At 35.8% G+C, this 72,089-nt stretch overlaps 2 protein-coding genes and 1 long non-coding RNA gene across 3 annotated transcripts; 1 reads left to right on the forward strand and 2 right to left on the reverse strand.

Moving 5' to 3' along the window:
* The first annotated feature begins 32,865 nt into the window (after positions 1-32,865).
* On the forward strand, positions 32,866-33,282 carry LOC131658629 (uncharacterized). The gene has a single exon (XM_058927901.1). The coding sequence runs from the start codon at positions 32,866-32,868 to the stop codon at positions 33,280-33,282; it is 417 nt and encodes a 138-aa protein (XP_058783884.1).
* Positions 33,283-42,547: 9,265 nt separating this feature from the next.
* Positions 42,548-43,472, reverse strand: LOC131656402 (uncharacterized). Its single transcript, XR_009300084.1, has 4 exons — positions 43,332-43,472; positions 43,143-43,238; positions 42,943-43,041; positions 42,548-42,704 (listed from the first exon to the last, which is right to left on the reverse strand). It is a non-coding gene; the product is annotated as an uncharacterized LOC131656402 (long non-coding RNA).
* Positions 43,473-43,493: 21 nt separating this feature from the next.
* LOC131658630 (uncharacterized) lies at positions 43,494-45,676 on the reverse strand. The gene is made up of 8 exons (XM_058927902.1): positions 45,455-45,676; positions 45,260-45,376; positions 44,853-45,173; positions 44,500-44,634; positions 44,335-44,406; positions 43,969-44,249; positions 43,701-43,889; positions 43,494-43,608 (listed from the first exon to the last, which is right to left on the reverse strand). Exons 1-8 carry the CDS (start codon positions 45,659-45,661, stop codon positions 43,494-43,496), a joined length of 1,437 nt encoding a protein of 478 aa, XP_058783885.1. The 5' UTR covers positions 45,662-45,676.
* Between the last annotated feature and the right edge of the window lie 26,413 nt (positions 45,677-72,089).

A 72,089-nucleotide genomic window follows, 5' to 3' on the forward strand; every position in this document is an offset into this window, starting at 1 on the left:
TCACACATCATTATACATCAAAACAACACATCAATAACCAACAATCTATACAAATTCATCAATTATCCCAAATCATAACATACCTAACAATATCAAATCCCAATATGCCCAATCGAATCGAATCATACGTTAATCCATCCTATTACCCATAATCACATAATAGAAATTAACCGGAAGAGTCCCCCCTTACCTTAGCCAAGAGTTCTTGATTGGTCTCTCCCTCCATTGCTCCTCTTTCACGTTCTTCGTGTTCCAAACTCTTTTCACATTCCTTTCTCTTATTCCCAATTCCTTATTATTTTATAAAATACCTTTTAATTAGAATAGGGCCTTTACTAACATAACACCCCCTCATCCCTTAACATCACACATGGCCCAACACCATAACCATCCTTTTCCAATTAAATTCTACAAATCACCAATAATTCTAATTATTAATTAAATTTCCATTTAAATTAAAAATTAAAATATACGGGTGTTACACTTATGATCTGAATGAACTGAGGGCAACATTGCTGAGGTATCCTCGTATTCGAGGGACTTCGCTATTCTGCATTTAAAACACAAGGAAACAGGCAACAGGCAACAGGCAACAAGAGGGGTACCATAAAAGGTGTGTGGGTGCAACAATCACGTGATCAGATTCAAAATAATTTATCTTGTAATTAAGTGATTCTAATTCAATTCAGGGTTACCACTCCCTAAATTACTAACCACGCAGTAATATAATGCAGTTTTAAGTGCCTGCAAGGCCAAACAATACAACCTCGAAGCAGATACATAATACCATGGGGATGGGGAAAAAGGAATAATAGAACCAACAGGGCAATAGGTCTGACACAAGTAATAATTAAAGAAAGAAAAATAAATTAGGTTAGGTTTTAGGGTTACCGACTAGTCGAGCTTTGACGGTTGGCTAACCCTGAAAATTGGGGAAAAGAAAAATAAACACAAAGGGGTGAGTGTATGGCCAGTTCATTGATCAGAAAGGCAAAAATAAATAATTGAAATTAAAAGGCAAAAATAATTATTTAAAATTAAAGGCAAAAAATAAATATTAAATTAAAAGGCAAAAATAAATGTAAAAAGAAATAGAATCGGGGACTTAGCTATGATTTGATATGGTTCGTAGTCGGAGGAAACCCTGGTGCTAACCCTGAAAAAATTGCATAAGGAAAACGTTTTCAGTGCAGGAGTGATCTTTGTAAACCCTGATTAGGGTACGAATAAATTATGATCAATAGAATTAAAATCAATTTAATTAATTATTGGTTTTTCAACCTAAATAATTAAATCAGTGAAAATCGAGTTTCGATTAAATATATGATCTTAATATATTTTTAATCAATTTATAAAAAAAACTTAATTATACAAATAATTCAAATAAATTAAAATCAATTTGAAATAATTAAAATTATTAATAATAACAATACACATAAATAAATATTTGTTTATTTATTTTATGTTAAAAAGAAATTTTAAAAAAGGTTTAAGTATATATAGAAAATATTAAGATAAAATGTATATATAAAAAAAGGAATTGTGTAATTAAAAATAATAAAAAAATTAAAAAAACCTAACTTTTGATCTGGTGTGATGCAGCCTGGAAGTGTATGGTAGAGGAGCGCTTCCTGGACGTTAGATGTACTTCTATGATGATCCAGTGGTGATCTGATGGTTGGTGTACCGTAGGTATGCGCAAGAAGAAAGCACTGGATCTATGGAATAAACATGATAACGCAGTACAAAAAATAAAGGGAATACATACCCTCCTGGGGATCGAACCCCATTCCTTTTGGTCACGAGCGAAACTCTCTCTTGCCAATGGTGCTGTTTGCTTTAGTTGTTAGTTGCTACAAACAAAATTATAATAAACAAAAAAAACCCTTTTTAAAAACTGAAAACCCGCGCGCAGACCATCTCCTTCGTTGGGATCGTTCTGCAAATAGCACATCATTGGCTACAGTTCTAAAGCGTTGTCGTAGACCTCCAACATTAAAACCTGCAAATCAACACCGATTATAACAAACCAATAACCCAGATCAGACGTATATAATCCCCTGGACATGAAAACGCTACTAATTTAGACTAATTGTCTCTCTAACGGCGTAGCCCTAATTCAAGTCCCGTGAACCCTAGTTATGGTGGTTTCACCAATCTGCAACAAAACGTCAAATTAATGGCACAGGGAGTTTCTAAACACCATAACGATCAAGAATATATATTAACATGTAATGTATGACGACTATATGAGTGTAATCGAATCAAAGAAACTTGATGCAAACCGTGGCGAACAGTAGCGTATTCTTGATGCTTTAAGCCTGGAAATTAATTGGGAAACGATCAAGAGTGTTCCCTGGTCGTGTTTGAACCTTCAAATGTTTCTGAATCCCTCCAACCTCCCAAACTGAATTCAAGATTTCTTCAATTTTTATGGACTATGCACGTGTGCCTCTGCCTGCAGAATCCTTGTGAAATCCTCCCCCTGCATTGGCACGAATGGCATCTATATATTGGATGAAATTAGGGCAATAGAATTGACCTGAATCTTGAAGAATTATTGATTGAAAATTTGATTTGGAACTTTGATATTTTTTGATTCCATTCTTACTAATTTTGGCCTATTTTGTACGTTCTCTTTCCAATCAATGTCTCCACACTTTTAAGACCATAATCTGATATTTGGATGATTTGAGAATGACTATAATTGAATCAAATCTAAACCCTTTTTTATTTTTCCTTCCAAATATTTGATTAAATCATGATTTAATTGAATATTAATTCATATAAAATCAAATTTTAATCAAAAATTCGTGGCCTTCTGATTATAGCTTCTAAATAACTTGTTTTGCAAGATTGGATCTTAAAGTCATGGGCCTCTTTGCAAAAAAAAATTCCATTTTGAGGCCTTTTATTTCACATTTTTCCCTTCAAAATTTGTCAACTTTGACAAGCCATATCTCCCTCAATTTTTAAGATATCGAGGAGTTATAGGACCTTTTGGAAACCACAAGATGTCCTCTACAAGCCAATTTGGAAACTTTTTTCCATTTGAGGATTTTATCTTGATGATATGGGCTTTGACAAAAAACTGCTTTCGGTTGACTTTCAAAAAGGACCTATAATGTTTTGATCCATATCTCTCAAATGAAGCATTTTGAGACTTGGCATGTGAGAGACAAAGTTGTAGAGAATTCCATTTTCTTCAAAATGAGCTTTGGATGTAAAATTTTTGATGTTCCATGTGGGAGTTATGACTGGTCAAAGTTCAGTTGACTTTCTCCGATGAAAACCCTAATTTAGAAACTTTTGGAATTGTTGATTTCTGATCTTTCCTTGATGAACCATGATCGATTCTTGATCCAATGGTGAATGATATTTCATAACAGGGATGTTGACAAAAAATCAGGAGTTTTGACTGTACTTTGACCACAATTGACTTTCAGGTCAAATCAGTCGACTGTTGACTTTCTGAGTAATTGAGTGACCAACTCTTTGAATTGAGACCTGAACTTTGTCATGGAGGTAGTTTGAAACATCATAAACCATATGAGGTGCCTTGGAGCTTTTGATCCATTGATTTTCTTCAGAACAACACAAACCCTAGTTTCTTGGGCCTTTGTTTAGGAGGGATGTGTTTGAGCTTTGTGCCTTGACTTGAGTTTGAACAAGAGAAATAGTATGGGCAAATTTTGGGGTATGACAATCACCTAAGTTTGTGTAATGATTCATGTTTCAGGGTGTGATATCCCACTATTTGTGAGAGATGCAAGCCCTTATTACATGCCTTTATTTTGTAATTAGAAAGCTTTATTAGGTTAATCCCAGTAGATTTTGTTTTTTAAGATAATTTTGTATTAAGCACAATAGGTGCTATATGTTGTTAGTTTATGTGTTTTTCATTTATGTATGGTTGCTCTATGATTAGTTCTGGCATGACATAATAGGAGTATAAATTCAACATCACGTCCCAGCAGGCCTTAGAGCCAAAAGATGTTGTAAGGAGTGAAGGTCATTTGCATTAGGGAAAGCATGGAAACAACGTGGAGAATGAAGTGCAAGTGAGTTAGAAAACTGAATGGATAAGATCAAACACTATTGACAAAATTCTGCAAAAATTGCTGCACACTAAATTACGCGCACTGCTTATTAATCTATCTTCGTAGTAGATATGACACAACACTTATTATCCCCTTCACGCTAAAGTTGTACTTCTTGATACTAATTATAGGGAAAGGAGAAGGAATATGTTGATTTCCTTGGGCCAAAAAAATGAACATTCACAAGGCTCATGATCGAATCATAAGACATAAACGCTATACGTGAGCGGATATAGCAAGGACCTATTGGAATAAATGAAAGGTTGCTCAGAAGTTTAGATAAATTATCTTGAAGAAGAAGAAGAAGAAGAAGATGTCTAAACCAGAAGTTGAGAGTTCCTTTCACCTTTCTTCCATTGCAGAAGTGATGAGGACCCTGTCGTGTCAGAACTTGCCTCCTGTTGATTAAAATAATTCAACGAGTAAAGAGGCATACTTTGTTTTACATTTTCTTTTCATTTGTGTTTACAAATATTGATTGTAATAACTTGTGTTGTTGTATTTATTCTGCTCACCTTGAATTAAACCTCTTTCTGTTGAGCAATGTGAAGTTTAATGAAAAGTAGTATTTTGTGTTAAAATGGTGTGGTTTGAAGTAATGCATTTTGCTATATGAAATAATGATATACATCTGCTTCTTTTCTTGATCACCTTGGAAATAGGTAAAAGTTGGTTAAGGGTTGAGAGATCTATTAACTAATGGAATTGATAAGTAAATATAGTTGAAAAATAATAGGATAGACACATATGCTTTGATGTTGTAGACATACACCACTATATCACTTTCTGCCTCATCTGTCACAACATATCTCATCAGACACACAAAATATGAACTTCATTAAATGGATCATTACCTAACATGCCTCTTACTATTGATTTAACGTATTTATTTTCACTTATATCTTTTCAACCTGAACCCGTGACAACCCATTATTACTGTTATCTTTTTACTGATGGCTATTAAAAAGATTTTATTGTGAGAATCAATTTAAGTTATTGCAATCTCCGAGCAATCGATAATCTTACTTTTACATCACTTACTAATATTTTGTTGTGTATACTTGCACATATAAATAGCATAATAGGAAGCTATCGAAGGCTTATTTTTCTTGATCGATGAGAACACCCTAACTGTAGAGAAGCCTCGTTATCTTATGGTAAAATAAAGATAATTTCATATAAAGAAATTCCCATAGACGACACTAATGATCTTGCTTATATCAAAATATCTTAATTATGAGTTGGAGATTGATAAAATGATAACATCCAATGTTGCATGGGTTTTACAAACTCTTTCTATGTTCATAAGTGTGATAGAGAGTGGTACCTACAAAAACATTATGACCCCCAATTTAGTGAATTAATGAGATAAAGGGTGAATTTTTTTAGGTTTTCAAGAGTGTGTACCTTGATTTGAAGTATGTGTTTTCTTTTATAGGAATTTTAATAGGGTTTCAGAACGCCTTCGTACCTTGAACTTAATCAATATTCTTTATACTAGAGGATGTCATGATATATTTCCTTATGTTATATGATGTTCATGCCTTTATTTTTTTGCTTTGATTAGGTGCTTTTTATGACAGGTCTACGCCTGCTCCTGAGGCCCTAGAACCATTCTCTTTGTAATTTTTTTCAACTTTATTAGTCTTATGTAATCCTTTTTCTTAAATATATCTCATGCATGATTAAATTGGTGTTTCCCATGATGAGAAGAGACCTATTTGAACTAACCGTGACTCTGACCCATAAATTATTCCATTAATGTGCCAGTTTCTAACCTGTCTTAGTCTAGGTAGGAAAAGGATCCGACCAATATCATAATAAAAATAAAGAACTGTTAAGCTTTTAAAAACTTAACCTTTCACATATAAATTATTTATGAGTTATTTTATGGATAATTATTTAAATCATAATTAAATTTGTCTTTATTTTGTCTTTTATATTTTTTTTTAATTTTTATTATAATTTTTCTTTATTTCTATATTTCAACCCTTCAATGATACACACTTCCTACAAATAAATATTTCACACATTTAAATATGTAAATAAATTTTTTTTTCAGTAAGCAAGATTTATTAATAATAGAGCAAAGGTCTTACAAGATACAAAAGGAGGCCGAAAAAACAACAGCGGAAAATTACCCACCAAATAGTATCTAAGCTAGATAAAGCAAAGGGTTTTTGCTAAACTCGTAGAAGTTACAATTGGGCTGAGTAATATTCCCTATAAATGACCACCTCCAAAGAAGCACTTTACACCCCCAAACGACGTCTCTAACATTCCAAGCTCCATTCTTAAAAATAATTTCGTTCCTACGCAACCAAAGACCCCAAATGATTGCCAACCATATACCTCCCGCCTTTCCCTTTTTAATGTTCAGCTTTCTACAAGTGATGTACCATGAGGAAAAACTTTCCTTAAAATCATTAACCTTACAATTGTTCGTTCCCAACCAATTTGCAATTTCCTTCCAAACTAACTCCACTTCGCAACATTCCAAAAGCAAATGAACAGAAGATTCGGGATAACAACCGCAAAAAACACAAGCGATATCAAAATTAGGAGAAAGGATACCTCTTTTGAGGAGCAAAGCCTTAGACGGAATTCCATTTGCAAAGCACCGCCAACCGAAAGCTCTAATTTTAAGGGGGACATCCACCCTCCAAATGGACTTGTAGGAAACGTCAAAAGCTCCCGGTGGGCCATACGGAATATGCATCTTGCACAAGGCAGCATAGCAAGACGAAACTGTGAAGGCAGCCGCACCCGAAGGCAACCAAACAGTGCTGTCGCGGACAGCAGCAGCTGGGACAGTGGCTGGGACAGTGGTTTCCAGCTCCCTCCGCAGACCTGCAGTCTCTGTAGCAATCGAACCAACAGCTGCGTTCGAAATTCCGAGACTGCCTCATCTCCATAAACCGTCCAGCCTTCCCCCTATACAAGCAACGAAGACCTCCTTCAAAACAGACGCTGCATACGCCTCCGGATAACGGTATAAAAAAGGTTCTCCCTTATGCCACGATGAGTGCCAAAAAGAGATTGAATATCCGTTGCCCAAGCTGAACCTGCAAGTTGAATTAAAAAAAAAATCACCGATTGGTTATTCCCTAGCGAGCATATGTCCGCCTACCAAACAGAACAAGAACGGTTGTGATTTAAATTACGTCTCCCATGAATGACATCAAAATTAATATCACCGTATCGAGATTTCAACAAGTGATACCAAAGAGCATTAGATTTTTCTAAAATCCTCCATCGCCATTTGTATAGAAGAGCCTTGTTGAAAACATCCAATCTTTTGATTCCTAAACCCTCCTTTTCCACCGGTAAACAAACTTAATTCCACCCGACCCAATGCATCTTTCGTCTTTCCTCCGTTCCTCCCCACAAAAATTACTTTGAATCTTGTTCATTTCTCTTATGACTTTCACTGGAGCTTTATAGAAGGATAGAGTAAATATAGCCAAGCTTGACAAAACCGATTTTATAAGTGTTATTCTACCACCGAAACTCACCACCTACTCTTCCACGAAGATAACTTCTTCCTCATTCCGTCCACCAAAGGCTTCCAAAAATTGATTCTACGAGGATTGGAACCTATGTTAATACCAAGAAATTTGAAATGCTTCGACTCCGCCCGACAACCAAGAAAAACCGTAGCCAACTCCATGAAACGATCATTAACATTAATTCCTATAAGCTTGCTCTTATGGTAATTGATGCTAAGACCCGAAACTATCTCAAAACCTTTCAACACCGTCTTGATGGCCCATAAGTGATTCCAACTACCGTCACCAACCAATAGGGTGTCGTCGGCAAATTGAAGGACATCAATAAAACAACTCCCTTGAACTTTGAATCCCGCGTAATCCCCATTCTCCACCGCCTTATCAATCAAGAGTTTAAGGCCTTCCGCAACAATCACGAAAAGAAACGGGGAGATATGATCTCCTTGACGTAACCCTCTTTCCACCCCAAATTCCCCCGTTGGACTGCCGTTAATCAAAACCGACATCTTACTAGAAAATATTAAAACCTCCATCCACCTCATCCATTTGTCCCCAAATCCTATACTCCTCATCATGAATCTTAGAAAATTCCAATTGACTTTGTCATAAGCCTTCTCAAAGTCGACTTTTAAAAGGAGACACTCCCTTCCCTCCTTAGAAGCAAAATCCACTAATTCGTTAGCCACTAGAACACCATCGACAAGATGCCTACCCGGGATAAAGGCGGTTTGACTATAGGAAATAATAGAAGGCATTATCTTTTTGATCCTATTAGCCAACAACTTCGCCAAAATTTTGTAGATGCTACCAACCAAGCAAATGGGTCTATAGTCGTCTAATCCTAAAGGATTAGATGATTTCGGGATAAGGGTAAGAAAGGATGAAGTTATTGATTTAGACAAAACAGCCCCGGTATGAAAATCCTTAATGCAAGCACACACATCCCTTTTAATAAAAGACCAACACTTTTGGAAAAAGAGAAGAGACATACCATCCGGTCCCGGACTCTTCGCCCCATCACAACTCCAAATTGCGCCTTTTATTTCCTCCTCCGAGAAAGGTTCTTCCAAACCTTGACTAGCCTCCGAATTTAAGCAATTGAAAGAGACATTGTCCAAAATCGGTCTATCTTTCCAACTTTCATGAAATTTGCTTTCAAAGTGCCTCTTCACCGCTTCTTTCACCTCTAAAACCGAACTCACTACCCCATTATTAGTGACTATACTACTAATATGATTCCTTCTCCTTTTCTCCTTCATAACTTTGTGAAAGAATCTACTATTCGAATCGCCGTCATTCAACCACTTCAATCTCGACTTTTGTATAAGCATGTTTTCTTTTATCCTAAGATTCATCCAAATGTTTTTACTAGCCTCTTTCCTCCTAGCCAAGTCTTCCGCATTCAAAACCTCCAAGTCCTCCATCTCATTTAACTCCTTAACCCCCTCTTCCACCGCCAAGTCGAACCTACCGAACACATTTTTATTCCACCATCTCAATTTATCTCTCAAAAGCCGGATCTTTTCTTTCAAGACAAAGTCGCCTCTTCCAAACACCTCCATCTCCTTCCACTCCTTTTCGACAAAAGGCAAGAAATCCTTGTTCAAAAACCATTCGGTGTTGAACTTGAAAGGTTTAGGCCCCCAATCCTCTTTATCAACTTCTAACCAAATCGGGCAATGGTCGGAAATATCCCGGGAACCAATGAATTGGCCAACAACTCCCCACAAAGAAACTAATGTGTCAGATACTAGGAACCTGTCTATCCTGCTCTTTGATCTCCCATCCCCGCTATACCAACTGTATTTGCGACCTTTACAAGGAACATCATTAAGGCCGGAACTATCTATGAACTCCGAAAAATATCTCCTCTCTGAATCGGTGCTGGCAGCAGATCTTCCAACCCTCTCATTTCTCGATTTCACGGCGTTAAAGTCTCCCCCAAATAACCATTCACCATCAGTGTGTTTATTTTTCAGAGTCAGCAATTCCCTCGACAAATTCCTCTTCTCAGCCAAGGCACAGGATGAATAAATATTCACAATATAAAAAGAGAAGTTCTGCCAACTAACCTTTATCCCCAAGTATCCGGATCCGCGAAAACTCGACTCAACCGAAACTGTAGATGATTTCCACAGGATCAGTAAACCGCCCGCAGCACCAGCCGATGGAGAAAAAGAGTAACCAAAGTCCTCACCTCTCCAGAAACTATTGGCCAACGAATCCGAAATCTCCGTTAATTTCGATTCTTGAATCAAAAAAATATCTGCACAACCCTTATTGATAATACTACAAATCCGCTTCCTCTTCAACTTACTACCTCCTCCCCTGATGTTTAGACTGCCTATAATCATTAAGAATTATGAGAAATCGCCTTCCTTCCTACCACGATCCTCTGATGATCCTGAATCTGTTCTGAGAGCATCTCCTTCAAGCCCTTTCCCACACTGCCCGCTCCCACTCCTAAATTGATGAGCGCACTGAACATTTTGTCCTCCGATGGGGGACGAAGATGATGTTTCAACCTGTTATTGCAGCGGATGATGTTTGATTCACTAGAAATCTCTCCATGGACAAAACCGGTATCATTCTCCCCTGCAGGCGTTGTGACAAAGTTACCACCGTTCAAACATGGGCCAGAGGGAAAATGACCCGAATGAACAGGGTTATGGGCCTGAGTTAAATTAACAAATCTCTTGGGCCTAGGTTTATTTGGAAAAACTGGCCCACACAAATGCCCCAGAGACTTGGATACCACCACTTTCCTCCTTCTAGATCTGTTACTCAAAACTGCCTCCTTATTTTCTTCCAAAGTGGGACCACAAACCGAAAGAAAAGGCCCAGCAGGTGTTTGGTTCAAAGAATCTTTGACTCTTGTTCCCAAAGAGTTGAAGTCAGATATAGGGTCGGAAATAGAGTCAGCTCCAAAACAAACCTTTTCATATAAAGCGCCTTCTGTTTCTATATCCTTTGTTCCTTTTGCTGTCACTAAAGCTTCATCGAATGAAGAGAAGCATATATTAAGGTCCAAATTTTTTCTTCCCTCAACTAGCTTTCCAAACTCTGCGTTTCCACATTGGTTCTTTCCTTTGTCCGGATGTTTGCGCCTCCCCAAACTGCTAACGTCATCGTTGATGGACTCCGTGGAGTTCATTTCCCAAAGCTTTTCGCCGTCCATCTCCCCCTCTTCGCTTCCTGCCGGCACCGACCAAGACTCTTCAGAGCTGGAAAGAGAACTACTATTTGCCTTGGAAGCAGCCTCCTTGTTGATGAGTCTAAACGGACCATACGCATCTTCACGGAGTGCAAGACTAAAAATCTCCCCGTCTATAGTCACCGAGATTCTATCTGCCAAAGAAAAACACAGAGGAACCCTTATGAGAATCCTTGCTATATCCATGTTCTTGCCCTCTTTGTAGTTCTCGTCCATGTTGACAAAGCAGCCCAAGGAGTTAGCTAAAGCTTCGAAGAAGTCGATGTTCCAAGCATGGCAAGGCACACCATGAACCCGAATCCACGTGACTTGTTCCGCATCAACCGCTCCCTGTTGCCAAGGTTTAATGGTTCTAAACCATTGTTTCCACCAAGTATTGCCTTCACTCATCAAATCCGAGATCACTCCCTCCTCCATTTCTTCTAACAAGCAAAGATTCGCTCCCAGCGGGATAACCTTGATTGAGAAAAAACCCTCAATCTCAAAATGAGTTTGGATATTGTATGACTCTCCTGGAAACAGAACTTCACCGATGTACGCCTTACTCCATCTTGCTCTATCCTCAGGTTTAGATGAATAATTAATCGAAGCTAGAACCTCAGAGTTCCCACGTGATGCCCCCAGAACCACTGTTTCAGCATATGATCTGGTGCTCTTCGGCCTTCCAACACCTGCCCCCGGACCACCCACATCACCCTTCTTGAAATGAAACCTCCCCTTGTTAACACTTGTGGAGCTAAACTGTTTGGCCCTTGTCATATCTGCCGCATCGTTTCGTTCATATCTAGGTGGGTTTGCATGGATTTTCTTCCCATCTATCAAGATATTGTCGAGCCTGACTGCCAACATTCTAACATCATCCGCTCCTCTGAATCTTGCAAAGCCAAAGCGCCTTCCAAACTTATTCCTCCTTGGGGATATCATCACCTCAGCAACGTTACCATGACAACCGAAAAGTTCGAAGACATCTTTTGCCCTGATTCTTTCAGGAAAATCCGAAAAGAAAATTGTTTCCAATATCTCCGACGAGACGCCTTGCTTACCTCCATAAGGGAAACGTCCCATTTAGTGGAAAACCCTCTGAAAATCTTCCTATCTGCCTTCTTCCACTCCATTGTACGCAATAACAAAGCCAAAAGCTAGAGAGAGGTGGGAGAACGAAAACTTTTCTCTCTCCTCATTTTACGAGGTTGTTGTTGATCTTATGTAAATAAATTTTAAGCACGCATTTCCATTAATTCAATTATACATTTATTACCAATCAAGAAAGTTTAATGTTATCTTTTAGAATTACTTATTAACTTATAACCTATGGGTCACATATGAAGCTATCCAAACTAATGAATTCTACTTGCTAGTTAACTTTATAATTCAAATATACACTCTATGACACCAATTGCACCACATTTCAAAGTTAAATTTTGTCCAACAATACACTAGTTCATAAATACATTTTCTTACCATGTTGTTTATCTTTTGTGTTTTAATCTTTATGAAAGGTTTGAACTATCTGGTAAAAATTGGTTAGTTTTCTTTTTCAGTTTTAATCTTTCATGTCATGAAAGATTTGAACTATTTAATAATACTTGTTATTTTTTAATCTAAAATAATTAGTAAATATGCTAGAAGGACAAATACAAAACATTGATGTATTTATTTTTTTAAATTAATTATTCTAATTTTATGAAGATTTTTTTTACCACTATATAAAGGACAATATTGTTTAATTGATGTAAAAAGAGTTTGAACTTTAAAAAGATATACATTGATAAAATCATTTCTTAAATACAAAGAAAGAAATATGGCTGGAATTGTCAAGTTTATTTATATTATTATTACCTTTATTTCTATATTGCTCGTGCCATCCAACGGTGGAAGTAATCTATTTTTTAATATTTAATTTTTTTTATTTATACACAATCTTGAATATTTAATTTTTTTTTAATTTAAACTCTATTCTCATTTTTCTTATATAGGAATTTCTATGTGTGTAAAAGATACTGATTGTTTACAATATCATGGATGCCGGCCACCAAAAATAGTGGTGTGTGACAACAAACTATGTAGATGTGCTAGCGTAACCTTTCTCATTCATTATGCTCCCATATGATTCTGGATTTAGTGTTGTATTCAAGAGAGTACACAAATGCCTCCAATAATATTTTATGAAGTATGACATAGATATTGTATTTCCATCTCATAATTTGTATTTTGTTTTTTTCATTTCAAGAACTTTGTAGTTATGCTTAATTTTATTTTAATCGAGTTTTTTTTTCCTTCTATTATACTATCTGTAATAAATAGGTTCAATAATAGTTTATATTACTAATTAACCTATTTTTTTGTTCATATTATACACTTTTGATTTTTTCCATTTTCAATTTATATTACTCTTACATTTTAATTTTTATATTGATCTCGTATGTATCATACAGTTTTTAAAAATATTAAAATTTAGATATTTACTATATAAACGTAAAAATCTATGACTATAACTGCATATTTAATAGAAGATTTATATGTTTATATTAACTAAGTCTATTGTATGATTAATATATTTTCTATTTCAAAATAAATCTTGCATATCTAAGTTAAATAAGACTATGTAAGATTATAATGTATTTTCAGATTTACATGTAATTTAAAATGAATATGATTTAAACTAATTTTCTTATATCTTTAACTTTCTATGATTTAGTTGGTATTCTTTGGGAGGAGTTTATAAATATGTATTATTATTATTATTGTTTAATTAAATAATTTTTATATTTAAATTGAGGTGTGACTTTTATGGTGGGTGGCCAGTCGAGAATTTCGTTAAATCTAATTTTGTTGAATGATTTGGACTATGAAAAAAGTGAGATAGATGAAAATGCAAGAGATAAGAAACTTTTTTTAGAATAAGAAAGTTACACATAAAATGTTCTCTGCTAGGGCATAAAACGCTGTTGTTTACTGCTACGGCAGCAACCAAGCCGGTTAGGGCTCAGCCTGGTTTTTGGCGTGCGACATGGCGGTGAACGGCAGGGGGTGTGGGGATCCAGGAATCGCAATAGGGAAGGGGTTCACGGTCGGGTTGTGGAGTCTTTTGGGTGGCATGGCGGCTATCGGGGCGGTATAGATGGTTTTTTTAACAGACTCAGGGTACAATCAATTTCATCTTTTCTGGGAGTGGGTAGGAATGCATTAAGGGGCTGTAATAGTAGCTTTGGTGTTGCAGATTATCGGTTTCACGGAGGACAGTAGTGGATGCGGTTCACTAGTGATAATGTAAAACATAAGGGTAAGCATCCCACTGTTGTTAACGCTATACCAGAATATAACGTGGACGTTCCGGAAAATAATATGGAAGGAGATGTTGTCTCGTTTTATATTACTAGTTTTCTTCCATTCATTTCACAAGTCCGGTTGAGAAAAGAATTGAAGGTGTGTGGTATTCTCACGGACATTTATGTGTCAGGTTATCGTAATTCTAAAGGTGATGCTTTTGGGTTTTCTCGATTTATAAACGTCAAAGATTCCTTGAAACTGAAAAAAGCTCTTAATAACATGTGTTTTGGAGAATAACGGTTGTTTACGAGTGAGGCGAGATATGATCGCTTTTGCGGTATTGATGTGAAGGGGTTGGTTGATGAAAATGTTACTAAAAGTGGCGAGGTTGCGAATATTTTGAGGGAGTCGAGGAAGTTCGTTATTGAGGGAGGTGAATGGAGTAAACTGGCGGTGGGGAAGGGGGTTGGTGCGAAGGATCAGGAAGTAAAGGAGTTGGATGGTTTTTTTTGGATGGGGACAAATTCCAAAAGGGTACCGATAAATCTCCTTTGTCTTTTGCTGATGTCGTGGGGGATTCTCAGGGTCAACCCAACGTAATGTGAGGCCCAAGGAGACTATTAAAACGAAATTATTTTTGATTGTTCACTATAATTAAATATTTGATTTTTAGAAGAAGTTATAAGATTTTTTACGACTAAATTTTTTGGACTATTAAACTAATGTTAATTTTGGTAGTTAAATATTTACATTTTTTATAAAGGTTGAATTATCTTTCAAAATACAAAATTGAATACGGAATTTTCTTTATACAGTGAGTCATGTTGCCCACTCTCATATGTTGATTAAACAAAAGTCTTTGTATTTTTTAAAGCTTTTATATAAACAAGAGTAATACAAAATAAAAAGTAAAATTTATTTAAATAATAAAATTTATAATTATCAATAATTATTTAAATTTAAATTATGAAAAATATAATTTTTCCTTATATCATGTTTTAATTAATATATAAGGTAAGGATTAAGAAATATATTTAATTTAAAATAAAATATGAAATTGGTATTATGATAATATAAATAAAAAAATATTTAAGAATAATTTATGTATTCAAATTACTCTAGCGAAATAATTTTTTCCTCGTTAAAAAATGAAACAATGTTTCCAAAAATAATCCAAAAAACCATTAGTTCTAAAAAAAGGATAGTAAAACTTTCTCTTTAGTAGCACTACCAGATTTGAACACAGGATCTTTTAAATAAAACATCATATCCTTACCAACTGAGCAAAACAAACATCTATACCCAATTTTCCTTTTTCATATAAATATATTGAATTTAAATTTTTTCGAGGCCTAAAACACCTTTAAGAAAAAATATTTTTTGAGGCTATAGCGGTGAAATTGGTGAGACTAAAGCCATGGGAAAGACTTAGCTCATTTGTTTAAAACATAGTCACCACCGCGCTTTATTGTTTCCAAAAGGAATGGGAGAAAGAGCAAATAAACCCACATAAGTTTTTAAAATCAAAACTAATAAACTGATAAGATATTTGGATACGGAGGGTTTATTATACAAGGGGAAGGTTTTAAGCACCCCTCATATCCATGATATCCTATGGGAACCTCTTTGAAAATGTTATTATTTTTGTGTACATGTATTTTGAAAAGCATATGTGAATTTTGTTTTAAATAGAGGGTGGGAATGGGAAAAGAAGCTTTTGAAAGTGAACTCGATAAGACATCGCATCTTAGGCCTACATACCTCTTTTAAAGGAAGGGGAAGTCAGAGCTTTTGTAGTTCCCCTTAAAAGGAAAATAAAAGGGCCAAAGTGGCCAAAACCTTTTTGGATGTTAAGATTTAACAATACTCAACAAGTTTTTAATAAAAAGGGACCAAGCTTTAACAATACAAGGTCTATGGACTAAGAGTAGTTTCACCATGAATAATTCTCCTCTTAGTACCAAGGTTTTAAAACAAATGGGTGGTTGAGCTTTAACAATACAAAACCAATAAAAAAGACCAAGATTTAACAATACAAGGTTAATAGACTAAGAGTAGTTTCACTGGGAATAATTCTCCTCTTAGTACCAAAGTTTCAAAACAAAAGATTGGTTGAGCTTTAACAATACAAAATCAATGGTGAGTTTAAAAAAGTTGAGCTTTAACAATACAAAACCATTTTTAAATTTGAAAAGGTTATGCTTTAACAATACAAAACCAATGGTGAGTTTAAAAAAGTTGAGCTTTAACAATACAAAACCATTTTTAAATTCGAAAAGGTTATGCTTTAACCATACAAAACCATAAAGATATGTGAAAAGCTTTAACAATACTTTAACACAAAATAAAATAAATTTTGAAAAGAGTTTGAGTACCTTGACAATTTTAGTCAAAACCATTCTCATTCCTTTGGATTTTCAACAAACAACTTAAGCAAACAATCAATGGATACCTCAAGTTTGTGTGTGTGTGTGTGTGTGATAACATGTAGTCACAAGTAGTATGACTTCAAATCATTATATTTTAAACTAAGTTATAAAATGCAAAAAAAAATTCAAAATTCATCTTCTTCCTTTAGCAACGTGAACAACAACAATGGAGCCAAATTCAAACTTTTCCCAAACTCAATCAAATTTAACAAACTAAGACCCTAACATGATCAACATGAAGATACGAATTCAACCATATCATTAACAACAATTTATTCAAACCAGAACTCACAAATTTTTGGAAAAACATCAAGAACCCTAAAAATAACTTTTCAAATTAAATTCTTGAATAAAACAATTAGGCCCTAAAACCTTAGGGTTTTTACTCCCTACATGATTCTGAGTGGATTGATAACAAGTAGTGATCAGAATGATGTCTAAATGAGTAAGCTCGAGTTTGAGTTTGATACCTCTGAAAATGGAGGTGAATCTAAACCTGGAGGTGTAACAGAAGTGCTTGCTTGATCTCGATAACTTCAGTGACCTCCAAGGATGCTATCTGGACACTTGAAATGGATTGAATTCCTTTAGAACCTTCTGCTCGAAGTTACCTACAAAACAAGCAAATAAAAATGGAATTTGAGGTTCCAAGTGTTACAGTCACAAATTAATGGTTCAAATAGCTTCTATATGGTATATAGAATGTATCCAAAGTGATAGTTTGGTAGGTTTGTGTTTGGTTTGTGTTTTGGAAGGTTAAGACCTTTATGACATGAAAATGGAAGTGAAAATGGTATTTTTATTGTTAGAGGGGTTATGAGAGGTTGTGGAAGTGGTAGAAAGCTTCTAAATGATATTTAGAAGTTGTTTGAAACCTTGGTTGACACCCAAAATTGATGGAACTCAAATTCACTAGAAAAATGCAAAGATAAGAAAAATGAGAATTTCAAGTGAGGTATGACTTGGAGAATTCTGGTGTGTTTGATGCCAAGAGCAATTCTATCTATTTATAGGCATAAATCAAGGTTTGTGGGGTGAAGGAATCTCAGAAATTTGAGCTCCCATGTGATAGTTGTACCCTTTTGCTTGTTTGTGAAGAAATGAGAAAGTTATGGTTTCAATTAAAGGTACAAGGCTTCAAGCATGCTTGTGTGACTTTGTTCTGAACATTAGAGGTTTGCTTGTGGTGTTTAACTTGCTTTTGCTGAAAAGGAGACATGGGAGAGGCTCAAGACAAATTGACTTAGCATAAAACAATGCTTTCCTAAAATGGAAGTGGTGACTTTTGTACACAAATGACATGGGACTTGGATAATGCTTAGAACACATGGACGATAGCTCAAAAAAGAGTGTAATCTTCTGAGTTTGGTTCCTTGAACAAGTTACATGGGCTGTCCTTTGAAGATTCTTTCAAATTTTGAACAAATTCAAACTTTGTTCTTCATGTTCTTCTTCATTTTCAAGTGTTCATGGAGCCATATTGACAAAATCATGTCTCATAGCTCAAGCCATGGAATTTCATGCTTTTGTTCTATTTGGAAAACCCTTACTACATGCTTAAATTCAATTGTTAAAAGTTTCCTCAAACTCTTTTGTGGTCATGGAGAAAAATGGCCACAAAGTTAGGAAAAATTCAAGTGAAAACACTTAAAAAATTTCTAAGTTTTTTGAACATAAACCTTCATAACTCCATATCTCTCAAAATAATCATTTTTGATTAAACCTTGAGTTGAGAAAAAGTTGTTTAGTTGATTAAGATCTACAACTTTCATTTTGGGAGATTTTTGAGTGTGTAGGTGAAATTTGAAGTTCCCAAAATGAGGTCAAAATCACTTAAAAAACCCTAATTTTAACTTTTGTTGACTTTTTTATTCTTGATGAATTTTCTTGATTTATATTTGTGAAATCTCTTCAATAGTCATATGTTGATGATTTGAATCCTCAAAAGTTCATGGTTGACCATTTTTCTCAAAAGTCAAAGGTTGACTCACACAATTGACTTTTTCCAAATGAACCGCAATTTTGTGGATTCCAAGGTGGTTCTACTTGGGGGAGACATTATTTCATTATCATTCTGATAAGGAGGCGTCGAAGGAGGTTTATTCAGAAACGGTAGATTTTTTCTCAGAGTTTCTCTATGATTGTCATGCTTGGTCGAACGACGAAGATTTTATTTATGAAAGAGGAGCATGGGTCACATGTTATGGGGTGCCTTTGCATGAATGGAATCCGTTTTTTTTTTCATGTTTGGAATTTGATTGTGGAAGAGTTTTAAATGTGGATGAATTTTCTAGTAAGAAACTCTAGCCAGGGTGGTACAAAATGGGGGGATGATCAATGGTGCAACGACGGCGTTGGAAAGGGATTCAACTGGATTTTCTTGGACATAACAGCTACAGGAATCATAATATGGAATGGGGTTCACGGTCAGGCTATAGAGTCTTTTGGGTGGCATGGCAGCTATCGGGACGATATGGATGGTTTTTCAACAAGCTCAGGGTGCATCCAGTTTCATCTTTTCCAAGAGCGAGTAGGAATGTAGTAAGGGGCCGTAACATTAGCTTTGGTGTTGCAGATTATCATTTTCACAGAGGACAGCAGTGGATGCGGTTCACAGAAGGATAAACATACCAGTGTTGTTAACTCCTAAACTAGAATATAACATGGACGTTCCAGAAAATAAGATGGAAGGACATCTTGTCTCGTTTTATATTACTAGTTTTCCTTCATTGATTTCCCAAGTTTGGGTGAGAAAGGAATTAGAGGTGTGTGGTATTCTCAAGGACGTTTATGTGTCGGGTTATCGAAAGTCTAAAGGTGATACCTTTGGGTTTGTTCAATTTATGAACGTCAATGATTCATTGAAACTGAAAAAAGCTCGTAATAACGTGTGTTTTGGAGAATGGCGGTTGTTTGCTTGTGAGGAGAGATATGATCACTTTCGTTGTGTTGATGTGAAGGGGTGGGTTGATGAAAAAGTTACTAAAAGTGGCAAAGTTGCAAATATTTTGAGGTAGTCGGGGAAGGTCGTTATTGAGGGAGGTGAACGAATTAAATTAACGGCGAGGAAGGGGGTTGGTGTGAAGGATCGGGAAGTAAAGGTGTTGAATGGTTTTTTTTTTGGATGTGGACAAAATCTAGAAGGGTAACGATAAACCTCCTTTGTCTTTCGCTGATGTCGTGGGATATTCTAGTAGACATGGTCAAAGGGTGGTGAATTTTGAGAGTGTCGGGAAGGCAGTGAGGAAGAAATATTTGTCCATGCCAAAAGATGTGGAGTGGGTGATGAGAGGGGTTGTGGGCAGGATTCGTAACGGTATGGGTGTTCCTATGCTACAACAGATTATTGTTGATGATGGTTTGTCTGATCATAAGGTGCTTCTGCTAGGGGAGACAAAGTGTTTCTTTATCATTCTGATAAGGAGGTGTCGGAAGAGGCGTATTCAGAAACGGTTGATTTTTTCTTGGAGTTTCTATATGATTGTCGTGCTTGGTTAAAGGACGAAGATTTTATTCATGAAAGAGGAGCACGGGTCAGATGTTATGGGGTGCCTTTGCATGCATGTAATCTGTCTTTTTTGCATGTTTGGTATCTGATTGTGGGAGAGTTATAAAGGTGGATGAAGTTTTTAGTGAGAAACTACTACTAGATTATGCCCGCATTATGATAACTACTCTAATTTTATCAGCTATTGATAGAATGGAATTTGTGTAGGTCGATGGAAGAGAATTCACTATTCGCTTGGTGTAGGATTTTGAAGTGGGGTTAGCGGAGGACGCCTGTTTGGTGAATATGAGGAGCAACCAGAGCATACAGAGGGTCACATTGACCCTGAGTATTCTTTGGAGAGTGAGCACTTAGTATCTAATTTAAATGATGTCTGGATTAATAATTGCAAGGAAAAGGAAGGTAAAAAAAAATCGAAGTCTCGATCGAAGGTTTACTCTCAAGGTGAGTCTTTATCCGCTAAGTCTAATTCTTCGGTGAATAAGGATGAATGGAAGCATTGGATGACTTTACATGGGGGAGATAAGGAGGTGCAGGCTGATGTTGAGATGGTTAGGAATGCAATGAGTGTTAGTTTTGTGAGTGATTGTCTAATATATTCAGTGTTTTATCTAGAGGAGGTGGAAGGGGGCAAAAGGAGAAGGTTAGGCCGAGTCAGGGAGTAGGTTGGGGGGAAATAGTTATCGTAGTAAGAAGGGTGGTGGTGGTCGAGGGGCTCGGGGGTTATGATGAAGATTATGTCTTTAAACGTGTGTGGTCTAGGTGGGTGGGAGAAGCGTAGAGAAGTCAGAAATGTGAGAATGGAGAAGCTTATGTGGATCTTTTGCATTCAGGAGACTACATTGAAGGTCGTTGATGAATTTGTTGGTCCTTTTCTTTCGGGGACCGATGAGGTGTGGCTTACCCGGTCGATAGAGCATGTCTTAATTATTTAAGGAGGGTTTATTAAGAGTGGGGATGACTTCTGTCTGGCCAATGTGTATGCGCTTTGTCACGGTGTGGGGCGGCAACTGTTGTGGGGAAATTTAGGGGATACCATGAAGATTTGAGGTGGTGGTCCTTTGTGTGTAGTTGGGGATTTTAATGCGGTGAGACATCAATCTAAAAGACGCAGTATTGTGACGGTGAATCCTTCAGTTGTGGATGCTTCTTTTAATAGTTTTATTGACGATAATGCTTTGGTGGACTTTGTTAGATGATAGGAATGGTCTAGAGGGGGGTGAATAGACCACCTTTTTCCGACTTAAGAAAATTTTAGCTTTTTGAAACGTGACTTCCCTGAATCACTTAATCGTCTAAGAGCGATTATGTTATCGGGGACCGGATATGTGCACTAAACCGAACGGATGAAAATGTCAAGTAATGAATTACGTTTTAACGAATATCTCAGTTGTATCAGTTACACGCTATATGGTATATTACTCACAATGAACGTTTTCACTAAAATTTGAACAAAAATTTGATTGAGTAATTTTATCGAACACTTGGTGATCGATATTTTACCTAACCTTAGTTTTTGTTCAACAATGGAAATAAACGAAAACAAATGGAAATACGATAAAGTAAAAGTGATAAGGAAAAGGAACACGATATTTGTTTAGGCAGTTCCTCTATCATCCTCGCAGGAGTACGTCTGCCGCTAATTTCAAATGAAATTAGGAAAGTTTTATTAGATTGCAAAATGTTTAACAAGGATAGAAAGTACCAATCACCAACTACACACATGCAGTGAAATTGAATACAATTCGATCCTCCCCTTGATTCAAGTTGAATCAAGTCAATGTCTAAGATCTTCACGATCAAGACCCCGATCGTTCCTTTCTCAATCCTCCGGTTGTAGCAAGTTTGTTGAGCGGATCTTCAATCCCTCAATCCCTTATGCACGGCTGAATTGATTACCAAAGCGAATCGATCGTCAAAAACCTTTGAACAAAATCTTTGATGAAGAAGGAAAAACTTTAAGGTTTTATACAAGAAACACTCTCAACACTCTTCACTCGAACAAGATGAATATCTACCGTCGAATCTCGAACAAGACAAATATCTACCGTCGAACCTTATCAACACACGTTCCTTACTTCGATCGAGAAAGATGATTATGTGTGATTCTCGATCAATAAGAGAAAGGTTGAAGATGAGAAGAAGCTGAGTCTATCTTTCACGTTTCTTGTTAAATTGCTTGAGAATGATCACTTGAGTATTTATAACACCCACAATGTATAAGCCAACTTGAAAACAGCAGAAAACAAGGTTTATTAGCGACAGGTCGACCTGCTCTCTGCATAGGTCGACCTATTGAGTGTATAGCACCTGAAAAAGAGCAATGTGTGACACTTGCGTCGACCTGAAGGGTTGGCGTGCGCATTCCCGTGACTCCCTCAGAATTCCATGCGTCGACCTAAACCATCAATGCGTCGATGCATAATGTTTTTATACTTGAGTCACCAAACCTTGATGCGTCGACCTGAAGGGTCGGCGTGCGCATTCCCGTGAGTTCCTCAAAATAGCAATGCGTCGACCTAAGAAGGTAATGCGTCGACGCATTCAGCCTTCACCTGAATTTCTTCACAAAGGGCTTGCAATAGGTCGACCTATGATATGTGTGAGTCGACCTATTAACGTTTTGTGGCCAAAAGTGCTTGTCTTGGCTGCATGTGCTCGATTTATGTGATTCCACTTAAGTTGTGGTTGATTCACAATATTTTGACAGCATGAAAACAACACCTTGCCCTCACATACTCCCCGTTTTTGATGATGGCAAAATTTGTGAATCTTTGTCGAGGTGTTGCTTGTCCGACATGCATGCTCCCCCTTTCTGTATGCTCCCCCTTTCTTGGTGTGTTTGTTTTCCATTGCTTGTTGATTCACTCACTTTTCTCCCCCTTTGACAACATCAAAAAGAGACAGGTAATATTATACATATATGGCGGAATAACATAACTCAATCTTGATCATTACTAAGCCCTTTTGCAATCATAATCATAAAGCAATCATTCACATAAAACAATGCTTAATGATAAAATAAACGGCAACATAACATAAATAGCTTAACGCATCATGAGCACATAGCTCAATTCAAATCCTTACACAAACACAAAGTACGGTAGAATTTTGTTCAGCATAAGATAAAATGAAGTCACAAAATACAAAAAAATGTTCATGACAATATGTAAATGGTGATTGCAAAAAAAATCAAAAGAGAACACTAGGCATTTGCATCATCATCTCCTTCTTGAGCAGGTGGTGGTTGAGCCGAATGAACTGGTGGAAATGGGTAGTGTTGCATGAAGGCACTTGTGAAGGAGGAGATTTGGTTGCTCTGTGCATCCAACATACCATAGAGCGTGTTGTATCGTTGCTCTTGAAGTGTTGAGTAGGCTGTAAATTGAGCACCTTGCTTAGTGACACGAGTGGTCAGAGTAGTTAGGCGCTCATTCATCAAAGTTTGATTTTCAATTTGTTGAAGACGCATAGCCTCCATCAACTGTGTAATGTTGGAGTCGGCAGTTTCAGCACCCACATCTTCATCTTCATCTTCACCTTCAACATCTTCCTCTTCATCGATGTTCATTTCATCCTCATCTTCTCTATTGAGGTCCGGATTGTTTCCTCGTAGGACAGCTCCATAGGCACCCGTGGCGCGATTGTAGAAGAAGCCCATCATATTCAGTGTCTTCTTTGTGAATTCTTGGTCAATTGAGATGCTCTTCTTGGGAAGCCGTTGAGATGGAATATTGACTTTATTAAGTACCCATTGGATGAGAGATGCATATCCAATAGCGGTGCCTCTACCTGATTCCTTTAATTCAAACACACGCTTCACAATAAAATGGGGCCAATTTACCGGAATTCTTCTCTTGATCAACCAAACCAAGTACACTTCTTGTTGGTCAACACGAGAATATCCACCTTGTTTAGGTCGGATGATTCGTGCCACAATCCATTGTAGAATTCTATCAACAATGTTTAAGAGACCTGTAGTAGCGTACCGAGGGAACAAGTTGCTTTGAACTATATGATCAGCATGAGGTCGCCTCAACATGTTGTTCAGAGCAACATTATAGTCAAATTGGGTCAACACATTGGTATCAGTTACCGTGACGGCATTCTCACGGAGTGGAAATAGACCTAATTGCTTCCAAGTGTTGTTGGTGATGGCGTATGTGGTTGTACCCATCTGAAAGTTGAAGGAACTGCCTTGGAAGTGTCCTTGCATACCATTGTAGAAAACCCTTACCAAATCCTCATTGTACTCATGGTTTAGTTCAAGAAAAGTACCCAAATTTTGAAATTCAAGTAGTTCCATTACCTGTTGAAGATGAAGTCTTCGTAGAGTTCCTGTGAACAGCATGAATTGTTTGATGAATTTTCGGTTTCTGAAATGGGAAGAGTAGGATTCCACAAGAGCATCAGGAATAAGAGACAAAGCATCCTCTATTTCAGGTTGTTGTTGAGAGGAAGAGTCTTCTCTGCTTGCTCTCTTTCTTAGTGATTTGTGGGAAGCCATGGATGAGTGAGAGGGAGGAGATGAGTGGTGCTTAGGGTTTGTGTGAGGGGGTCGGCGCAAGGAGGAGAAAGAAGAAATGAATTTGCTTTGTGTTCCCTTTTTAAATGTAACCTAATTTTGAAATTCTGCGAGCGATGCGTCGACCTATGCAGTGAGTGCGTCGACGCATTAGCCTTAAATTTTTAAAAATTATTTTTGAGTAGGTCGACTCACATAAGGAGTAGGTCGACCTAAGGCTTGCAAATTTCAAAATTTGGCTGTATGCAATGAATGTATGCATGTTATGACCAAATCTTGCAAAGAATAAGCATATTGATGAACAAATATCAACTTTACCATAGTGATATATTAGCATGAAGTGAATCTAAGGTTGAAACGATATTACCTTTACACAGGAGAGAGGAGAAACAAGCCCTCACAAATCTTTCAATGAACACTTAAAAAATAGTGAGAGCATAGATAATAATAATAAATAAAGCATATGCAACTACTTATAGTTGCAACCTATCCAATATATCAAGGACGCCAAGTTCCCTACGGATGTGAAAGAAGGGCTCCGTAGCTAGTGGTTTTGTAAAGATGTCGGCAAGTTGATTTTTGCTATCAACATGCTCAAACACTACATCACCCTTCTCAACATGATCCCTACGGAAATGATGTCAAATTTCTATGTGTTTAGTGCGAGAGTGTAAGACCGGATTTTTGGTTAGATTTATAGCACTTGTGTTATCACAAAAGATAGGAATATGATCAAGCTTGACATTGAAGTCAAGTAATTGTTGCTTGAGCCAAAGTATTTTAGCACAAAAATTACCAGCCGCCACATATTCCGCCTCGGCGGTTGACAAAGCAACGGACACTGGTTTCTTGCTATGCCAACTAACCAAGGAATTTGAAAAGAAGTGACATGTTCCACTAGTGCTTTTCCTATCCAATTTGCACTCGGCAAAGTCGGAATCGGAATATCCAACCAAAGAGCAATCACTACCTTTGGAGAACCATAAGCCATGCTTAGTTGTACCTACAAGATACCTAAGTATGCGCTTAACGGCTTTTAAGTGAGACTCCTTGGGACATGATTGATATCTTGCACACATGCACACACTAAACATAATATCGGGACGGGAAGCGGTAAGGTAAAGTAGGGAACCAATCATACTTCTATACCTTTTTACATCAACCGGCTTACCATGTTCATCCCGATCAAGATTTACCGCAGTAGGCATAGGAGTGTCAATGGCCTTGGACTTTGCCATATCAAACCGTTTGATGAGTTCTTGACAATACTTGGTTTGACTCACAAACGTTCCTTCTTTTAGTTGCTTTATTTGAAGTCCAAGGAAGTAGTTTAGTTCACCCATCATGCTCATTTCAAATTCTCCCTGCATAAGCTTAGAAAACTCCTTTACAAGAGTCATGTTAGTAGAACCAAAGATAATATCATCCACATACACTTGAACTAATATTGAATGCTTTTCATGTCTCTTAATGAATAGGGTGGTATCAACTTTCCCTCTTGAGAAACCTTGATTAATTAGAAAATTGCTAAGCCGCTCGTACCAAGCTCTAGGAGCTTGTTTTAAACCGTACAAGGCACGCTTAAGTTTGTAAACATAATCAGGATAATCAATGTTTTCAAATCCGGGAGGTTGAGATACATAAACCTCTTCATTAATAGACCCATTTAGAAATGCACTCTTAACATCCATTTGATAATGCTTAAAGTTTTGTGAACATGCAAATGCAATTAACAAGCGTATTGCCTCAAGTCGGGCGACCGGAGCATAGGTCTCCTCATAGTCGACCCCTTCCTCTTGGCTATACCCTTGAGCAACAAGACGGGCCTTGTTGCGAGTGATGATATCGTTTTCGTCTAGTTTGTTCCTAAACACCCATTTAGTGCCAATTACTCGATGGTCTCGCGGAGGAGGGACAAGGTCCCAAACCTCATTTCTCTTAAATTGGTTTAGCTCTTCTTGCATAGCTAAATACCAATGCTCATCGACTAATGCATCTTTTGAGTTTTTAGGCTCAATTTGAGAGACAAAAGAATAATAAAATCAAAAGTTACTTATCCTTGACCGTGTTGTCACCCCTTTTGATATGTCTCCTAGAATGTTCTCCATAGGATGGTCCTTAGAAGATTTCCATGCAAGAGGAAGATCACTCTTCTCGCTTGGTTGATCTTCTACTTTTTCTTTAGGTGTTTGATCCACTTCCTCTTCATTATTCTCGGGTAAGAGGGATTCTTTATCTTTCTCAAGCTTGGCATCCGGATCATTAAGTAAACTCTCAGTTGAGACACCTGCACCATTAAGAACACTACCTTTTCCGACAACTTTCGGACAAGACTCATCAAAAGAGACATGTACGGACTCTTCAACAATATGTAACCTTTTGTTGTATACTCTATAGACTTTACTAGATTGAGCGTATCCTAGAAAGATACCCTCATCCGCTTTTGCATCAAACTTGCCAAGATTTTCCTTTCCATTGTTTAGAACAAAGCACTTACATCCAAATACATGAAGGTGAGAAATGTTCGATTTTCTCCCTTTCAAGAGTTCATACGGTGTTTTGTTTAGAATAGGTCGTATCAGGATCCTATTCAGAACATAACAAGCCGTATTAATGGCATCGGCCCAAAAATATTTTGGAAGCCCATGTTCATTAATCACAGTTCTCCCAAGTTCTTCCAACACACGATTTTTACGTTCCACAACTCCAATTTATTGGGGAGTTCGTGGTGCGGAGAAATTATGATTAATGCCATGATTGCCACAAAACTCTTCAAAGAGATGGTTTTCAAACTCACCTCCATGATCACTTTGGATGGATACTATGTTAGTGTTTAATTTATTTTGAATTAACTTGGCAAATTTCTCAAATGCGGAGAAGGTTTCACTTTTGCTTACTAAGAAAATCGTCCAACAATATCTAAAGAAGTTATCAACTATGACATACCCATAATAGTTTCCACCTAGACTTTTTATTCTAGATGGTCCAAAGAGGTCCATATGGAGAAGTTCAAGAGGTCTTGTAGTTGAAACTATGTTTTTAGATTTAAAAGAGATCCTCGTTTGCTTCCCCATTTGGCACGCATTACATAAGTGATCTTTGGAAAACTTTATTTTAGGTAGGCCAGACATTAAGTCTTTTGAGACGATTTTATTAAGCAAATCAAAGTTGACGTGAGCTAAACGTCTATGCCAAAGCCATGAGTCTTCACTCATAGTTGTTAGACATTTTGCTTCAATTAAGGATACATCATTTAGATCAAGCATGTATACATTATTTACCCTCAGGCCTTTGAACACATCATCTTTCTTGTCATCATTTCGAATTATGCAACTTTCTTTAGAAAATGATACTGAGTATCCTTTGTCGCATAATTGACTGATGCTAATAAGATTGTGTTTAAGGCCCTTAACTAGAAGGACGTCAGAGATAGTAGTAGAAGAGGGATTACCTACACTACCTTTACCGAGTATTGCTCCCTTGTTGTTATCACCATAGGTCACAAATCCTTTCTTCTTAGCCACAAAGTCATAGAATAAAGATAAGTTACCCGTCATATGTCTTGAGCATCCGCTATCTAGAAACCATCTTCTCTCGGATGGCTCAAGACATTCCACAATCTTTTTCTTCTTTTGATGTGCCATGAGACATAGGTTGACGGTTTCCTCTTCATCGCTTGAGCTTTCTTTGCTAGATGAGTCACTATCACTTTCCCAAGCGATGTAAGCTCTTCTTCCTTTTGGTTGCTTCTTTTGAGGTTTACTCTTTGTCTTATCTTTCTTTAGCGAAGGGCAATCCGGTTTGTAGTGACCGAGTTTTCCACAGTTGTAACAAGATCCTCTAGGTTTATTCTTCTTGTACTCATCTTGCTTGTTAGGCTTTGATTGACGTCTATAATCAACTAGACTATTGTCCGAGTGCTTAATTTCATTCTTTCGAAGATATTTGTTGTATCTTCTTAAGAATAATCCCATATCTTCATCCGGACTATCATCTTCATCACTAGACTCACTATCACATGTATCTTTGGTGGATGACTTAGAACTTGAAGCCTTTAGAGCAATAGACTTCTTTTCCGTGTCCTTTGACTTTTCTTTCTTTTCTTTCTTTTCGTGCTTGTTTAGGTTCATCAGGTCTTGCTCATGTTCTTCAAGCTTTCCGAATAGAGCTGTGAGATCCAATGTAGTGAGATCATTGGCTTCTTTGATTGCCGTGACCTTCGGTTGCCATTCCCTACTAAGACATCTCAAAACTTTGTTAGTAGCTACGGCATTGGGAGTAATATGTCCCAAAGTGTGTAATCGATTGATAATGTGAGAAAATCTCTTTTGCATATCCGCAATGGTTTCACCTTGCTTCATATGAAAGAGATCAAACTCTTGTGTTAAGGTATTGATTCTAGCTAGCTTAACATCATTAGTTCCTTCATGGGCGACTTGTAATGCATCCCACATTTCCTTAGCCGACTGGCAATGCGACACACGAAAGTACTCATCGACCCCTAAGGAAGCTATAATCATGTTTCTAGCTTTCCAATCATACCCGTAATTCTTTTCATCTTTTTCATCCCATTGTGCTTGAGGTTTAGGTCTTATGATGCCAACATCGTTGGTTATGGTGATAGCCATAGGACCATTGACGATGACATCCCATATTTTTCTATCAACGGAGTTGATATGAATGTACATACAGTCTTTCCAATAACTATAGTTTTCTCCAGTGAAAACAGGCGCTTTAGTATACGCCCCTTTTTGACCGTTCTCCATTTTCTAAAAAGTTATATCAAGCACTAGAATGAACCGGAGCTCGTGATAACACTTGTTAGACGATAGGAATGGTCTAGAGGGGGGGTGAATATACCACCTTTTTCCGACTTAAGAAAATTTTAGCTTTTTGAAACGTGACTTCCCTGGATCACTTAATCGTCTAAGAGCGATTATGTTATCGGGGACCGGATATGTGCACTAAACCGAATGGATGAAAATGTCAAGTAATGAATTACGTTTTAATGAATATCTCAGTTGTATCAATTACACGCTATATGGTATATTACTCACATTGAACGTCTTCACAAAAATTTGATTGAGTAATTTTATCGAACACTTGGTGATCGATATTTTACCTAACCTTAGTTTTTGTTCAACAATGGAAATAAACGAAAACAAATGGAAATACGATAAAGTAAAAGCGATAAGGAAAAGGAACACGATATTTGTTTAGGCAGTTCCTCTATCGTCCTCGCAGGAGTACGTCTGCCCCTAATTTCAAATGAAATTAGGAAAGTTTTATTAGATTGCAAAATGTTTAACAAGGATAGAAAGTACCAATCACCAACTACACACATGCAGTGAAATTGAATACAATTCGATCCTCCCCTTGATTCAAGTTGAATCAAGTCAATGTCTAAGATCTTCACGATCAAGACCCCGATCGTTCCTTTCTCAATCCTCCGGTTGTAGCAAGTTTGTTGAGCGGATCTTCAATCCCTCAATCCCTTATGCACGGCTGAATTGATTACCAAAGCGAATCGATCGTCAAAAACCTTCGAACAAAATCTTTGATGAAGAAGGAAAAACTTTAAGGTTTTATACAAGAAACACCCTCAACACTCTTCACTCGAACAAGATGAATATCTACCGTCGAATCTCGAACAAGACAAATATCTACCGTCGAACCTTATCAACACACGTTCCTTACTTCGATCGAGAAAGATGATTATGCGTGATTCTCGATCAATAAGCGAAAGGTTGAAGATGAGAAGAAGCTGATTTTATCTTTCACGTTTCTTGTTAAATTGCTTGAGAATGATCACTTGAGTATTTATAACACCCACAATGTATAAGCCAACTTGAAAACAGCAGAAAACAAGGTTTATTAGCGACAGGTCGACCTGCTCTCTGCATAGGTCGACCTATTGAGTGTATAGCACCTGAAAAAGAGCAATGTGTGACACTTGCGTTGACCTGAAGGGTCGGCGTGCGCATTCCCGCGACTCCGTCAGAATGCCATGCGTCGACCTAAACCATCAATGCGTCGACGCATATGTTTTTATACTTGAGTCACCAAACCTTGATGCGTCGACCTGAAGGGTCGGCGTGCGCATTCCCGTGAGTTCCTCAAAATAGCAATGCGTCAACCTAAGAAGGTAATGCGTCGACGCATTCAGCCTTCACCTGAATTTCTTCACAAAGGGCTTGCAATAGGTCGACCTATGATATGTGTGAGTCGACCTATTAATGTTTTATGGCCAAAAGTGCTTGTCTTGGCTGCATGTGCTCGATTTCTGTGATTCCACTTAAGTTGTGGTTGATTCATAATATTTTGACAGCATGAAAACAACACCTTGTCCTCACAGACTTTCCTTTTATGTGGGAGACACTTTACTTGGTATCATAGTGATGGTCGTGTTATGAGTAGGTTGGATAGGTTTTTGGTGACGGAAGAGTGGTGTTTTATTTGGCCTAATTGTACTCAGTGGGTGATGCCTAGAGGTTTATCAGATCATTGTCCGTTAATGTTGAATATTGATTTTCAGGATTGGGGTCCGTGGCCTCAACGTATGCTGAAGTGTTGGGCAGATTTACCAGGGTATCATGATTTTGTTGTTAGTAAGTGGAGTCAGTTTCAAGTGGAGGGGTGGGGTGAATATGTGCTGAAGGAAAATTGAAGTTAATTAAAGGAAGTTTGAAATGGTAGCATCAACAACATTATCAGAACATGGAGGATAAAATTTTAAAGTTAAAAGAGCGCATTGAATCCATTGAAGTGAAAGAGGAATGTGTCACGTTAGATGTAGGGGATGTAGCAGAATTGAATGACCTTTCAGTTGATTTAGTATCTTTATCTAAGTTAAAATCTAGTATTCAAAGGCAATAATCCAAATTGAATTAGTTGAGAGAAGGTGATGTTAATTCTAAATTTTTTCATGGGTTTATCAATTCTAGGAGAAGGGATGATCGACTGACCCCACAAACCAACACGGGTCTTTTCAGCATGCTTTGACCTCACTCACACGCTTTTTAGGAAACTTCTCAGAAGGTCACCCATCCCAGAATTTCTTCAGTTCAAGCACTCTTAACTATGGAGTTCTTATGGAACGGGCTACCGAAAAGAAGATGCATCTTGTTGGTATAGGTAGTACCCATTAATCCTTATAAGCCTTCCTTGAACCATGCAGTCCCATACCTGCACGGTGTCAGGATCCCTCTCATTCCGATGTGGCAACCACCCTTGCCCTCTTAGGCCTCAGGTGTTACATGCGGTGCAACCACCCCTCGTCTTCTTCGGCCTCGGGTGTTACATGCCCACCAGCTTCCGCATGGTTCGTCCTCGAACCACATCATACTGTGAGAGGTCTGGCTCTGATACCATTTGTAATGTCCCAGACTGCTTTCGGGATGATTGACTGACCCCAAAAACCAACAAGAGTCTTTTTAGATGCTTTGACCTTACTCACACGCTTTTCGGGAAACTTCCCAGAAGGTCACCCATCCTAGAATTGTTCCAAGTCAAGCACGCTTAACTATGGAGTTCTTATGGAACGGGCTATCAAAAAGAAGATGCATCTTGTTGGTATAGGTAGTACCCATTAATCCTTATAACCCTTCCTTCAACCATGCAATCTCATACATGCACGGTGTCAGGATCCCTCTCATTCCGATGTGGCGACCACCCTTGCCCTATTCGGCCGTAGGTGTTACATGCGGTGCAACCATATCCTCGCCTTCTTCGGCCTTGAGTGTTACAGCAGGTAATCGACCGGTGATTGATAATTTGGTGTTTAAAACTCTTTTTGGGGAGGAAGGAGTTGATCTCATCAAGCCTTTTTCTATTGAGGAAGTGAAAGCGGAGGTTTGGGATTGTGATAGTTATAAGAGTCCTGGTCCTAATTGTGTAAGTTTTGGGTTTATTAAAGATTTTTGGGAGACTCTGAAGGATGACTTGTTGAGATATGTGATGGAGTTTCATCGCAATGGAAAGCTCACTAAAGGTTTTAGTAGTACATTTATTACTTTGATACCAAAGATATCTAGTCCTCAGTGGGTTAAGGATTTTCGTCCTATATCTCTTGTGGGGTGTTTATATAAAATGTTGGCAAAAGTGTTGGCTAATGGATTACAAAAGGTTATTGGAGGGCTGATTTATGAGGCTCAATCTGCTTTTATAAGCGGTAGATAAATTTTAGATGGCATTCATATAGCTAACGAGGTGGTCGATGATGCTAAGAAAAACAAGAAGGAACTCTTGTTATTCAAAGTGGATTTCGAGAAAGCTTATGATTCGGTTGATTGGAATTATTTATCAAGGTTAATGGCTAGAATGCATTTCCCTGTAGTGTGGGTGAATTGGATCCATGAATATGTCTCGACAGCTATGACATCTATTTTAGTTAATGAAAGCCCAACTGATGAGTTTAGGTTGGAGAGAGGTTTACGATTAGGTGACCCTTTATTACAATTTCTTTTTGTGCTTGTGGTCGAAGGTTTAGATGTTTTTATGAAATCTTTGGTTCAACAAGGGTTGTATTTTGAGTGTAAAGTGGGAAATGGTGAAGGAGAACCTTTTACGCATCTTCAATTTCCATATGACACTCTTTTGATGGGGTCTAAGAGTTGGTCAAATGTTAGATCTCTAAAAGCGGTTTGGTTGTTGTTTGAATCCATTCCGGGGTTAAAAGTGAACTTTCATAAGAGAATGTTGGTGGGAGTGAATATTTCTAATTCTTGATTAAAGAGGCGTCTTTAGTGTTAAATTGTAAGATAGAAAGCCTTCTGTTTTTTTTATTTGGGGCTGCTCATTGGGGGAGATTCGCGAAAACTTAGCTTCTGGAAACCTGTAGTGGAATCTATTAAAAAGAGGGTATCTGGGTGGAAAAGGCGAAATTTATCGTTAGATAGTCGTTCTATTTTGATAAAGTCTGTGATGTCCTCTAGTTCAGTTTATTTCCTTTCATTCTTCAAGGCTCCCGCAAGTATCATTTTTACTCTTGAATCTTTATTTAATGCTTTCTTTTGGAAAGGTATGGAGGATAAGTGGAAAATGTACGTGGATTGGTTGCAATTTTTTTTGTTTGAATAAGGAGAATGGAGGTCTGGGAGTGAGAAGTTTGAGGAAGTTTAATGTGACTTTATTGGGGAAATGGTGTTGGCGGATGTTGAACGAGAGAGGAAGTATTTGGTGTAGGGTGTTAGCTCAGCGGTATGGAGAGGAAGGAGGATGGTTCAGGTATGAGAGTGGTCAGGATTTTGTGTGGTGGAAGACAGTGAATAGGATTAGACGAGGAGTTGGTATGGCTGATAGAGGGTGATTGCTCAATAATATTAAGCATGTTGTGGGGAATGGTGTAAAGTCATTGTTCTGAAAGGATCCTTAGTTGGAAGGAGGGATGTTGATGAATAATTCTAGTAGGCTTTTTGAGTTAGCTGTGGATAAGGATGTGCCAGTTGCAGATACGTATTCCTTAGGGTGGGGGTGGATGGAGTCGCGTGGAGATGGCGTAGGAGGTTGTTTGTGTGGGAGGAAAAGATGGTAGGGAGTGCATTTTGCTTTTGAGTTATGTGGTTTTGCATGTTAATGTGGTTGATTCGTGGGTGTGGAGACTCATCATTCAAATTGTTATAATGTGAACAACACATATCATTTATTGACAAAGATCTTAGATGATCATTTGGTTCGTTACCATTAGCTTTGGTGGATGAAAGCTGTGCCTTTGAAGGTTAATCTCTTTGTTTGATGGTTATTTTGTAATAGACTTTCGACGAAAGATAAATTGATGCGAAGACATATTATTAGCGCAATGGAGCAACCCTGTCCATCTTTATGTGGCTTAAATGAGTCTCGGGATCATATATTTTTCCAGTATGAACTTAATAGTAATCTTTGGTTGTTTTTGTCTGGGTGGTTGGGGATTGAGTCAGTTTTTCAAGGAAATTGTGAGGATCATTATGACCAATTTGTGTCGTTAGGTGATTGGAGAAAAGAATGCATCTAGATGTTACATATTGTGTGGGTAGCAACTGGTTGGTTCATTTGAGAAACGATCAGGAACCAATGCGTTTTTCAGAATAAGAGCCTTTCTTTGATGACTATGTGTGAGAATGTTAAAATTCATGCTTTCTGGTGGCTAAAGGCTCAGATGTCTTCTTTTAGAGTTAAGTATCAAGTTTGGAGGATTCCGTTTCAGTGCATCCTAGGCATTGGTGGTTAGGTCGGGTTTTCGGTTGTCGTTATGTGAATTCTGTGGTTGGTTTTTGGACAGCTCTTCTAATACATCTTGTGCCTAACATATTGTTTTGTGGTTAAAGAATTTCGTTTTATCCGTGGGTATACGCGCATAAATTTCTTAAATATCTATGATGATTGTTCTTGTCTTTTACTATATCGTTAGAGATATATGTATTAATTATTTTAATATTACATATGATTGGATATAAATGTAAGCTAGTGAATATATATATATATATATATATATATATATATATATATATATATATATATATATATATATATATATATATATATATATATATATATATATATATATATATATATATATATATATAAAATACATAATTTGTCTTTAACACCTTGGTTTTGGACAGTAAGAAGAGTGCATCTTTAAAAACAACTATAGTAACATAATTGTCTGTGAAATTTTTGAGGGGAAATGCTTAATGTCCCGAAATTATTTTCGTGAAAATTATTTTCGTGAAACATTCACGAAGTGTTTAATCTGAACGTAACATAGTCTAAACATTTGTATTCAACCTTTGATTTCATGTGATCGATGGGGCCCTTCCTATGCAATTTATATAATTCAAGAGTAACATTGTTGTGCCTTTATAATTTCCACATGATATTCCTCATGTGACTCAAATTGTTTGATGCAACTCTTAGTATAATAATATCAAGTTATATAATTCAAAAATAAAATTGTTGTGCCTTTATGATTCCTTTGTGATTAATAATAAAAGCTCTTATATTATCTATGAACGTTAAAATTGGATTTATAAGAGTCACAAATGAATGTTACTTTTTATAAATATCAATACAAATGCATGTGGTCACTTCGTGAGGGTTCGCGAGAAATATTTCTCGTGATATATAGCAGTGCTGATAAGAATAATTTACTCTTAGATTGTAAGAGTAAATTAATGAACTAGAATATAAATATACATCATAAATATAATACAATCTAAGAGTAAATTAATAATCCTTAAATATACACTAACATACACAAAAGAAAAGGTACAAAATAAGATCTATACCCCTTAACAAAAACAACCAGCTGACCTCCAATGAGAAATATTCATTCAATAACTTGCTTTTTCTCATCACCCTTCACCATTAGTGCACTTCTCCATTGTACCATGAGTTCATGTGAAGACAACATTCATTCTTGAACTATCTTTTGGAATAATTCGGAATCTAAGCAAGAGTAATAAATAAGTCAATAATAGACACTCTCATAATGTAGACATGGATAGAAAAGAACAAAATAGTGGATGTGCCAATGATATTTAATTTCCAAAAGTTATTTTGGGACCGCACGACACATCTGATCTTGTTCATAACATCACGTTCATAGCCTCAACGGAATCTCAGGGAATATTCAAGGGATCTACTTGTTCATCTCCCCCTTAAATTCCTATAGTACAATAATAAGTGGTTGATATTAGTGAATGCTTCAGTTAGTAACGTTGTGTAAGCAATGGTACCAATGTGAAACTTAATAAGTGCATGTGTCATACCATATTTGCCTAGGACAGTAACAACCGAATCAAAATTATAGCAGCATTTGTCAGGTCTTTTAAAGATCACGTGATGTAGCTACCAAATGAAATGTGATTTCTCACGATTCTTCCAAAGATTTCAATAAATTTGTAGACTCTGAATTACACGAGATGCTGCTAAATAATTATGACAATTTTTTTTATAGATTCTATGGCTTCTTCAGAATCAATGGCGAAATTTCATAAATATTCTTATATTTTAGAAGTGTCTGAATGCATCTTTTTCTAAACAAAAATAATTTCGGATGTGCACACCCGAAAAAAATGTGCATTTCACAAACAAGATATTTTGGAAATGCACTTCCGAAATATTGCTCCGAATACCTGGTGATTTCACAAACATAAGCCGCAAACACCAATTCACAATATCACCATCACTGCATATCATAACCTTTTCAACCTATTCGCATAGATTAGAACCTTTATACTCACCCAACCAACTGAAACCCATCAATTTGTCGATCCACCTCTTCGTTAGTAACTTTTTTGCATTTTTAGATGTTTGTTACCACAAAATTCAAAATTATTGCTTCTATGTTTAATTTAGACTGTCATTGAGATTTGGGGTTCAATTTTGGGTCATTGAATTTGAGGTTGTTGTTTGTTGATTTTGAGAATTTGGGTGGTTGGTTTAGTGTTTGAAAGAAGAAGCCATGGCTATGAAGGGTTTTTGTTTTCGGAGATGCATATTCGAAAAGAGATACATCTCCGAAATAATTGAAAATGTGAAAATGGGTGATTTCGGAGATGCATCTCCAAAATCTAAGAGTATTTTGGAGTTTTCAGCAGGGATCTTCACCTCATGAGGGTCTATAAAGAAAATTTCATAATTATTCCTTTTGCATTGCTACATTAAGGTATATATGCTTGTTTGTTTATGTGATAAAAGTTTCATTATTGGGTTTTTCCTCTTATGAATATTATTGAACCGTATTACATAATTTATATTGTCATTTATGGTTAATACCTATTTTCACCTCTGTCATATGGGCTTGGTTTGAAAAATCACCCTGCAAAAAAAATTTGCAAGAATGGCCTCAACAAATTTCATAAGTTTTATTTTGGCCCTTTATCAGGCCACATCATCAAAAAGTCTGATGTGGCAGTGTTTTTTTTAACTTTTTAATGAATGGAATTTCCACATCATATATTCAGTTAGTGCAATGACATTAATACCCTTATTTATCCACCAATCAGAACCATTTCACTAAGATATCACCTTTCATCATCTTTGTTCACTCAAAATCACCTTACCTCATTTAACTCTCTATATTCAAAACACAGAACAAATTTCCCTCACCTACATCACATCTCACACACCACCACCATCACCATAAACGTTCATAACTTACAACGACAGTGTTACAACAACTTTCATCATGTAACCAAGTCAATGAAATCGTGAAAACAACCATAACAAAATCGATACCACCTCCTCCTTCTTTCAACATCACCACCGTAATAAAACCAAATAATTTCTTCCCTTCACAATAACCAAACAAACCTCAAATCCATCTCCAAATTTCTCTTCAGAACTCACATCATTTCCTTCCTTGTTCCTACACAAAACCGACCGAAACAACACTAATTTCTCCGGTAACCACCACAACCTTTGCTCAACCAAACCGTTTCTACTCCACCTATAACAACAACTTCAACTCACAACTACACAACAACTTCCTTTCAACCACCTACAACATAACCTCAAACAACAAACCTTCACTTTTATAATTTTTCTTTCCAAACACAAAATCACCACAAAAGCGTCTTTAATCATCATACCACTCTAACCTTCAACTCTACACCAATAATAACCCTCTCAATCTCACTGCTGAACAAATCAGAAATCAATTCCAAAAAAGAGAAGTGAATGAAAATCGAAGAGGGAGAAGAGAGGATCCGTCGCGGTTCCATGAGGAAGAAGAGATCAGTTGAGAGGAGAATGAGAGAAAGACAACGGCGAGTCATCGGATTTCGATCGGAAAAGAGGTGTTGATTTCGCCGTCCTCTGTTTATGAGAAGGAAGAAGAACGTGATTTTGTTTAAGTACCCTAATCCTCTTTTAATCTCTTTTTATTTTAATTTTTGTTTATTAAATTGATTAATATATTGTTAATTGATATGATTATTAGAAATATGAAAAGTTGGATAACTAAGGGTATTAATGTCATTGCACTGACTGAATATATGATGTGGAAATTTCATTCATTAAAAAGTTAAAAAACATTGTCACATCAGACTTTTTGATGATGTGGCCTGATAAAGGGCCAAAATGAAACTTTTGAAATTTGTTGAGGCCATTCTTGCAACGTTTTTTTTTTGTAGGGAAAATTTTCAAACTAGGCCGTGCTAAGCGGGCCCCTCTCTGTCTTGACCCTCTTTTTATTTTCTAGAGCGCGCTAAGCAGGCTTCACCACGCTAAATGGGCTTTACGATTCTGCAGAAATTTCCTACATGACCTGCATCAAACTAGACCCAAACCTTTACCTAAAAACTGATTTTAATCGATAACTTTCTGCGATTTAAGGCATATTAACCTAGTTCTAACATGGATAATCCATTACAAACATTAAAATACAAACAATCAACCTAAGTCCAAGAATCATCATCAAAACCCTAGACCTTCAAATCCATAGAATGGTGTATTTGACTCTAGATCATGTTACTACTCACCAATTCATCAATCATCAACATCATATATCATATTAACAATACATTCCAAGCATCAATCATCATAGTTTAATCATAAATAGAAAATCATCACAAAACCCCAAACACAATCCAACCTACAATTATCAACCCTTTAAATCAAATATAATAATCAAGATAACCCCCCTTATTTTAGATTATTGCAGCGTTAATTCTCTTCCCAGGTTTTACGGTCGGTTCTCCTTTCTTCCTCTTCTTGCCCTAACTCTCCCTCATCTTTGTTTCTCTTCTAAAAGCGATCGTACAAAATGAAACCCTCAACCTCAACTTTTTCCTTTTGTCAAACTTACCCATTGGACCCTTGATAAGTCTTTCCACCTTTGCCCTCATTTAACCTCTTACAAGTTACTACCTTGTTCTCATAGCCTTTACATCAATATTACTCTAGTTCACTAATTAAAAAAAATCATAACTAATAATTCTCATTATATAAGTATTATTAAAATAATCCTCTTAGCCATCTTAATTTTCTCTACCCCGCCACATATCATCTGAACAATACATCACATCATCATCACTAACAATTCAAGATTAATTCATAATGACTCATATATTCATACTCACTCAATTAATTAACTAATTAAATAATTAATCAATATTTTTGGGGTGTTATATCCTACACCTGAAACTTCTCACGATAGGTTAGTGAGGAACCTCTTCTCATTTAAAATCTATTCCACTTGTGATTTCGAGATCCCTCTTTGCCTGCTGGTCGAACCCACTTATCTTTAAGAGCGTTGGATTTCAGAACATAAGTGTTGGTTTTGCTCCTCTGTTGAGTCGAGAACTACTGTCTCTTCTAGGGAACTCCCATTTTGTCAAAATAGAACTGAGTTATGTTGTTTCTTTGTTTTTCTTTTCTGTTGCGCCTATCGAGCATTTTCCATTTCCTAAGCACCTTTCTTGTTGAAGAATGAGTTGTATCTTGGGAAAAGCACCACCTCATATTGCCTCACCTTGCAGCGATACAAGAAGTTAACTAGACCATCATCAGCATTGGGATAAACAACATTCATCTTATTATCGCTGCTTTCGCTAACCTCTTTTTCACCTTCCATATCAAAATCCAATATAATTTTGACCATATTGATTTCCACTAGTTCAGCATAGTGAGTTTCCTCAATCTGAAGTGAATCAGAATCAGTATTCATGGGTGCCTTACTTTTCTCAGCAAAATCCAATCTTTTGTCTTTCAGAGAATTTTGAACAAGATCCCTGAAAAGAAAACATTGTAAAGTTTTATGCCCCAATATATTATGATATTTTCAAAACTCTCTTTTCTTTCTTTATTCTAATGGTGGCCCTTTTGCGCCTTGTGGCACTAAGATTTGGCCATTTGCAACCCACAAATCAAGGATCTCATCACATTTGGTCAAATCAAAAGTATAGGTTTTCTTGGGGAATTTATCGTTCTTTTCGGGCTCAACTAGATTCTTCTCATTTTCTAGCGTAAGAACTTTACACGCATATGGGGGACCTGGCTTTAACTCGGCCAAATCGACCTTGTTTCCCTTGATAGTATTATATGTGACATCTAACGCTTGGTCATTGTCGTCTATGTTGACGTAAGCCACTCTTTCTTTCTTATTCCTGTTTACCCTGGCTTTTTCAACCTTCAACTGTTCGACTTGTCAAACTCTATCTCCTAGTTGGGCCATATTCCTTAGATCATGGGTAACCAATTTCTTTATAATGGGTCAATCTAAGTCCCCATCAGCCATCTCGATAATTCATGTTCACGCACTTGGGTAAAGCACCTTGCTTTCAAAAGTTGGAACCTATTTAAGTAATCGTCGATAGATTATGGGAACTTTTGCTTCACACTAGCCAATTCTTTCAGGCTAATATTGGATTTCCCCATATACAATTTCTCATAGATCAACATTTCTAAACGAGTCCAATCATTAATGGAATGTACAGGGAAAGTGGTGAACCCCGTAAAAACATTTTTTGTAAGAGAACTGGGAAAATATCTCATCCTTAAATTCTCATTGTTTGCCATATCTCTCGCTTCAGTCAAATATCAAGCGATATGTTCGACTTTAGATTCACTAGTGTCACCAACAAACATGGTGAACTAAGGAACTTTCCAACCCCTTAAGACTTTCGTCTGCAACATGTACTCCGATAGTGGGGATGCGTAATTTGGCCTTTTCAGGTCAACATTTATACCATTATGCGCTATTATCCTTTCAACCATGGCTGCAAGATTATTTTCTCCTACCAGATTGTCTTGTCGAACTTGATGGACCACTTGGTCAGCATCCTGATTTCGATTAACTACAACGACTGGAAGGCATTCGAATTCCCTAGGCCTCGGTTGTTCGACTACTTGGGGCACAAATTGTTGGCCTTGGTTAACCGTATTTTCCTTAAGGATTACTCGTTCATTTTGAATAGGCCTAACCGATTAAGGTTGTACAATTGGCCGAACTTGTGCCTGAGGGGCGCCAAAGAAGTCAGCAGTTCGAGTCATCTAAGTCACTAACTGATGATAACTATGATTCATCTTTTGGATCAAAGGGTTAAATATCCGATCCATTTTCCAGGTAAGCAAGTTAACCATATTATGGTTACTTTCATTCATTTGTTGTCTCAACACAGTTACAAACTGTATTTATAGATATAAAATGATTAATCCATTTTATAATTGCTCTTAATTTTGAATTGATAAATTGATAATTATTTAATTATGGGTTAAGTATGTTTTTGGTCCCTATAAATCACTACGCCAAACAAGGAAAAAGACAGCGCTTTTTTTTGGCTTTAGGCAGCGCTTTAAAGCGCTGTCTATTCCCCCGCTGCCGTAGGTAAAGGCAGCGCTTTTTTTCACCTTGAAAGCGCTGCTACAGGCACCCTTTAGCCATCACTTTTACCTAAAAAGCGCTGTTAAAGGCCCCTTTTAGAAAGCGCTTTTATATTAAAAGCGCTGCTAACGGCCCACTTTAGACAGCGCTTTTCTGAAGCAATTTTTAAGAAAAAGCCTCTTCAAAGCGCTGCTAAAGGCAACCTTTAGGCAGCGCTGTTCCCACAAGCGCTGCTAAAGGCAACCTTTAGGCAGCGCTGTTCCCACAAGCGCTTCTAAAGGCCCAATTTAGCTAGCGCTTTTTTCTTAAAAGCGCTGTTAAAGGCCCCATTTAGGCAGCGCTTTTCTGAACAAAATTTTTAAAGAGCTTTTAGGCAGCGCTTTTTTTTAAAGCGCTGTCTAATGTCCACGAAATTTTTAGATGCATCTATTTAAAAAAGGCTTTCCCCAGGTTTTCACCACATTTTGCACCTGTATATACCATTACAAATTTCACATATAAACAACAAAAAAAAATTATATTTTTCAGAGTTAAGATGCTAAGAATATATATATATATATATATATATATATATATATATATATATATATATATATATATATATATATATATATATATATATATATATATATATATATATATATATATACGAATAAACTTTGTATTTTTTATATGCTAAGATGCTAAGAATATATTAATAAACAACAACAAAATTACATCCAATTCAATAAAAACAATTGCATCATCCAAAACATTGTTATTTGTTACACAAGTCAAAAGGATGCTAAATATCTACTTTTTCTTCTTGCCAGCAACTGTAACCTTTTTACCCTTCAATATCCTGCAATTGCATCAAACCATTACAATCACAAAACAGAATAACCGAAAACCAAAAACAAAATAATATAAAGGTGAAAAACATTCTACATTAGTGTCCATAAAACCATTCTACATTTGCCACGAATGTATTTCAAACGACCTACATATCACTAAATAATCTATGTAGATAAATCAAATATTGCAACATGCACTTGGCTATACTCAAAATTCTCATCAACTATAGTAACATTTCAATATACCTATACAACTTTCAACTCAATCATGAATTGACACCATTCCTCCTTAAGTTCATCCAACTTAGATCTTGAGTAAGTCGTACACTTGAAGTCATCAAAGTACTACAAAATAATATAACATGGTATGTTTAAGTTAAAACTATTTAATTATATGAGAAATATGTGTTAAATATTAAAATAACTCTTAAGTTAGAAATCCATACCTTGGACGGAATCTCTATTTGATTTAAAAGAATAATTTCTTTCATAAACTGCAACATGTAAAAATCGCAATCTACTTCATTACGCTGCTCAGGACACTACACATGGAAAGAAAATATGGATAAGGCCTAAGTTTTATCACGTATCATCACTATTTATATAATCAAAATTGTGATAATTAATTAATATACCTCCACTCGAATCCATGTGATGTTGTTGGCTTTACTCTTTGGTACTTGACTTCCTCTTTGTGCTCGAAAAACTTGTATAACACTAATAAAACATAAACGCATAATTTAGAACAATTCACATAAATAAATAAATATACACACGAATATTTAGAACAATCTCACTTAAGTATCAACCAACTCCTTCATAGCTTCGTATGTACTAATTGGATTGTGTAAGGAATCCAGAAAATATACAACTTCTCTGATAGGATTAATCGCGACCAACAACCAATGTCCACTGTAAGGCAAAACAAATGTGAGATGAAAACTTTCTACACAATGTCAAAATATGAAAAATTATAATAGATGAATTTAGAATTAAAGTCTAACCCGTTGCCGGTATTAAACGGTAAAAAGAACAACTTTTCTGAATTTATGCTGGCCATAAAACGGTTGAGTACATACGCCATGACTTCATCCAGTTTAGATATGATTAACTCTAAGTTGGTATTGAAGGGAGCTAAGAAAGCGAATCGTTGCCTCAATCCACTCGGGTGCATCAATTTTTCATACAAAAACCTTAAATAAAAGACCTCACTAACATTTGAAATGAGTAAATGAATTGTTCATTTAATTAAACAAAATAGATCGGATATACCTTATGTATGTATCAATAACACCGAGGCCTAATTGCGTATGTTCAAAAATTTGTTCAAAATCCTCCATACCAATTGTTTCTTGATGCTCAATACCAAACACATCTTCCTCCATAGGTACAAGACGGGTGTTTCCTTGCGGAATATCAGAGAGTTGTAAAAATGTGAAAAAGCACGATCTAAACTTATTGGGAGTAGGTTTTTTCTTAGTTTCGGTCTTCTTAGCAACAACCGTTTCAGGCTTCTTACCCTTACTGACATCTTCAATCTCTTTAGCATGCATCTAAAGATCATATAATTAGTTAGGTGAAATATAAGATCACGAATTAACATTTTTCATGCATAAATATCATATAATTGTGATGTACCTCTTTTATTGATGCAACTGACTCGATTTTCCGCGGAGGCTCCTTGTCTTTTGCTTTGGATTTTGTTGGAGTCTAATTAACATAACCATGTAAAAACAAATGTACGTAAAATGTGCGTAAAAACTTTGAATACTCAAAGATTCATATATATGGTTTTAAGGATACCACATCATCTACACTAATTAGGCTTGACGGCCATGCAACAAACGAACCTATTGCATCTCCCACCAATGTGCCATCCGAAACATCGTCAGGATGCGGTAATAATGCATCCTTCTCTAAAGCAATTGTCAACCGATACTTTCAAACAGCCAGTAGGGAGCGGTCTAGTATGAAGTAATTCTCCAAAAGTGCTATGCACTTTTCCCTTGCCAACCATCCGATAAGTCGGTGACGATAAGTAGAGTTGGCAAGGTGAAATGCCCTAAAACCAATAATAAATTTCAAATTGTTATTGTGTATATATTTCTATTAAATATATTAAGCTACTTTAATTTCATAATAATATATATAATTACCTCTGGAAGATCCGGTTGAAAATTAGGTTGAAAATTACAATCGATACTACCTTTGTCACTAGTAGCTTTACAACCTGAAGCTTGCTCTCTTAATTCTTTTTCCCTTTTCAATTTGCGGACTTCAGCTTGTAGTGCATACAAGGTTTCCTGCAGTTCTCTATTGCTAGGAGCCTTCTGTTTTTTCATCTTCAAGGATGTTGGAGTGATTCCAAATCCCTTACCCCTCACCCGACCAGAATATTCAGGAATATCTAATGCGCGACTAAGTATGCTCCTGCAATCATTGCCTTCATCTGGAGATATAGACTGAGATAGAGTCTCCTGAAATTCATATGAATATTCAAAATTTATCTTATTAATATGTTACTAAACTTTTGATTTAATTAAAGAAATAATGCTATACTTACGCATTTTTCAAAAACTTTTTGAACATCTTCTTTGACAACTCCATCTTTTCCCACACGGGCTTCCTTCCACAAAACATGTGGTGGAACAGATGTTTCAGAACTACTCTCCCTTGTTAACTACACATTAAGCCAAATAGTATGATCAAATATAACTCACGATGAACAAGTATAACATTGAAATTTATAGATACTTACAATAGACTGTTCTAAGCATCCATATCCCATACGCCCTTTTTTGTATGGATATGGGGGACCTGATGCTCTTTGCCGATTTGTTTCACTTCTACTCCGAAATTTTGGGTTTTTTCGTTTTTCTTTAAACGTTACCCATTCTTTAGGTGCAATCAAACTTCTATATCTTTTTGGATACTCTGCATCAACAAAATTTTTATTCGCATCCATAAGATATCTCCTAGTTAAAAAGTCCTAAACCCTCTTAGTAGTCTTCCGGCCAATCTGAGACAAATTTTTCTTCTATTATCCTCCATGTTGTGAGATTATATTTTTCAATTTCAATTTTAATTATACTAAGCCAGCGCTTTTTTAGAAAGCGCTTTCTATTGTGAACCTATACCAGCGCTTCTCTAAAGCGCTTTCTAATATGAACCTATACCAGCGCTTTTAATTTTTTTTTAAAAAATCTATTTGACTTTCTACAGCGCTTTTTGAAAAAAGCGCTGGCTAATATGGCCCTATACCAGCGCTTTTGGAAGCGCTTTCTAATGTGAACCTATACCAGTGCTTTTGAAGAAGCGCTGTCTAAGGTCGTCCCTATACCAGCGCTTCGACTCATCATTTAATACAGTTTCCGTGTTTTATTTTTTATTTTACTTATGGCAGCGCTTTTGTATAAAAGCGTTGTCTAAAATCGTTTTTGGCGTAGTGAATATCTCAAATTTTGTTTCCTATTAAAAAAATTACTTATTTTAGTCTTTATAAAAATTTTATGCATCCAGTTTTAGTCCCTCCTACTTTTTAAAATTTTAAAAATTGTTTAATTACCCTTAAAATTTTAAATGTTTGAATAATTTTTTTCATACGTGTTTAGAGTATTATAAAATATTTCTTTACCAAATTATAGAACTTTTAATACAAAGAAGAATTAAATATGAATTTTTTAAATTTCAAAAGATAATGATAAGAGTAATGCAAATCTCGAATTATAAATCAAATTTTGAGTTTCTTTTTTTCTCAAGGAACTTTTTATAACGTTCTAAACATGTCTGTAAAATCATCATTCAAAAATACACATCAATATAACAGTAGGGACTAAAATTACGTGCATAATAATTTTATAGGGATGAAAATATATCATTTTTTTAATAAAAACTAAAAATGAAATTTGAAATATTTATAGGGACCAAAAATATACTTACCCCTTTAATTATTAATGATTGCATCTTAATTTTTCTAAGGCTGCATTTTATGATCGGTCACAAATACTCTATTTGAATATTTTGTGCTATTTATTTATAGTTTTTTTTTATAAATAAAACAGAGTAAGAGCTAGAAAGATATGATTTTATGGGTATCTTAACTATCACTTAATCAATTTTATAACTACACAGAATTTCAATTTATTTGATAAATATAAATTGATGTGGTATATATAGCTCTTTATTGTATATTGCATCTCAAAGAAGAATAATATTAAAATGCGAGTCATGCTATAGAATTAGAGATCTTTAAAAAATTATGAATTGAACCGAATCGAACTAAAATTAAAATAATCGAATCGTTATATTTGGTTGGTGAACCAAATCATATTAATAAACAATTCTAAAATCTAATCGATATTAAAATCAAACCGAATCAAAATTAAAAATTAAAAATAATAAAAATAAATTTTTATTTAATTTTGAAAAACATTAAAAATAACATAACAATTAGATTCTTTAATAAATGATCGGTTTAGGAAAAATTAACTTCGAACGATTCAGTATAGTTCGAAATTTCGAAACAGTATACTAAACCAATGACTATAGTTAGGTTCAGTTCTGAGTAATTTAAAACGTTTCGGTTATGTTCAAATTAAATTTTACTATAATCTAATTCAATTCAATTCAGTTTTTTCACTAAACTATATCACGAAAAACCCTCATATTATCGAGTTAATTGAGTAGATTTCAATTTTAACAGTATTTTAAACAATTGAACCACCCGCCAAAATACGAGCGGGGCAAGCAAGTCCGTCAAGTAAAATGGATATAAAAATCATGTCCACCCCGCCAAGATGGCGGGTTGGCGGGCGGCGGACTTGCCTGTCTATTTTTTTTATTTTTATTTTTTAATAGATTAATAGGCTTTATTTAACTTTTATTTAAATTTTTCCCTTATTTTTAAAAATAATTTTTTATAAATGCATCTTTTTAACAAATTTTACTTAAAAAATTAATACATATATTTACAAATAAATGTATAAAATAAAATCATCAAGAATTAAAATGACTATAATTAACTAAAAAAGACAGACTTAAGGCGAGACAGGCTGAATGAATAGGCGGAACATATTTTGGCGGACAGAGGATTTCGGCGAGGCGAGTTTTGGCGGATGGCGAATTTTGGTAAACGATGGATCCAAAATTTTAACCAAACCCGCTAATTTTTTACGAGTGCGCAGGCTGGTCCAGGGGACCGTTTGCCACCCTAGTCTAAATTGCTGTCAAAGTCTTTAATTTGGTCATTAATTCAAAAACCATATAAAATAGTAAAGTGGACCCAAAATCGCCAACCATTAGCTGGTGAGATTAAGATTTAAGAAAGATCTATCAAATACTTTTTGATTAATTGGTTGGTAGAGAAAGAGGGACAAATAGATGAAGAGATAAGGAGATTGAATTAATTGGCATGGCAGTACTATCATTTTTTCTTCATGCGTCTTTGTCCCACAAAAAGTATAATTAGTATAATTGTGTATATATGTGTCAACCACATGTAAATTGGAGACTGTAATTAATCTCCTCTTTGCTCAACATTTTCCTTTTAATATTGTTTGGATGTATTAGTACATGATTATGTTTGTGGACACATTCTAGCTTTTGGACAAACCCTTTATTTTCCATCACCTTTTAAATGGGCAAAGTTTTTGCATATACGTATTGTGCATATGAAGAAATGCAAATGGAATCATCACTCTATACAAAATGAAAAGAGATAAGTGATGATATATATCATTATTAAAAAAATTAAATTATTCATAAAAAGTGCATTAATAATTTTTTAATACAATCTTCTTAAGAAAAAAGATAAGAATAAAAGTCACAAGATATACTATTTTATATTTTTTTCTTCTTAATTTAGCAATTTTTTTTCTCTTTCTCTCTCTCTTATCTACTTCTCTCAATTTATTCAAAAAGGTATTTATTACGAGAGAAAATATAAATATATAGATGATATTCCTCCACTTTCTTGGGATACATACGCTAAGATATTGGAAAAGAGATTGAAGAATGGTCAACTTTTTTAACTTTCAGAATATCCTTTTTCACATTTCTATTTTAATACTGCTAAGTTTAGTTTTTTCTCTCTTCAATTTTATATTATTAAGAGTAGTTTGTTCTATATAAAGTAATGTTTCTTTCGGATATTTTTATATGTCCATCGTTAAAAGTTAGGCATAGTTATTCATAAGATAATTTGTTTTTAAATCTTTTAAATTTAAGTAATTTAATAAATAATCAATTGTGATAAAATTAAGTAGTATTAAGTTATTGGTTGAATGTATGTTATTCAATTTTTAAATATAGATAGAAAAGTTGTTAGCATTGTTTTTTTTTTAATTGAAGAGAGGGCTAATAGTCCGAAAAGAACAAATTACATGCAAATAATTTTAGGAGTACTAACACAATTCTCATCCGCTTTGAGAACATGCTCGAAATCTTCAGGACACTCAACGAATAAACTATATTGTCCTTCAAGGATAGACTGTGTTTGGCTAACGCGTCGGCCAACTGATTTGCTTCTCTGTGCACATACGTGATTTCCACCTTCCAATCCAGCTCCCACAACCTAATGATCTTAGCCACGACATTGTTCCCATTACGATGAGTAATCCATTTTCCCCGTATGTCTTGCACCACTACCATTGAGTCTACCCGAATTTCAACCTTAAAAAATATCATGTTCTTTGCATTCAACCCTTCGTATACCCCCCCCCCCCCCCCCCCCCCCCAAATCTCCGCCATATAAGCATCCCATCGTCCAATAAATTTAAAGAACCCACTAAGTCATTGTTGTTCCATTATTAAATATTTAATGGATTTAATAATAATGAGGTGTGTGTTGTTATTTTTTAATAAGCAAAGAATGTTTTATTATTTAACTATTTTTGCTGCTATCTCTCTTTGCTTTAATTTTGAATTTATTCTAGTTCATAAGTTGTTTTCAAAAGAATTAGAAGATTGCACCATACACAATTTAACGCTCCATTCTTGTGTATTTTTCTCACATTCAGTTGGCATCATAGCACGATATGTGCTAAACACTTTACAATGATATAAGCAAAGATCCTGAAGTGAAAAATATATTAGATGGCAATCTCTCCTAAGAGGAATGTCTGAAGGTGGAGAAAAACACAAGAAAGGGGGGATTGAATTGTGTTCTTTACTAATTAAAAATTTCCTTTATTTAATTTCTTTTCTTTCTCTTAGTATCCCATCTTCTGGATATGCTTTTAATATTGCGGAATATGCTTGGAATGGAGTTGCATAGCCAATGAGATATTCAATTTAACTTCTTTATATCATCAGAACTTCCACTTGTCTCAGTACATTTCTAAGGATATTTTGCGTGAATGTTTAGAGTTAATCGAATTGCAGAAAGTAAAAGACACGTTTATTTTTATCCTGGTTCACCTTCTGAATAAGGCTACCTCCAGTCAACCTTCCTCTAGTGATTTGCCTCTCAATAGAGGTCTTAATCCACTATAACCAAACTTGATTACATCTGCACGGTCCTCCGTCGTGACTAACAACCTGCACAGCCAACTGCTGTGACTAACCCTTAGATGACTGAACCGTTCAGTGATCCCATCTGGATATAATGTTCATCAATCTAGTAACATGCACAAGCCAACTACTTGTCACTAACCCTGCACAACTAATCTGTTGTGACTAACCCCACACAAGCCAACTGCTCGTGACCAACTATAGATGATGAACCGTTCAGTGATCCCATCTGGATATAACGTCCATCAATCTTCCGGAGATTACAGGTGTGCTTCTTAATTAAGCAGATGGTCTCCTATTCTCAATACGTATGTTTGCGATACATTGACTAGAAGTCACTTCTGTTGCCTAAACAATCTATCAGAAGTTTCTAAGCTATAACACACTACGAGAAACAACTCTATGTGTTTTTACATATTATTATAAGAAACAGAATATCTTGTAGTCTTCTGGTCTTCAACTTCTGGATGAGATCCTTGCATGTCTGTTGATAAGTAGAATATGAGCATCAGCTCCAAATGGTAAGTGCTTCTTCATGATGATCTTTGTCTTCAAATCTTCTTAAGCTGATTTAGAGCAACAACTTTATTGTTGATTGCTTCTGATTTGATCTTCATCTTCTGAAAGCAGATTTAGAGTAACAGCTCTATTTTAAGTTGCTTCTTCAAGAGATCTTAATCTTCTTTTGAAAGCAGATTAAGAGCAACAACTCTTGTTTTAGTTGCTTCTTTCAGTTTGGTCTTTTTCTTATCCGAGTAAGGAGATTAGAGCTTCAGCTCTTGAAATTAATTCCTTCTTGTAAGACCATCTTCATTTCTTCTTCAAGCATATTTACAGCAACAACTCTATGTTGAATTGCTTCTTCCAATGCTTGTCTTCTTCTTGAATAGTGATCATGAAGCTTGTTACAGCTGATAACACATTTAATGATTATAAGCAAACATGAAACACTTCTTCGAGCAACAACTCAGTGTATTCAGTTTCTCAAGTCATTCAATGTGAACAATGTATGAGTTGATCAAGTATTAGTGAACTTCTAATGACTCCAGTGGAGAATACTGCTAAACAGCAGAGATTTCGTTTTCACTCTCTTGTGATTTCTTCATATAGGCTTATAGTTAGTGTATGACAACACTGTTAATTGATTTATCACATACTTAGTATGTGTTGCCTCTTGTGTAACTTCTGATGCATGATTTCATATTTCTTCATTTGTACTTTCATGCTCAGCTTCTCTCTACAGATTTTCTCTCAAGATTTCTCTTTTTTCTACACTCTGTAGTTGCACCATGGGTTCATGCTTTGAAGGCATATTCAATGCATTTTTGGTGTACGAATGGGCACACACTCAAGTTTGAATTTTGTTCTATATATATAGCTTGATGAGTTGCCGTTGGAATCTAGCCGTTGAGATTTGTTTGAATATTGCTTTGAATGCTTTGTCTAGATTGAAACTTTAATGACAAGTGTTGTTCTTGGCAGAACCTTATCTTCAACATGATGATTGCAGTTGATGGCGTGTTTCTTTGGTTAAGCTTGTCTTTCCAATGCGTTGCATGTGGCTTGCTTCTTCAATCAACCTTGGGAGTTGTTTCGTTTAAATGTTGTAACCGTTTTGCTTATGATGATGTTTCTAACGGCTTCCCATTTGATTCTAAGCTTTGTATTTTATTCAATTTGTATGCTGAGCTGTAGATTCTTCATTGGTTCACAAGTGACTCTATTGTTGTTTGCGTTTTATACGTCACTGCGTTACTCTGCAAGAACTTCTGATCTTATGTTCATGTGATCTTCTTGTTGTAATGAATCTTCATGTATATTGATATTTCTTTTTCAATTCCTTTGAAGCTTCTGATGTACTTTCTAATTATGTGCTTGTTGTATGTAAACGTTGATATTTCTATTTAACTCTTTGAAGATTGTCTTGTTGAATTCTAGCTCCTTGTGATACTGTTGTTGTTGCATGTTCTTCTGAGTGGGCTTGTTTTACATGTTCTTAATCAGAACATCTGATGAATTTTAGCTTCTTCAATCTTCTAGATGTTTGGTTCTTCTTTCATACCTAAGCCAATTTATGATGTAGTCATTGTACTCTTTTTCTGATGAATCTTGTATAAGGCTTATAGCATAATATCTGCACACTAAGTGAAACCATTAGTAATAAAATTGTTACTTACAAAATATATGCTTGTTATCATCAAAACCAGATTATGAATATAGATTCTCAATCTTGTTCTAAAAATGTCATGTTACTGATAGTGGTATATCATATGATTATAATGCTTCTGAAAAGAGTCACTATTCAGCTATACAATCCTCATTTAGTGATGATTCAACTCTGTTTGAATGATGGAAAAACAAGATGTATACCTCTACATTACTGTTCTTGATGATGAGTTATGGGATATCCTCAAGGATGGCATTGACATTGAGGTCATTGGTTTTGGAATGGTTTCTAATAAAACAACTCTCACACCAGCTCATAAGAAACTTTGCAGAAAACATCACAGAGTTAGAGGCATTATAATATAATCTCTACCTCATTTTAAGTACATCAAAATCTTTGACTAGTCAACTACTAAGACTATCTTTGACTCTTTGTGTTCTACTTATGAAGGGAATCAACAAGTGAAAGAGCCTAAGGCAAACCTTCTCGTACAACACTATGAGTTGTTCAGAATGAAGGATGATGAAGATATTGAAACCATGTTCTATAGGTCTCGTATTCTTGTATCAGGCATTCAGGTGCTGAACAAAAGTTATACTACATCTGAACATGTAAAAAAGATCTTGAGAAGTTTCCCTATTACATTCAAACCTAAGGTCATGTTGATTTATAGGGTCAAAGACCTTAATACTCTGAATCTTGAAAGTCAGATAAGCAACCTTCAGAGCCATGATATGGAATTGAATGGAGATGAGCCGGTGAAGATGTCTAAATCAATGGATTTGAAATTTGTAGCTAAGAAATCTGGTGGTAAAGCTCTCAGATCCTCAAGAGTTTGCGAATCTGAAGAAGCTTATGATGAAGGAGTATTTGATGATTACTTTAATGATGAGGAAATGGCCTTTATCATTAAGAGATTTCAAAAATCGGTAAAAAGGAACAAGAGATTCTATGGTAGAACTAGTGGCTTCATAGGCTCTAGTTCTAGAGACAAAGATGATGACTTGAATAGATGTTTCAACTACAAGAAGTCTAGTCATTTCAAAGTTGAATGTCTTAATCTGTAGAAAGACAGCTAAAAAAAAGGAGCTTCCAAAAGGACAACTTCATAAGTAAATTCAAGAAGAGTCTAATGGTAACATGGGATGAACTTGATGATGAAGACAATTTGGATACAAGTAAAGAAGAAGAAAATCGTGCACTGATGGCTCTCATATCATCTGATGTAGAATCTGAATCCTACTTTGGTTTATAATCAGAAGAAGAAGATGAGGTATTTTTGACGTATCTCGTTATGATCTTATTACTTTCATTCAAGATCTCACGAGTCGTTGCAAAGATAAAGCAAGACACATGGAAATTTTAAAGAGAGATCATGATCTTTTGAAAGATGAATTAAAAATGTCTCAAGATAAATTTTAATCTCTTGAAAAAGATCATAATGCTTTTTTTAATAAAGCTTCTGATAAAATGTGGAATGAGCGTGAGATAACTCTTTAAAGCTTTATCACAAAAGGTCTTGAAAGAACTAAACTTGCTTCCATGATCTATGGAGTAATTAAGAGCAAAGGAGAATGTTTGGTTTATAATGAAGAATGCTCCGAAGTTCAACTATTGAAAAAACCCTAAATCATTCTTCTTCAAGCAGTGCTGAAAAATTATTTTATGCCTGCTTCTGATAAAGCTAAGAATCTGGCCCAATAATAACCTAAAATAAATGAACCAAAGGACTTGAGAAAATTAGTTCCTAAGATTCAGCAGTCAAAGGGTTAGAAAAAACCATAACCTAAAAATCCTCAGTCAGTGTTTCTAAAGAAAGCATACCCAAAGACTTATGGACCAAAGGTTCTGAAGGGTTTAAAAACTAATGTCAAGACTTATCCAAGACAAAACTTTCATAAGAAAAAGGTTTGGAATGAGTCTAGAACTTTTAATTAGGCAAAGGCTCAAAATAAAAGGAAGCCTATCAAAACTAACATTAGAGGACCCATAAGGGTATGGGTACCTAAATTTGAAATTGTGTTTTATGTAAATATGCCTAAAGGGAGAAACAGAATAGCAGTCAAGGTACCTGGTCAGTGGCTTCTCACGACATATGACCGCAGAAAAGCATTTGTTCTAAACCCTAAATCTAAAAGAGGAAGGAAGCGTGAGGTTTGGAAGAGGACAGAAAGCGAAGATCATTGGTATGGTTAGTATTGGTAATTATTTAATTTATGTTAATAATGTTTGGTTAGTAGATGGACTAAAATATAACCTGCTGAGCATTAGTCAATTTTGTGGCAGTGATTATAATGTCTTGTTTAATAAGAACATGTGTTCAGTCATCAAAAAATTTGGAAAATCCGTTTTGTTAGCTCCATAAGATTTGAGATTGGTTGGCATTAATTTTTCTAAAACATGCCTATGGTGAAGATGTCAGACAAAATGTGATTACATCCTAACTGATGTAGCAGAATTGGACTTCAAGCAGAAGTGTTTTAATACAATAGAGTTTGGGCTTCTTTGAAACGACAAATGTTCTAATAAATGACGTAACATCATGACCCAAAACATCAGTGCAAAGTTGTTTTAAATGTTGACAGATTTGGTAAGGTCTAGTGAGATTTATTCCGGATATATCCTAGTATGTTTCTAATAAGTTACAAATTGTAGTTATTTCTGTGTATAGTTTTGCGGCACTTATCTTCTCTTTTTCCTCAATTTAGACGTGAAATTCTGGTATGACAGACTCAAGATGTCACTCACGAAGTCAAGACATCTGATCTATTATTAGCTTAGCAAAGGCAGAACAAAAAGATCCCCAATTTTTAATTACCCCTAAGAAGGAGTCCATGAGTACTGGGATCATGTATGTTCAGTCAACATAACTAGATTGTAATCTTTATTGGTTCTGTAAAAGAAACAACTATCAAACCTGAACCTGATGTTATACACGATGTTACAACATCCAAGACTGAACAGACAATACAATACAGAAGATAAATAACACAGTGAATTGTTAACCCAGTTCGGTTTAACTACCTACTCTTGGGGCTACCAAGCCAGGAAGAAGATTTCACTATCAGTAGTACTATTTTATGTAAAAAACCTTTGGTTTATAGATAAACAACCTCTGGTTTACCTAGTCACTACCCAATGCAACCTTTATCTTAGAACTCCATCTAAGACAAGGGAACCTCTGCTCACTCCCTAGTGATACCTAACTGTTACAACCCTGCAACAGCTATTTAAACAATTAACAATGTACACTAACTTGATCTTGCTTCATAGCTTCATTCAATAACACATTACTCAACTCTTACCTACAGGTTTCGAGTGAGAACAATAGCTTCTCTCACCTACAGGTTTCGAGAAGGACATGGCAGCCATCCCACTGCCTGGGTGGTCTACCTATAGAAACCCTAATGACTATATATTTTCTAAACACGGTTTTCTATATTTTTCTATATTTTAAACTAGGTTACAAAGGTTTCTATTTATAACCTATTCCCAATTGGACTTGGGCTTACAAATCGCAACACTCCTGGCTGTTACAAATATGCATATATCTTCTGCTAAAAAAAAGGTCTTCGATCACAAGTTTCCTAATTTATCTCCTAAATTAGAAACTGCTGAATCTTCAATATTCTGATTTGATTCTTCAATATTCTGACTTGATTCTATTGAGCTTTAACTCTGCGCCACATGGATTACATAATATTCATAGAATATTCTGTATCTGTTGAGAATCAAACTGAATCTTTATTCCAGTTCTGCAGGCGCGGTGTCATGAGTTGATGTCATGACATTCCATATAACATCTTGCTTGTACCTGTTTTGTTCTTTTATATTTGCAAGACTTATACATTGTATTATATTTTGCTGCTATTATATTTTAGCCAAACATAGATGCCAATCAGCCAATAAAAACATCAACAATCTCCCCCTATGGCATATTTTGGCTAAAACTACACATACAATAAAAATGCAGCAAAACATAAATGTTTCAACTTTCAAGACAACAAGGAAGAACATATTTTTACATTCTCAGAATTGGGCTTCAACATCTTCTGTTCTTCAGGTCTTGAACCACATCATAACATCTTCAGGTCCATACTGTGTCTACAAAATCCTTTGTTTATTTTGATAATTCTCCCCCTTTTTAGCTATAATATGACAAAGAAGATCAATGTCGTAACACCCCGTTGAACATTACCACCACCTTCCTTTGTGAAGTACACGCACTGTGGTGTACATGAGGAAGAAGACAGGGGAGGAATCCCTTACTTCCCGTAACTTAGAACACAAATCACAATTGTGTTTATAACTCAAATCACAGATCACAAAATCCTTTAGTAGGCCTTTCCATACAAGGAAGGAATACTTTTTGGTGGTCTCACACACGAATTCATGACAGAAATACACAGTATCCCCAGCCCTCTTTTCTCTTCTTCTGAATAGAAATTGGTATAGCAACCCATGACAGTGCCAAAGCCAGACACAACCTATTTGGACACAAATGAAACTCATACTGAACGTAAATTATTCGTGATGTGCTGAGACTGGAGAGCAAAGAAGACACCATTATATAGCCACTTGAATTCTTAGAAATTAATGTTGGTCTTGGTCTTGGTCCATGGTCAAATGCGTAATTAGGAAACATTCCCAAAAGCAATTACTCCCTCCAATTCAGTTTTTAACAGTTTACTTCTGAATGGAGTTATCCTCAAACCCTACGCATGCATTGTCAATAATTACGCTCTTCACCGTCCATTGATGCGACCAGATAGTATCAAAAAAAATTCTTGTTTTGACTCCGCGGATACTATGTCATAAAGCATATCATGACATCCTGTCAGACATTGTCTCCTTTTTACCACTCATGCACACAGACCAGACTTCTTCCACTAACCTTGTGAGAACCAAAACAAATGACCGTAAAAAAGAACTAATAACTCCCCCTATCTAAGATAACCTATGCTTCTTTAAGCAAAACTTGCACTAATTAATGGAAACATAAGACTCATCTTCATGTTTTCAAGAGCTCACTCTCTGTTCAGCCAACCAGTTGAACACACTCATTGTTGCACTTCTTCACCTATTAATCACAGATGCTCTACACACCTTCCTGAGGGGTCTGCCAATTCACATAACCCCGTACATTTTGATCTGCTCATCTCCCCTTGACATAAACAAACAACGTTCCCTTGTTTCAGTTGAAGACTTCATCATGATAGTAGAATGTATTGCCAGAACATACCACTAACACCTAGATTCGAATCTGCCCATTCTCATCCACATTATGTCAAAACTGCCACTTTAGAAAATAATGTTGTTGTTTCAATCTTCATCTTTCTCCCCTTAACATGACTGATGTACTAGAGGAAGAAACAAACGCTCTACTCCCCCTCAACCTAAGAGTAGATACCTTTTACACACTTCCCTCTCATAGAACATGAGAGATGACTCAACAACTCGACTCACTCAGAACACAAGACAACCAGTGTTCATGACTCAAATACTCTGACTATCCATAGAGATAACACGTCTCTATAGAATGACTTAGAACACAAGAAACAATTTGTGTTCACGACACAAAATAAGACTCTAGACTTTCCTCATATCCGAAAGAAGAACATGAGAGACTCAAACAAGACTCAAAAGAATGAAACGGAGAAGACTCTAGAAACCTGAGCAATTTAAACAACATATCTGGACTTTTACAAAAGTCTTGATCAAGAGATGTTATTTGAAGAAGAATTGCATCAGGTGGACTTGTGCATAGGTTGGAACATGCACCAAGTCAGAACAATTGATACACACCATCAATACATGTCTTTAGATGATAATACAATGAATAATCCTTGCTGTTCTTTAAGAATAAACATGTCTTGAGTTATGTTCTGACATCTTGTGTGACATTGTTCTTCTGGCTTAAAGATTAGTCTTTGAAGGACTTTCCATTTGATTAGAAGCAGAATCACATTCTCTTTACTGATCTTCATACTTTCTTACTCCCCCTGAGATATACAAATTTAGGACATCTTTGATGTTCATCCTAGAAGCTCCCTTCATTTGGAATTTGCCACAGTTTCCAAGTTTAGAAACCTCAATTTTCTTGCTACACAAGATTCAGATTGCCACACTCTGCAACTTGAAGTAGAAGAAACTATGATTGTATAACCATAAATCAATCTTCAGCTGATAAGTCTGAGCTTTTCATACAGACATTGCAAAATATCCATCTCCCATCAAGATATTTAACAGAGTCAGTATGTTTCACCAGATACTATTGCCACACTTCCTTAACTTGTGAAGATAAAAGTGAACACGGACCTTTAGTTCACACTAGTCCTTGAATACACAACTGGAAGGAGTTCTCATCTAATAGGTACTAAGTCTCCCTTCAAAGTACTTTATTAGTTACTCAGTAAGATTTACTACTCACACTAGTTCATCTTGACTGATTTCTTCTTCTCAGTCTTGCATCCAGATTCTACGCCCAATAAGTACTAAGTCTCCCGTCAAAGTACTTACCAGTTAGTCAGTTAGAATTTGCTACTCACACTAGATCATTCTGACTGATTACCTCTTCACATTTATAAATTTTTCTCTTGGCAAACACAACAAAAAGAAAATGAAGATCTTCAGATGATGTTGTAACATCTGATATGACACCATCCTTCATGGTTCTTGGTTAACATCTCTAACATCTAATTCATAGCATTTGGGGTAAAAAAAGCAATTATCAACAACATCCAGACATATCAAGGAATACAATAGCCAGCATATCAAATAGCGTTTCTTCAGACTTTCATTCTGATTTTGAGATGATGGATGCCATAGTCTGTACCTATAGAGGAGATTCCCTCATTTAGGTTTCTAGAACAGACTTAGTTATATCATAACACTGAATTAGTCAATTTCTTCTGAGCCATCTGACCTCCTTGATTCCATATAACACTACCCTTTCTGGATCACAACTAGGGCAGTAAACATTCTTGACCATATTTCACTGTAGTTGAGACACAATATTCAGCTCCAACAACTGCTCTATGGTTATGAATGAAAATACACATATCTGGTTCCTTTGATCAGAGGAAAATACCAGACGTAAGCTCATTTTGAGTTAAACATAAAGGATAAAAAAGGAATACCTTCATGAGTTTTCTTTGGCACTGAGCTTTTACTTCTAATCCCCATAAACTAGGATATGGAGTAGAAGAACATGTTGATCGTGTCCTGATCAACTTATAGTCAAATGTCTCCTCTTCCATACTAGGAGTAGGTTCCAAACCAATATTCTCACACTACATTAGTTTAGCACCAGAACATCTGTTCTTCAGCTGGTAGCTGCATACCAGTACTTAATGTCCTGACATCCGGTAGGACATCTACTCCTCCTTCTAGGAACACTCCAGCCTTGAAATTCTTCAAGGTTCACACTTGTAGATGATTATGAATATCATTGATCAGTTGACATTCATCATCTCTAACAAACCATGCTATTATGAGTGGACATGAGAGATTAATCAAGTATCTTTGACAATTTAATTATAGCTGTAAGGTTCTGCCATACATTCTGTTGAATATAAATAACCCTAGGATTTTTCTTATACAATAGGGGTTGCACCAGAGGCTATGCAGCGGAAAATAGCCATAATTCAACAGAATTCACACAAAGCGTACTCCAAATATCCATTGTAAGCATGACATCCAAGGATTGACTACAACTCAACCCTGCATAATGCTTGATTCTGCATCAAGCAACAGACTAGACCTAACAAACTTCCTGACCTGATAAACTCACATAGATACAGAGGTTACCTTATCAATATCTTCACTCCTGCATGAAGGTTTTGATACGTTTCTTCTCTGTACATAGATACCGGCTGAATTAGTTCAAATCAAATTCTTCACTCCCGCATGAAGTCTTTGGATTTAGCACTCCTTGTTCCAGCATCAACAGCTTTGGTCACAGGATGTCATTCACGATGTCAAGACATTTGATCTGTTATTAGCTTAGCAAAGGCAGAACAAAAAGATCCCCAATTTTTAATTACCCCTAAGAAGGAGTCCATGAGTACTGAGATCATGTATGTTCAGTCAACATAACCAGATTGTAATCTTTATTGGTTCTATAAAAGAAACAACTATCAAATATGAACCTGATGTTATACACGATGTTACAACATCCAAGACTAAATAGACAATACAATGCAGAAGATAAATAACACAGTGAATTGTTAACCTAGTTCGGTTTAACTACCTACTTTAGGGGCTACCAAGCCAAGAAGAAGATTTCACTATAAGTAGTACTATTTTATGTAAACAACCTCTGGTTTACAGATAAACAACCTCTGGTTTACCTAGTCACTACCCAATGCAACCTTTATCTTAGAACTCCATCTAAGACAAGAGAACCTCTGCTCACTCCCTAGTGATACCTAACTGTTACAACCCTGCAACAGTTATTTAAATAATTAACAATGAACACTAACTTGATCTTCCTTCACAACTTCAATCAAGAACACAATACTCAACTCTTACCTACAGGTTTTGAGTGAGAACAATAGCTTCTCTTACCTATAGGTTTCCAGAAGGACATGGCAACCATCCCACAGCCTGGGTAGTCTACCTATAGAAACCCTAATGACTACATATTTTCTAAACATGGTTTTCTATATTTTAAACTAGATTACAAAGGTTTCTATTTATAACCTATTCCCAATTGGACATGGGCTTACAAATTGCAGCACTCTTGGCTGTTACAAATATGCAGATATCTTCTGCTAAAAGAAAGGTCTTCAATCACAAGTTTCCTAATTTATCTCCTAAATTAGAAACTGCTGAATCTTCAATATACTGATTTGATTCTTCAATATTGTTACTTGATTTTATTGACCTTAAATGTGCGCAACATTGGATTACATAATATTCATAGAATATTCTGTATCTGTTGAGAATCAAACTGAATCTTTATTCTAGTTCTGCAGGCGCGATGTCATGAGTTGATGTCATGACATTCCATATAACATCTTGCTTGTACCTGTTTTGTTCTTTTATATTTGCAAAACTTATACATTGTATTATATTTTGCTTCTATTATATTTTAGCCAAACATAGATGCCAATCCGCCAATAAAAACATCAACAAGATGCGTTTTAGTGTATATTACATAAATATGTATACTTTATGTTTAATCGAGTTTTTGATTCATTTATGTACCATTTGATAGTTTTCTATTCATTTTGCAGGTATTGATGCGTATTTGGAGCATGGGCAATAAATTGTCGAAGACACGACTTTTAACGCGCGATTTTGAGTAACGGAACCAACACATCAACGAATAAGGCTCACAATAAAAGAATAAAAAATCATAAATTTGATTGATATTTTGTCATTGTTAGATAGGAAATTAAATAAGCTTTCCAACGCTTCAAACCTGGCGCAAATCGGAGTTACGGTTCTCAAGTTATGGCCAAAACAGTGATGTTGCTACTAGTGTCACTCGCCCGACGAATCTGACATGACAGAGGTGTGTTAAAAGGGGAAAAACATATTTTTTAGGTAATGGTTTTGGGCTATTTGTTCCCATCTCCATCAAATTTCATTTTTTGGTAGAGGGAGGCTTAGAAATGGGCTATTTGAATTTCTCATCGATTGGTGTTGACAAACCAAGAAATATTTGGTTCCTCTTCTTCTCTTCTCTTTGTATACTCTATTTTTTTGGTATGTTTGTATATTTACTTTGAACATATGTATATGTATTAATCATGGTGTTGTATAATATATACTTTACAAATCAATTTTGTGCTTTCCTTGATCTTTTTGTGTTTATGTTTGGATTTGTGTTGTTGGAGAGACAGACCTCACAAATCTTGATAAAGGAAGGAAATCTATTAGTTTCTAGATTCTAGAGATAGATTTAGAGCTAATAATCATGTGGGTACCGAAGCTTAATGCTTCCGTTTTATTTGAGTCGGTTGAGAGATCGTACCAGAGTAATACGGTTGTTCTCTCAGCTCAGTGTTGCAGAGATGGGCACTGTTATGAGCGATATGTGATGATTTTGATGAGTTTTGTATGTTGAGTGCGACTTATCGATATGTTTAAGTTTGTTTTTAATAGTGTATATTCATGCTTGATTGTTTGTCCTCTCCAAATAATGTATTCTTTCTTGTTCATATGTTTAATTCCCACATTTACTTTTTACCAATTCAATTCAAACTTATAATTGAGGACACCATTGAATGGCAATTCGGTAGCACTAATCTCTTTGGACACGATAAATTCCAGGATAAATACTTCCAAAACTTTTATTCCTTGCCGCTTTACCGCTTCAGCAAAATGGCGTCGTTGCTGGAGATTGGTGTTTTATTGAACTTGCATCGCAATTGTTTCTTTGATTTTAAGTTTTGTATATATTGCACATATTATATATTCCCCACTTGTTTATATTGATTCTTGTGTATGTTTACTTCACTTGTACATGTTTTTTTATATTTGTGAATTGGTTATATTATTGTTTGTTTCCTTTCACGTTTGCTTGTGTGTGGTTAGGAATAGTCTGACGGAAGTAACACTTGGAGGAAATTTCTTAAATAACAGGCGTCAAGCTTACGACTTAAAACAAGCATGTTTATTCTTTTTAGTTTTTGTTTAGTTTAGGTAGTGTGATGCAATTATCTAAACAAATTAAGATCGGACCAGTTCTTAAATTTCCAATCTTCACTTTTAAATTTGTTTAGACAATTTCTTCTGGTATTTTAATTTGTTTATATTAATACTTTGTGTGTTTGTCAATAAGCTCGTTTTGAGTAACTTATGGAATTGGAGATGATTTTCCAAGTTTGATCATTTCAACTTGTGAGTGTATGGTAATGATTTTGTTAAATTTTTGTACACGTTCAAGGTATGTGTTTATCGCTTTCTTGACTTTAGCATATTCATGATACTTAGTCTTTTTACAATTTCTATTCCATTCATTCTTTCGTATACTTGTTAGTTTGTGAATCACTTTCGTTCCTACCCTTTTTGTGAGGTAGCTTTCCATTGTTCACATATGCTGGAGACCACAATTCTTGTTCTAACTGAATTTTATTATGCTTAATCTTTTGTTTGTGTTGACTATATGAAAGCATGAAAAGGATCAAGGTATTTTTGTTTCATTTTGAGCATAACTACCTAGCCAAATAGTCAATTCTCCTTGTGAGTGTGTAAACATTAGTACCCCTTTTGAGTCCTTTTGTCATTATCCATGTTGTTTGAATTCGATGCTTGTCTATGAGTATTCATTTCACTTTTTGTATGGATTTTGATTGTATAATTTTTCTTGAGCCCTCAACTTTGTGTTGTTGTATGAATTTTTTTCTTGCCTTAGAAAATAGGGAATATTCACATAATGACACAGTTGAATTCAAGTTGGGGAGAAAAATTATTGTATACTTGTTGGTTTGATTTCTATGAGGTTGAAAAAGAAAAGAAAAAAAAAGTGAAAAAGAGATGAAAAGAAAAAGAAAGAAAAAAATGAAAAAAGCTTTGAAATAGAAAAACAAAAAGAGCTAGAATAATTGTGCGAATAAGTATGTGCTTTTGTGTGAAATTTGGGATTCGGAAGAAGTTTAATTGGAATTTTGTGTTTGAATCTTTGGTGAATTGATCACTCCCTTAGGTTTAGGAAAGTTTTTGTTTTGATTAGTCTTAGGAATTATCTTTTGTTTGTTCACCAAGCCACATTACAACCTTGAAAAGTCCTTGTAATTCTTTCCTTTGTGTTTTCAAAATGATTTTTGGATGGTTGCATAATTTATTCTTTTGTTTGCAAGATTGTTGGATGAGTGATAACACCCCACTTTTGTGAGTTTCATCTACTGATGATTGTGTGCTAGGTGTGATTCATTTTTGAAATAGTGTTGTTTTAGAATATTTGGTATATTCTTTGTATTTAGCATTTGTGTCATGTTTATGTTTTCTTCGTAGTTTAGTAGTAAGTATGTTTCTTTGTGTTTACCGTTTCTCATTTGAACCATACATTTGTCAGTTTTTCAAAACTTGTTGATTGGTGTTTTTGGATTTATCACTTTTTTTTCCTTGTGTTACTTGATTCTTGTATAGCGACAAACAAGTTTAAGTTTGGGAGAGTTTGATAAGTGCCAAATTGTAGTTATTTTTGTGTATAGTTTTGCGGCACTTATCTTTTCTTTTTCCTCAATTTAGACGCGTTTTAGTGTATATTACATAAATATGTATACTTTGTAATTAATCGAGTTTTTGATTCATTTGTGTACCATTTGATAGTTTTCTATTCATTTTGTAGGTATTAATGCGTATTTGAAGCATGGGCAATAAACTGTCAAAGAAACGGCTTCAAGCGCCCAATTTTGAGCAACGGAACCAACTCATCAACGAATAAGGCTCACAATAAAAGAATAAAAATATTCAATTTGGTTGATATTTTTTCATTTTCAGATAGGAAATTGAATAAGCTTTCCAACGCTTCGAACCGGGTGCAAATCGGAGTTACGGTTCTCAAGTTATGGCCAAAACAGCGATGTTGCTACTGGTGTCACTCGCCCGGCGAAATATAGGCTCGCCCGGCGAATTTGGCAGGACAGGAGTGCGTTAAAAGGGGAAAAACACATTTTTTTAGGTCATGGTTTTGGGGTATTTGTTCCCATCTCCATCAACCTTCATTTTTGGTAGAGGGAGGCATAGAAACATGAAATGGGGTTGCATCTTGATGATCGATGATCGAATTTCTCATCGATTGATGTTGACAAACTGATAAATGTTTGGTTCCTCTTCTTCTCTTCTCTTTGTATACTCTATTTTTTTAGGTATGTTTGTATATTTACTTTGAACATATGTATATGTATTGATCATGATGTTATATAATATATGCTTTACAAATCAATTTTGTGCTTTCCTTGATCTTTTTGCGTTTGTGTTTGGATTTGTGTTGTTGTAGAGATAGACCTCACAAATCTTGATTAGAGAAGGAAATCTATTAGTTTCTAGATTCTAGAGATAGATTTAGAGCTAATAATCACGTGGGTACCGAAGCTTAATGCTTTCGTGTTGTTTGAGTCGGTTGAGAGATCGTCGACATGAGTAATACGGTTGTTCTCTCAGCTCAGTGTTGCAGAGATGGGCACTGTTGTGAGCGATATGTGATGATTTTGATGAGTATTGTATGTTAAGTGCGACTTATCGATATGTTTAAGTGTGTTTTTAGTAGTGTAAATTCATGCTTGATAGTCTCTCCTCTCCAAAGAATGTATTCTTTCTTGTTCATATGTTTAATTCCCACATTTACTTTTTACCAATTCAATCCAAACTTATAACTGCGGACAATGTTGAATGGCAGTTCGGTAGCATTAATCTCTGTGGACACGATAAGTTCTCGAATAAATACTTCCAAAACTTTTGTTTCTTGCCGCTTTACCGTTTCAGCAATTTCGCAGGCCAAGATGATTTTATCTGAAATAAGGAAATCAAATCTCCAACATAATTATTATTTATATATTGAAGATTGAAGATTTGAATATTTGTTGCAAAATTTAAGGAGAGTTTATTACAAGATTAGTACAACTACAATTGTGTGGATCAAACATTTATAGATAAAAAATTCGAAGCCCAACAAACTTCTGAAGACTATATATAAACAACCCTAGTCCTAATATTTTGTATCTTTTTATCTTTTCATAGTTTGTAAATTAGGATGAAGGGTTTAGGGTTTTTAGAGTGTCCCGTGTAACTTGAGGTGTACATCACCCTTGTATCTTTTGATACTTGTGGTAGACATTGTTGTTCTCACTCATAAGCCTTTAAGCAATAAGCTAAGTTCCATTCTTAATCCAATTTTACTTGAAATCCCTTCACATCTATCCACCAAGTGAACTTATCATGGATATGATCTCGTGGCGGAATTTCATGAAGAATTCCATGTAAGTTGTCAAGCTCCTGCATCATTAAAGGTGGTAAAGAGGGACTGCAAGCCAAATTCCCCAACCACAAGCCATTTATAAAGGAACCAAAATCAGTTATTGTGTTCTTGGGATTCTACAGCTTATCGAATTGAAGAGAAAATTGAACCATTAAAGGATCCGCCCCCACACCAACAATGCCTCCAAAAGTCAATGTCGGATCTACTTCCCACCTTAGCAATAATACATTTACCAAACCAAGAGCCTAAAGCCCCACACGAAACCACATAAATACCCAAAGCCCTCCACCATAATGAAGTTTTACACTTGATAAAAAAATTGTAGAATGAAGGATAAAAGACCTGATGTCCCCATATCTTAAGGAAAATACCTTGTGCCACATAGATTCGACCTCCTCTAGAATCTTACAAGCCCATTTACTCAATATTCTAATTGAATGCATCACAATGCTTAACACCAAGATCCCCATTATCTTTGGTTTCGCATATTAAAGACCAAGATATCCAGTTAATTCTCCTATGATTTGCATCACCATTTCACAAGAACACTCGGTGCATTTTAGTGATATCCGAATTAACACCTTCAGAGCTTTGTATGTAACACCCACACATAATATACATCTAGAAAATATATTACATATAGAGCAGTTGGTACCAATGCAGATAAGTGTCTATCGGCATCATTATATATACATGTCCAAAAGAATAATATGCAATATGGAACATGCAATCTTCTTCTATAATGTACCGTTCAACGATTGAAGCTTCTTGACAATGATGATTCTTTGCATCCTTTGTCGATCTTCATGTATCACTCTACATGGTACATCCATTTTAAATACACTGGACCATAAATTCGAATTCCCCTTACTAGATGGACAACTAATTGAACCATAATGTCAAAAAATGATGAAGGGAAAAACATCTCTAATTGACACAAGATAATTGAAGCCTCGTGTTCTAACTCATCTAAATTTCTAGGATCAATGACTTTACTATATATAGTATTGAAGAATAAACATAATATGGTTATAGTTAACTACTTTTTTGGTAAAATGCCACAGATAGCCACTTGCATAAATACTTCATCAAGACATAAGAATCATGAGATTTTAAGCCAACTAATTTGAGATCTTTCATTGACACAGTTTTCTTCACATTTTATGAGTACTCTTAGGAAACCTTAATACCCTGCAAGCAATCACAAAAAACTTATTTTTCTTTTTTAGAAAGAGTGTGACATGCTAAGGGAAAATAAGTTATATTTCCTATATCTTTTGGGGTTAGCTCTTATCGTATACTCATCACCATCATATCTTCACGGGATTTATTAGTGTCTTTTTGTCCTGCCTTTAATGTTAAGAATTATTCCAATCAAACTATCACATACATTTTTCTCCACATGCATCACATCAAGAAAATGTCTTACTTTGAGACTATACCAATTTGAAAGATCAAAGAACACTGACCTCTTTTTCCAAATATTTTTTTCTACGGACCCTTTGTTTTCTTTCCAAAAACAACATAAATTTGTTATTGTATTTTATAAACATCCTGTTAGACGCTGGCCTTAGGATCCAGAGAGGGGGTGAATAGATCTTAAGCAGTTTTACGGAATTAATTGAACTTTAAGCGGAAGTGATTCTGAATCGACTCGCGTCTATTCCGAACCACTATTGAAACGATTGTATATGTGTTAAAACCACTAACCAGCTTGAGATAAACGATAAGAGAATACACTATAGAATCAATACGTCGCTCTATTGAAAATCAATTAACTTCTTATATGATGAACGACGTTTGCAATGCAGTAATGGTGAAAGAAGCAAAAACACAAACACTTGGTGATAATGATCAAATTGATTGTGATTCAATGTGTGATGGATTGTGAGGTTTATATAAGTTCTTAATTCACAATCTTAACACTCGAATCGTTGATCAATTTGCTATTATAACCAAATATGAACAGAACGTAAATGAAAAGGTAAAAGCGACAAGAACACGATATTTGTTTAGGCAGTTCGTCGATCGTCCTCGCTACGACTACGTCTGCCCCCAATTCCAAACTGAAATTGGGAAATCTTTCATTAATGTTGAAAGTAGTATATACAAAGAAGATAACAAAGCGATAAACCATAAACCAATTATGTCGATCCTTTGAATCTTCTTCCCCCTTAATCTTGAGTCAGATCAAGGTTATCCAAGAGCTTCACTTAATCCCTTTTCTGCAGTGTCTTGAATTGCCTTGAACCCTTGTTCTTCAATCTTCACACTCAGATGGATCCTCGATGAAACCTCTTGATAAAAACCCCCAAGAAACACCTATCTTGGAGGACAAAACCCGCAGATTTTATTCACCAACAACCCCACAAATCTTCACCCACTAGGAATCTTCAATTCCGTTCCATGGACGTTATCGAACTCGATCACTAACCCTCAACGCAAGAATGATTATGTGTAATTGTGTTGGAGATGACGAAGAACGAAGATGAGAAGCCTTTGTGTATCTTTCAGTCGTTGGTGTTAATGAATAATTGAACCTTGGACAATATATATGATAGCTTAACAGTTGGAGATGAGAGAAACAGAATTTTTGGCATTCTTGATCAGTTAGGTCGACCTCTTGTAGTGCTTAGGTCGACCTAGCAGAGCTTGCAGAATTTTGCTCCCAGTTAGGTCGACCTGTTAAAGGAGTAGGTCGACCAGAATCCTCTTCAGATGCATTCTGGGGACATTTTCTCAGATTAGGTCGACCTAGTTGTTGTGTAGGTCGACCTAGCAGACTGATATGTAAATTTCCTCATTTTAGGTCGACCTAGATGATGTGTGAGTCGACCTAGCAGAAGTATATGGATTTTTCTCCATTTTAGGTCGACCTGGGTTGACAGTAGGTCGACCTAACTGCTGCTTTTCTGCATTCTTCTTGTTTTGCTTGTGTTGAGTCGACCTATATGCATAATAGATCAACCAGTACTATCATGAGTGATCAATGCTTGCTTTTCTTTGAGTTTTCTGCTTCCGCCTTGTTGTTTGAATGCTTATTGAGTTTGCCATGAATCAAAAACATCTTTGAGTGTAATCTTGTATTCACATTCTCCCCCTTTTTGATGATGGCAAACCAGTAGTTGGAGCTTTGGTAGTAAGTGACAGAGACTCAACAAACTCAGCATCTATTTCTCAACAAAGCTCCCCCGTACACTCAGCATCTATCTCTCAACAAAGCTCCCCCGTACACTCAGCATCTATCTCCCCCTTTGACAACATCAAAAAAATACCAAGAGAGTAGAAGAGTAACGAGAGAAATATAGATAAAACAACATAAACAAAATAAAACAAGGAAATACTAATATTCATAGTGATAGATGAAAAGTAGACAGTTGTGACAGAAGTGATATATGTATGTAGTCACTATAAGCATGTTAATCGATGGCATATTATAGCATCAATGATATTTTTGGAAGTGAACAACAAACATGTTACCGCCTTCTCAATATGAAGGTGTCACCGTGTTGTGGAGACCTTTAGACAGTGTGGAATGATGTCTTGCTTGAGAATGAGCTACCTTTACACTAAGAGAGATATTAGCATGAGAATAATCAATATATAGATATAAAGTAAAGGAATAAGTTTAATAAGAAACAAACGTAATTAGCTCAGATTAGAGATATCGAGTATCCCTAATTCCCTACGAATGTTGAAGTATTGCTCCGTTGCTAGTGGTTTGGTGAAGATGTCAGCTAGTTACTTCTTGCTTTCTACATGTTCAAATATAACGTCTCCTTTCTCTACATGATCTCGTAGAAAGTGGTGCCGTATTTCAATGTGCTTGGTCCGAGAGTGTAAGACATGATTTTTGCTCAAGTTTATGGCACTTGTGTTGTCGCACATGATAGGTATACGATCAAGCTTAATCCCAAAGTCAAGAAGTTGTTGCTTGAGCCACAATATCTGCGCACAGCAGCTCCCGGCAGCTACATATTCTGCCTCAGCAGTGGATAATGCTACCGAAACTTGTTTCTTGCTATGCCAACTTATCAATGAATTTGAGAATAGATGACATGTTCCACTGGTGCTTTTTCTATCGGATTTGCAGCCAGCAAAATCTGAGTCGGAGAATCCTACCAAGTAGCAATCATTTCCCTTTGGATACCATAGGCCATAGGTAGTAGTTCCACGTAAATATCGCAGAATTCGTTTGACCGCTTTTAAGTGAGATTCTTTTGGACACGATTGATATCTTGCACACATACATACACTAAACATAATGTCTGGTCTTGAGGCAGTGAGATACAATAGTGAACCTATCATACCGCGGTACAATTTCACATCAACCTCTTTACCTTTCTCATCCTTGTCTAGGTTAGTATTTGTTGCCATAGGTGTGTCAATCTCCTTTGCTTCACTCATTCCAAATCTTTTGAGCAGCTCGGTACAGTATTTTGTTTGACTTACAAACGTTCCATGACTGAGTTGCTTGATTTGTAAGCCAAGGAAGAAATTTAGCTCGCCCATGAGACTCATCTCAAATTCACTCTGCATAAGCTTAGAAAATTCTTTGACAAGTTTTGCATTAGTAGATCCAAATATAATATCATCTACATAAACTTGGACTAAGAGAACATCTTTATCTTTTCTTTTAATAAAAAGAGTAGTGTCAACCTTACCCCTAGAGTACCCTTGACTAAGTAGGAACTTGCTCAAACGTTCGTACCAAGCCCGAGGAGCTTGTTTAAGACCGTATAGAGCACGTTTCAGCTTATAAACATGAGTTGGGTACATGTAATTTTCAAAGCCGGGTGGCTGAGCAACATAAACTTCTTCATTTATATAACCATTTAGAAAAGCACTTTTAACATCCATTTGAAATAGTTTGAAGTCTTTAGAACATGCATAGGCAAGTAAGAGACGAATAGCTTCGAGACGTGCTACAGGAGCGTATGTCTCTTCATAATCAATACCTTCCTCTTGATTATAACCTTGGGCAACTAATCTAGCTTTGTTTCTAGTAATAACGCCGTTTTCATCAAGTTTGTTACGAAAAACCCATCTAGTTCCTATTACTTGATGATCTCCCGGATGAGGGACTAAGTCCCAAACATCATTCCGTTTAAATTGGTTTAATTCTTCTTGCATGGCCATTAGCCAATGCTCATCAAGTAATGCATCCTTAGCGTTTTTCGGCTCAACTTGTGAAACAAAAGCAAAATGATGACAGAAGTTACTTATCTTTGAGTGTGTTGTAACGCCCCTTGAGATGTCTCCTATTATATTTGTCAATTGGATGGTCTTTCACATTTGTCCAGGCCTTGGGAAGTTCTTCATTGTTTGAGATGCTTTCATTTTCATTTTCATCATGAGACTCATCTTTCTCTCTCTCAGCATCTTTCTTTACAATACTTTCATTCTCGTCTTCCTTATCCTTGACAATGTCTTCAGTGGATGGACCTGCACCATTAAACGAAAGACCTTTCTCGACATATTTTGCATAAGATTCATCAAAAGACACGTGTACTGACTCTTCTACTATAAGTAATCTCTTATTATATACCCGATATGCTTTGCTAGATTGTGAGTAACCAAGGAAAATGCCCTCATCAGCTTTAGCATCGAATTTACCAAGATTATCCTTACCATTGTTCAAGACAAAACACTTGCAACCGAATACATGGAGATGAGATACATTTGGTTTTCTACCTTTTAGTAATTCATAGGGAGTTTTGTTCAGTATAGGACGTATTGTTATCCTATTTAAAACATAACATGCGGTGCTAATCGCGTCAGCCCAGA

This window comes from Vicia villosa, linkage group LG3 (assembly GCF_029867415.1).
Source record: "Vicia villosa cultivar HV-30 ecotype Madison, WI linkage group LG3, Vvil1.0, whole genome shotgun sequence".
In the NCBI taxonomy this organism is placed as follows: Eukaryota; Viridiplantae; Streptophyta; class Magnoliopsida; order Fabales; family Fabaceae; genus Vicia; species Vicia villosa.

Coding starts and splice junctions, on each gene's coding strand:
- LOC131658629 (XM_058927901.1), top strand. CDS start 32,866: ATGGCTAGAATGCATTTCCCTGTAGTGTGGGTGAATTGGATCCATGAA.
- LOC131658630 (XM_058927902.1), bottom strand. CDS start 45,661: ATGGATGCGAATAAAAATTTTGTTGATGCAGAGTATCCAAAAAGATAT. Junction 44,407..44,499: donor TAATTAGTGTAGATGATGTG/GTATCCTTAAAA, acceptor TATGTTAATTAG/ACTCCAACAAAATCCAAAGC. Junction 43,609..43,700: donor CCGTTTAATACCGGCAACGG/GTTAGACTTTAA, acceptor TTTGCCTTACAG/TGGACATTGGTTGTTGGTCG.